Source organism: Apiospora kogelbergensis (genome assembly GCF_038363985.1).
Source record: "Apiospora kogelbergensis strain CBS 113332 chromosome Unknown utg000017l_segment0_segment0, whole genome shotgun sequence".
NCBI classification, from domain to species: domain Eukaryota; kingdom Fungi; phylum Ascomycota; class Sordariomycetes; order Amphisphaeriales; family Apiosporaceae; genus Apiospora; species Apiospora kogelbergensis.
The window spans coordinates 57,493-119,232 of NW_027117434.1; the positions used below are offsets into that span (position 1 = coordinate 57,493).

A 61,740-nucleotide genomic window follows, 5' to 3' on the forward strand; every position below is an offset into this window, starting at 1 on the left:
GCCAATTTTGGCGGAGGATAAGAGCAGGTAAAGCATACGCAATGCATAGAGGGCGATGCAGATCTGGATATTCCCTTCACCAGACATATCCTGCGTTTCCGTTACTTCTAGGAGAGCGAGATATCATAGATTTATCAATGGAACCGCTTAGAAAATTCATCGTAGAAGAGCTTTGAGAAGTGGTCACACATCCGTTGTCTTATGGTCACTCTCAGATGTTCATATTTTGGTCTCGGTGTAGCCAACGAGTTTCAACACCTGCCAATGTATTACCCCTCCGCGGGCCAGTAACCTGTTCACTTCCTATCCCGAAACCATTACCCCGACGTTTGGGTCCTCCAACATCCTAGCCATCTCATCACAAGTTATACGCACCCATTTTCGATTCATGGCATTATACCCGCTGAAACTTTGCATCTTCTCGTCCCAAACAAGCGGCACGGGGAACCCATAGCCGCCCGGCCGCACAACCAACGACAGGAAAGGCAGACCTGCCAACACGTAGGGCGAAAGGTCCTCACTGCTCCATGATTCTTGCCCAAGGACATCGTCCCACAATGCACATCGTCGCTTCCAAAAGAAGCGTTGGGCCACTGGCGTAATCCTGGAGACGACCTCGACGAGGCGCCAGGTAGAGCCAGCCGGACGGCCTCTTGCACGCTTGCATGGCCTTGATTCATCTGCTTTCCTTGCCTTCCGTTTGCGGCAAGGGGTACCCGAAATTTCCGCCTGAGCTAATTGTGAGACGTCCTCCTCCATCGACATTGATATAGCAGGATCTGGGTGGGGCCATCCGTAGTGCTCTAGCGGAAGCGATGCTGCTGAGGGGATTATATCCTCCAGGTCGTCCTGCACGAGAACCGAACCATTCACCTGGCCGACTCCGCCTAAGGATTGGCTGCGTGATCGTTCAGGCTGAGGGAACGAGTTTGTGCTGCATCGTCATTTGTCGTTCCATCATGCCCAAGCCCAACCTCCAAGAGCTCATCCCAAGCCCTCCACCACTTGTCGTCATATTCTGCAGGTTTTTGTTCCAAGAAGCACAGCATGTCGTCCAATATAGGGTTCTCAAAATTTCTTCCATCGAAGCATTCAGATGATAATGGTGTTATAGGGGCAACGGCCTTGCTGGAGAAAAAGTATGCTGCCTGATCCTCTGTCCACGGCGGGAGAATAGAAAGGATACCCTCACTGCCTAGCCATTCAAGCTCAAGTGATAGACTATGATAGGAGAAGTCGAAGCACGAGGAATAATAATCTTCCTCTAACTGATGAGCTGGGTCGTTGGTCCGCGGCAAAGTCATGATAGGTAGGCCATGTGCTTCATGAGCAGAGTTGATGGTGATGTTTTCGGAGGTGCACATCGTCGTGAAGGTCTTGTGGTTGAGAAAAGTGAAGAAAGTGAAGAGAGAAAGTAAAGAGGATTCTATCTGATGAAGGAAGTACGGGTTTATATAGTACCTGGTCGCTGGGCTGGTCGATCATAGAGTGTTGCAGAGGACTGCGGAATTTCACATCTGGCCGTGAAGTCGTTTTCTGTTGGCCGACTTGGAAGCCCGTCTCCGGTTGCAACCATGATCTCTCTCGTATTGAGGCCTCCCTCGATATCGTGTGTCATTCAATGGATGATGCAGCTACGATGCTACACCGTCAGCGCCGGTGTTTTCAGGCCTCCAGGGCTGTTCCATACCAGACCGCCTGGGCAAGGAATCGCACAGAACATAAATACCCCCATTCACATCCTCTCCCCAACTTTGCTTCTTCCTGTTCCTCCCATCTTACCACACCATCCTCTCCATTCCATCTATTTCCGTTCACACATATAACCTGAGGACGTACGTCTACTCCAATTTCTCGGTACCAAATACCATGCCAACCTCTGATGGGACAGTTTCGACTGCTCAGTCCGTCGATGTGGGATATAACAAAATCGATGGACTGTTTTACGGTCCCATCGAGGAGCGTGACCACTTGATCAACACCATTGCCAATCCCACCTTGATAAATGGTGCCATCATCTTCGACATCACCTGGAAGCCAGTGTGGGTAGATGCACATGATATTATGGGGGAAGGTGTCCCGTACCTCTACGAAGCTTTGCACCTATGTGGTGGTGGCTTCCAGAAAGACACGAGATGGTCACGTCGCCTCAAGCTGGGTGAAACAGAGAATGCGGGGATTTTCCCGGCCAGGGTTGCTAATATGATGAGTTAGCATTCCAACTTTCCTAAGCTGCTTGCTGGAACGCACAGCAAGAAACGTAGTCGCGGGTGCGTTTAGTATCACGCGGCCGCTCGTCTAACATAGTCAGGCGTATGACGTCCACTATTCGTAGCACGAAGCAGCGTTAGTCCAGACTCGCTTTCTTCCTTGGAGCCACGAGACAACATTTCATGGCTATGGTGGCCCTTCAAATCCATGCACGCCTCCACAGACGTAAAGTCCTTCGCATCCTCCCCTGTCAGCATGCCAATCTTATATATTTCGACCCAGCCCGTCACCATAGACCAGCGCCCGAGGAGGAATAGAAGCCAAATGCCATTCATCTGCTGGTCTGTCAGCCACTATTCGCTTCTATTCGGACCGCAATGCGTTAGGAGTTACTTACAGCAAGGAGAACGAGGACAGCCACTACTGTCCGCAGTGGAACGACAAGGCCCTTCGCATATTGTAGACATCTGTTTTTCTTGTTCACCTTCTCCATCGCAAGGCACTCGACCCAGGGTCGAGCCTTATCACTCGTCTTGGCTGACTGGACCACGTTGTCCTGGAAGACGAAGACGACGGCGAAGAAGATGACGTCACAAATGATGATCAGTACAATGGCAATACCACGCCACTGTAGCTGGATGACGCGCCTAATCCGATGATAGGCTTGCGTTGGGGACATGATGCGAACACTGGCTGAGTAGGGCGGTAGCTCGGAGCGTTCTGTCGTGGCGCTATTGCTTGCCAGCGATGCCAGATAGACCTTTATACAGTATCCGAAGGTCGCGAACTGCATGATGACGGTGAGACCGGCGAAGACCAAAAGAGGGACCCAGAACGCAGCTAGGCTATTACGGTGGTTGACGTGGCAGGTCTGTCCAAACCGGAACGACACACCGCTCACAGTCAAGGCGATGACCAGACCAATGATGGGGATACCCCAGCCGAGTAGCTGGGAAAGCCACATGAAGCCTCTTCCAACCACGATCTGCCAGCAGATCTGGAGATGCAACGACAGAGTCCGCAGGAAAACCCACATGACTCCGGCCCAGCCACCCCCGATCAAGAACACCCCAGAAGCCGTGCATAAACTGCTCGAGTTCATGCTATGTGGAGTGATCTCGTTGAAACACTGGTCGGGCTTGCCTGCGAGGGGGATAATGAAGCCGAGCTATAAAACATCAGAAGACATTTCCATACGACCCCGGGACTGGAGGCAACTTGCGTTCATGAAGCTCACAGCGCAGGTGAGTCTAATACTGAGGTAATGGCGATGTGTTTTCTCGGCTGCGAGGAAGGCCATCAGGGTATGCCCAGTCCGTCATAGGGCACGGTAAGCAGCACGACAAAGGCCCGAATCGTTGACATAACCGTCCATCAACAACTGCAAGATCTTTAGCAACATGGATAGTATGCGGTTTCACTTTCTTTTTACTTACAGCCACCGGTAGCCGGAAACGCCAGCTCATTCAGGAAAGGTGCAGGACAAGGAAAGATAGACGCGTTGCCGGCCATCTCGACAGACGATGATCGATCTTTACCCTTTCCCTGTACTCTCAATGCGTTGCGTATAGGTATAGTAAGGAACAGCAGGTATGGATGATCTAGCCATGAGTGGAGAGCGTAGCATATGAGAAAGACGGGGTACTGGGCCAGGCAGCATTGGTGACCCCAAATCCCAACGGTAGTGAAGTACTTCAGGAGGTCCGGGATAGTACTCATTGAAAAGTCACAGGCGTTCGCGTGGTGGATAGAAGTCGGTGGGCGCTCATTTGAGCTCTCGGCATTCGATAATACGGCAGAGCTCGAACTAGTGGACAGGCATCCATTACGACACGAGACTACTAGTGCGGCGATTGCAGGTTTTCCTGGCTCAGCCTACATGCGACGGGCTTCAGATCAGGCTCAACAACAGAACAAGCTAGTGTTAGTCACTTCGCAGTACTAACTGGAGTAGACCAAAAAAGGAGTTTAATGACTTACTGGGCGCCCAAGTTTAGTTCAGCTCCTTGGCCTCTTAGTACATTTTTAGATCACGATAGAAGGTATTCCCACACAGCTAATAAGGGACCCCATTGTAGTTCTTGTGTGCCACACTGGCGACGGTGGTAATGGATCCCAGAAGCGGCTTCCTACGTAGCAACTAGCCTCAATTACCTCTACGAGGTACTGTAGGGTCATTCGCTTTTGTTTCTATTCCCCGGATAGGTGGCACATTGCCACTGTTTATCCGTCCGACACTGCCTATTATGTACCTCATATTATTCTTCATCGTACAACACGATGGCTTCCGCGCCTGCTAACATCAACAAGGCCGTGGATTTCGACACCGGCTTTCCTGTGTCCTTCGCCTTCCACACCACGTCCTTGAGGCATCCAGAAGCTAATACGGCACCTGGTGTGTCCATAACTGCCGAAGATATCAATCCCATCACAACTCAAGAGCAATCATACAAGCCTCTGCTCCGCAAAGCCAAGCATACCATTGGTCGTGCCATGGTCGCCTTCGAAGCGCCAGTACCTCAGAAGGATTCGAACTTCACAGTGGCACCTGCGACGAAGGACACTGATCTTGGCAAGAGGAAGAATTCGCGAAGGTTTTGGGAGAAGTGGCTCCCTGGAGGGCTCTTCAACTCTGGACCAGGTGGGATGGAGTAATCAGAGGCGGAATCACTGCAGCACGCGAAGTTGGATCGAGCTGCAAGTAGTTTTGCGTACACTGTGAGAGAAGTGCGACTACAAAAGCAGAGCTGACGTAGAATATATGCTGCTTTGATTACTGTAGAAGGCAGTGGGGAATTAGATTAACCCGGAGCCTCTCCGGGATCCCAGATTGCTCGAAATGGAGACATGAACACTAAAGGGAGTGGCTTCAAAATAGCAGCACAGCAGTAGCTCCTTGTCTCGTGGTCTCTGCTCTGATTAGGTGTAGAAAGGATGCGATGGAAAAGGATGGCACATACGTCTATTGGTATTGTACATATAGCCTCACACCGTACCGACGAAGGAGGCAGGAGGGCTTTGTACAGTATTACGAACCGCAGAAAGCTATTGTATAATCAAAGAAATATCATATCTATACTGAATAATCTTTAGCCTATACATCTTTGAGTAATTGATCTCTTTTCCTTTTCTCTTCACCTCCCTCTACCAACCAGCAAACCTCGAAACCCTGTTCTTCGCAACTTCCAGGACGGCAAAGACGATGGGAGACCAGCTGCTTCTCAGCACTGTGCCTGCTGCACAATCCAAAGATCCCGAAACAAGACGCCAGACGAATCGCGATGCGGCTAGGGCTACTCGTGCACGGAAGGCAGAAGATATTACGCAGATAAGGGCGACAATAGAGGGACTGCGAGATGAGATAGGGAAGATGAGAGCTGAAATCAGCGATCTGACTCTGCTCATCACCAAGACCCCTAATCCGCATTTCGCTGGCTCGGGGTCGATTGACCCTGCTTTACTCCCGTCTGTAGGTTTTCCAAACACGTACGATATGGGCGGCCTATCCGACCTCTGTTCGCCATGGTCCCGTACGATGAATCCAGCACTTTTTGGAGATGGTGCGGAGTGTAGTGTACGATGGCCCGAGGACATCATCAGCGATAGAGCGAACTCTGCGGACAGTGACACTGCTGCCTCTATGAAGCAGTCGCTTGACATGCCATCTTTGCCTCCCGACAACAGTGTCGAGAGGCGAGCCTAGCCTTGTATGGAGAAGACCAACGACCGAGGTACAAATGGCAACGCTTTTGCGTACGGGAGAGAAACCTCGCAGCCTTGGCGGTAGAATTTCTGGTAGAATATAGAAAATGAAGGTTTACTACCTGTATTGAAGGCTGATTGTTGTGACTGACCATTGCATAGAAGCTATTGATGTTCGGCTCACGTTCCAAAATATTGAAGGGAGGTGAAAGAAGCGGGTTAAGGGGATGGCGGGTCTCGTCAGCTACAGGAGAAAGCAGCTGCGCTACGTGGGGCGGGCTACTAACTAGTCTTATTATGTCCTCGCGAAACCCCCATCAAACAAGACGCATTATGGCCCCTTTACCACCTTGTTTCTTGGCCTTCATGGCGGCTGTCAAACAATCGAGAGTAATTCGACTGTTCGTTGGCGCCTGTACCGTGCAGAACAGGACTTCCTGCGGGTCCCACCCTGATTCTTTCCGTGTACAATCGTCCACTCCGCGTTCGAAGCTTCAGCCTCCACTCCTGGACCAGCTCGGCCATCTCCACAACATTGCTAGCAGGTTCGAAGGTCGGCTCCCACTAGACCCTATAGCAAGTCGCACCGCCCATCACTTCTTCTCCGGTGATAGTACCCAGCCACTGATCATACCGTTACAGCACCACCTGGCTTTCCAATGCGCTGGGGCTTCCTAGGATCCATGGTCACGGCACGACATCGCCAGTCCTTCTGTTCGCCGCCGGTTCGAATCTCCTTCTCGATGGCAGAACGAATCGTTCCCGCCGTCATCTTGGCGCGACCTTCGTCATCCATCCGAGAGGTGTCGATGGTGCAGTATAGAGTGTCGGTGAAGGTCGAGGGTGTAGTATTCATCGAGGTAAGTGTGCGCAAGTTGCTTGGCTGGCTTGCCGGTGGCGTACGCGCGACCTGCGCGTAGGAGGCTTGTGGACTCGTCTGCGCGCTCGTGTTCAGGGCCTGGCTGTTTTGAATGGCCTCCAATTGATCGCGGATGTGCTTAAGCTCTTCGGAAAGACGGCGGTTCTCGCTCTGAGAGGCTTCGTATCGTTGGTTTATCTCTTGGATAGTGGCACTCTGGGCTACCACTTACCTTCTTTTGAAATTTCATCATCCTATACATACGTCCAGAGAACCTCCCTCTTCTTCGCCCATCCCATCCTTACACCAGCCAACATCGTATCCAATTACTTCGATCAACTGCCTCCATCATGCCGGCTTCTCGATCGCCAAACCCAGCGTCATCGCGATGCAGTCGCTCCCAGACTATCTCGTACGCAGCCTGGAGATCACGCTTGTCAGCATGTGTATGGCGCTGCGGTCGTGGATCCGCGCCGGTATCCTTGCCCCCAACGACATTGACGATATGGTGCTATCAACAGCCGAATCAGTGGGAAATAGTGCGATTGGGCAGATGACGGAGGATATACAGGCTGATTTGATTAGCCAGTGGCTCACAAACGCGATAAACGACACCCCCGACTCTGATGCCGACATCAACGAATTCGGCGAAGACGAGATGCCTGAATAGCCTCACTTTTGCCAATTGGGAAATCGGGATCCATCCTTCGACAGGGGTTTTACACATGTGTGTTACACTACACCGGACCTCTTGGCTTGGCACACTACACTACACTACACTGAAGGGCGATGTGTAGATATGTGTAGTGTATCGGAGCCTTGTTTGAGACTCCTTTGAAGTATTTGCCATTGTCCGAATTAGTTCTAGCTATAGTGCGCTCCCATTAGCTAACATGGCTTACCATCAAGGAACGCCTGATCGAGGTACAGAGGCCACGCCTGTTTCGCTCCCTCCCCTTTTTCTTCTGGATAGGTACTCGTGGAAGTACGTCGAGGTGCAAAGGGGATAACATGTCAATGGGTGTCGGTAGGCGGTACAAGCGCTGCGAGAGCCGTTTCTTCAGTATATACGGTTATACGGCAGGTTGGATGGTACGTATGTACCGGACCATGACCACGCCAGCGTGGAATTAGACGCAACATGGCTGGACCGATTGCCAAGAAGCACTTCCTAGTCGAGGAATCGGTAGCAGTTATCGAGTTCCAAGCGCGAAGGCTGATTGTATTAACTCCATAGAGGAAGGTTCTAGTCTAGGGAGAAGCGAGGGAGAAATAGAGCTATCATGAGCTGGCCAAACTAAATAATACCTGTGCGTACTGCGAGTCTGTGACGCTGTACTTCTGTGGCTTTCGGTCGTGGCACGTGCCGGCAATTGCTGTTGTCTAGTCCTTCACTCGTAACAGAGCGGCCAGTCAAGTGAACAAAGTGTTGTCTGGCCTCTGCTCACAGACTGCTGTCTATATAACACGCTACTTGTGAAAGCAGGAGATTCCATACATGGGGCTCCTTCGAAGACAATTGTATTGGGCTGGATCAATCTCGATGAACCAATTCGCTGAAAAGGCCGTTGCGGTGTTAAATGTCATTATTACTTGTTCCTGTTCCCTAGCGGCCTGATTCAATACTACGGCATTATGGTAGTTGTAATGCGACTGGGCGTTATGAGCATGCCCTCAGTCAGGCCGACTCTGATGCCGAGCAGGTGCAGGAATCGGGATCATTCATGTTCGCAAGTATAGTCCATCGGCTAGAGGTGTATCAGTCCTTTCCAGGTGAATGTAAAACCCCTTGGAAAACCAAACAGTTTATGGTACTCTGGGGTTGCATTTCGCGGTGTTCTGCGCAACAGACCACGAGCACGAAATTTTCCCTCTAATTCTTGACATGCTGGCGACCAGCCTATTGCTTCCCAGTCCTCCACAATACTTACCGCTTTTATCTCGTAAGGCAACTGTTTCAGTTCATTACGTTCAGCAAGCCGCCAAAATATCGATGAAAGCCGCTCGGAACTTGTCCGTTTGTAGCACGGCGCCGTAGCTTTGATCAGTCAGCATTTGCAATATGCCAAAGAAGGAAATGAGGAAAGGAAGAACACAATGTAACGGGAACATGAAAGGGATTGGCAGGCAGCGCGTACCCGTGACATTTGCCATCCCGCAGCAGGTGCTCGGCCAGGCGGCGCAACGCACCGACCCGCAAGAGGGCGACGCCGGGCTGGTAGCGGATGTAGCGCCAGGCTTGGGCGGGCGTCAGCTCACCGTCGGAGCAGAGGCTGTACGAGAGCCGTAGCAGGTTGTCGAGGAGGTCGCGGGGCGCGAGGCCGGGCGGTGGGCACGCCAGGCGGCCGGGCGGATGGGGCGCGGTGGGCGCGACGCAGAGCAGCTGCGACGAGACGGTCAAGGCGTGGCCCGTCGGTGCGTGCGCGTCGTGAGGGTCGCCTGCCAGATGGTCGAGACAGGGTCTCTCGAGCCTAGAGAGAGAGGGCCCCGTTGCGTCAGCAATGTGGCGAGCCGAATGCAGGGTGATGTCCGGAAAACCTCGGCAGTAGGGAGGGGAGAGAGGTGACAAAACTCACGTTAAAACAAAATCCATGCCCACCTCCACCTCGTCTGCGTCTCCGATTCGGGTGTCATCTCCAGGGCTATTCAAAATTGTCGTCGCCGGTGAACCGCGTTGTGAAGGCTGTGACGTGAGACATTGCTGGAGCCCGAGTTCGCCGGGCCTTTGGTTGGCCCCCCCCAGACCCCGCAATATGCTCGGGGGCGTGGTACCATGTACCACCGTCTTGGCTAGGCTCGGGGCTATCCTTGGCTACCGATACAGGGGTGAAGACGTCAGCGCTTTGAGAGCTGCGCTGCGTGAGATCGTCGATGATTCTCTGCATCTGTTCGCGTTCTCGCAGCAAGCTTGCTTCGCGGATTCGCGACTGCTTCAGGTCCTCTTCAAGCGACTTGAGGTAGATTTCTTTGCGGTCGCGATAGGTTCTGTCGAAAGTGTTAAACTAGTTACACCCTCACCCAGCACAGAGTAGGATTGATCGGCGGAGCGGGAGGGAGAACCTACTTCTGCGCCTGCCGGAGTTGGCGCCGTCTCTTTATTGCCGCGTCCTCCTTGGGCGCTGTATATTGAAGCATGTTATAGCTTAATTAGCGCACTGTCGGGGATTTGTGCGCGCAATGGATAATGGCTACTCACCATTGGGGTTGAAGATACGGAAGAGCCGGTCACCCATTGAAGCGTTGGTACTCGGGAACAGGCGATGAACTAGATAGGATTACGTATCATTAATCAATCAATCGGCCAGGAATGGTGTGCGAAGATGTGAGCGAGACGGCCAGATTTAAAGAATGGTTCATTCGAAACGGGGATAACGAGGATGGCAGGGCAAACCTGGTCTGAGCCGGAAGGAGGAAGACCCCAAAAGGTCCGTTGATTATCGAATCCAAATTCCCGTTTCCGGCCTAGCCCTGCGGCTGTTCTTGCATACACAGTGGGGGTTGCAACCCCGCCAAGTCGTTAGGGTCTCTCATTCGTGTATCACTCAGCTGTAGCGCGGGAACACGGTGTGCATTGAATCCCCTGCAATTAAGCTTAATGTAACCGCGCCTTGTTTGCTATGTCTGCTGGGTAATCAAAATTACCCGATTCGGAAATATTGATCACTAACCAGTTCCTCGCCCGCATGTGTCCTGGCGCCATGCCATGTGTATATATTACACAGACCCGTCGCCTTGTTCAAGAGATGGGGGATGCAACCAGCCCATTCACCTTCTCTCACTCTCTCGTCAGTCCTCCTACGCAGCCAGCCTGCAAGTTCTACTCTCTTTCTCCGGCAGCCGGCTTGTCACGTGTGCTCTCCTAATCCCAACATCCTTACTTGATCAGACAAACCCTGGCATCTTAATCGTGGCGCCATCATGAAGTTCATCCCCACTCCCTTGTTGGCCCTGATGGCCCTTCCCATGGTCCCGGGAACGCTAGCTCGTCCTTCGTCGTGCAAAGCCAAGGTCGTCGCACCCAAGGCTATCTACACCATCAGCAACGATCAGCAAAACGCCGTTGTAGCCATGCCCGTGCAGGCGGATGGTATGGTGGGCAAAGCCACCTCGACTGCTACGGGAGGCACTGGCGCCAACGGTATAGACGGCAGCAAGAATGAGCCATCGGCTCCAGATGCACTGTTTTCCCAGTCGGCCCTGACGGTCGCCGGAAAGGTAAGGAAGCACTTGCGAGCCCTCTACGTGTTTCTAAGGAGCAACTGCCTTCTTCTCGTCCAAGTTTCCTCCCCAAATTCCCCCTGATCACCCTCTTCCGAGGCTAACATCGGACCGGTTACAGATGCTGTTCGCAGTCAACGCCGGCTCCAACACCGTCTCCATGTTCGCCATCGACGCCGCCGACCCGACTAAACTTACCATGGTCGGTAAGCCGGCGGCGGTGCCGGGCGAGTTTCCCACCACGGTCGCGGCCTCGGACAAGAATAAGATGGTGTGTGTGGGCATGACGGGCGCCAAGGCCGGCGTCGCGTGCGCGCCTTTCTCGGCTGGGGGTGGCGTCGGCCCCATGGATGCGCTCCGACCCTTCAATTTGGGCCAGTCCACGCCGCCGGTTGGCCCCACCAACACCGTCTCGCAGGTCTTCTTCTCGCGCGACCAGCGTACCCTCTTCGCGACGGTCAAGGGCGACCCGACCAAGAACAACACTGGCTTCCTCGCCCGATTTGCCGTCGCGGATGCGGGCGGCTGCGGCGGTGCCACCGTCGCCCAGAAGGGTGCCATGGCGTCGCCCGCGGGTACCGCCGTCCTCTTTGGCACCGCGACCATCCCCGGCTCGCAGGACATCTTCGTGACGGACGCCTCGTTCGGGGCCGCCGTGCTCTCCATGCAAGACGCCAACGCCGTCGCGGTCAAGGGCAAGGGCATCGTCGACGGACAGAAGGCGACGTGCTGGGCCACCGTCTCCCCCGCCACCAAGTCGGCCTTTGTCACAGACGTCGGCACCAACCGGCTGGTAGAGATGTCTGTGGCCAACGCCAAGATTATGGGCCAGGTAGACCTCAGCCCCAACGGCGACCCGGGTCTGATTGACCTGATGGCAGGGGGCAACTTCATCTACGCCTTGAGCCCCGGCAACGGCTCTACGCCTCCTGCCATTACAGTCGTTGACGCAATGAAAAAGACTCAAGTCCAGCATTTCAAGATTGGGTCCGCTGGAAAGAATAGCATGGGGCTGGCTATGATGGTATAGTTAGATTGGATTAGGTTGCAACTCGAATATTATTATTGTTAGATCTACCATTCTGTGTTTCATTTTTAATTCCCAATTAATACAATATAATAAAGTATATCCTTACGTCTTACTTCCGTAATATCCTTTTACATTAAAAGTTTTAAATTTCTCAAAGACTACAAAGATCGAACTTATTAAGTTAAACAAAAATAATTTCCTTTATTTAAAATATTTATATAAATTACGACGTAAGCGACTTACGGCGGTGATGCGCCTGCACTCGGAGAAGAGAGTCTGTTGGTTCGCGCGGCCCGCCAGCGTCCCCATGTCTAAGCTCGCCCGCGTGCTCATCGCGGACGTCGACGATGTCGCGACGCTCGGCGAGCCCACTAGGCTGTTGCTGGCGGGGGGCGCGCCGCCCAAGTCGCGGTAGGCAGGATTAATTGGGAATGGGCAAGCTAATGGTACCTGGGTAGAAATAACAAAGGTTGTAAAGGAATGCAAGGAAAGAGCTGAGCTTAGATGATATATAGCAACGTGGTTGAAAAGAGACCGGTGCAGTACGGTGCGACTTACACGCAGCTCAACTTGCGAAGTAGGATATTTCGTGAGTAGGAAGTGCTAGTTCGTAGCCGTTCTTGGGTACCTCAGCAAGCTCTGCATTTGGACCATGGGCATCATGTGTGCACTCCTCCCGATGTGCCTTTCTGACGTGCAGAGTCTAGACTGGCTAAGCTGCGGTAGGGCAGATGTAAACCTCAGGGCGCAGAGCTGCTGATCGCGCCGCCGGTCCAAGGGAGCAAAGCCAGCGAACAGCAGTGCCGATATTGGTGTTGGCCGTGGCGCACTTGCTGGCTCACACGAGGCACTTTCAGGCCTCTCCAATTCCCACCGAGTAGTTGCAGAAAGGATACTGGAGGCCGAAACTACCATTCTGGTCCGCGGAACCGTAGTCGCTTATTGAACCTTCCCGAAGTGCGCCGATTTCAAATGGACCCAGAGCCTGATGTTCCCACCGCTCCGCTTGTACTGTTCCGGCGCAGGGAGGCAGGTTACCTTGAAGCCAGTATAATCCAGTGGCTGCTTTCTTTCTGTTGCATTCCGTCGAGATTCGAATACTCTCCTGGGCTGTTTCCGGTCCTGGCTTCCATCGTTGCCCGCACCTGTTGGCGTACTATTGGGGTGCAGAGCCGGAAGAGTAGCAATGGCGCACTAGTGCGACTAGCGGGTCAGGTCCCTTGAACACACCATCATTAGCGTGGCGCCGTTTCGCGACCCCGCGCCTTCAGGGCCAACTGCCCAATCTTCCTGCTGCGCAAGAACTTTTCAAGACACGCCGAAGAGAAGTTGGCCCGGGGTCCTCTCGCCAACATGGGTTCGGAACCGGATCGGCAGCTCCCCTGGCGACGTTCGCCCAACTCGAGCTCATCATGTCATCAACGTTTCGCACCCGCAAACCAGCACTTGCTAAGCTAAGGCACCCCTCCACGGACCATCCATCCCTTTACGGACCACCGCGTTTTGCCCCACAAACGCGGGTTTTCACCATGGACCCTGAACATGGTAATATGAATTTATTTTACAACCTTTAGTAATTACTTCTATATAATACCCTCATTCTATCCGGTTTCTTTTGCTTATTTCGAAATGGCCTCATTCGAGGCTCAAAAGCGCGCCCACGCTGCGATAGATGACGTAAAGCTCGGGCTAGGCGTTCGCGAGGCCGTCCGGAAATGGGATGCCACCCGATCGTACGTCAACCGGCGCCTAGCCGGTGTGCCGACGAGACAAGAGCTGAATAAGGACCGGCAGGCATTGTCACCTCTCCTAGAGGCTCAATTAGCCCATTGGGCTATTGGCCAAGCCAGGCTAGGCTTCGCACCAGCGTTGGTCAAGTTCAGATCCATGGCTCAGCGCATGTTGAATGCTTCCGGCACCTCTTACCAGCTAGGGCAGCGATGGCATGCTCGGTTTTTGGCCAGAAACGGGGACGTTAAGGCAACTAGGTCCAGAATCATCAACTACAACAGAGTTAACGGCGCCACGGCCGCGAATATCAACGTATTCTTCGACAGACTCGATGCGCCCGAATTGGCTAATATCCCTCCTGAGCGCTTCTATAACACGGACGAAATGGGTATCGGTCAAGGCGTTGGGGGCGACCATTGGGTGATTTCCGAAGCCACTAGCCATATGGCCCTCAAGAAAGATGTCGAGAAGGGCGAATGGATTACTGCTTTGGAGTGTGTGAGCTGCGATGGGGTAGCCCTCCCGCCACTGGTCATTTTCAAGGGGGCCGACGTCCAAAGCCAGTGGTTTCCCAACCAGAATCGGCATCTTTGGGACGACTGGCGATTCAAAGTATCAGCTAGAGGGTGGACCAGTAATGCCACGGCCTTGAATTGGATCGAAGACATCTTTATTCCTCATATACGGTCTCTCCACGGCAACAAATGGGTCGTCCTGGTCTGTGATGGCCATGAATCGCATACGAACGATGACCTTTTATGGCTGTGTCTCTCAAATAAGATATGGCTAGTCTTTTACGAACCACACTGCAGTCATGTAGTCCAGGTTTTGGATGTAGGAGTCTTCGGGTTGTTGAAAAGAAGGCTCAGGAGGCTCTTGAGGGAGTGTCCGAACACGGTCCTTGGACTAAAGCCCACTAAGATGGACATGTTGGAGGTATACCGCCAGGCTAGGATTGACGTATTAACTCTCTCTATAATCAGAAACGCCTGGAGAACGGCTGGGATTTATCTGCGGGATCGATCGAAGCCGTTATCGTCGAGATATGTCATCCTAGAGGATGTGGGTGTTGCCCGAGTATGTTCTAGGGCACCGGAAGTGGTTGAAAGGGAATTAACACCCGATTTCGTCGCCGAACTGGCCCCAACACCTATTAAAACACCCTCTGGTGGCCAGGCATTACGGAGAAGTGGTCGTCAGCTAGCTGCCTTAGACCCTACTTTCAAGCTCCCTTCTCAACGGCTCTTCGTTCGTAAGGCTAGCAAGGCTCTGGACCAACAAGCCGATAAAATCGCGAGTTTAGAAGCGCAGATCGATTACCTTCAATCCAAACTCGACAGAAAGACTGCAAGGGTACGTCAAAAGGTAAGAATCGCACCGGGACAGCGATTCGTTCGCATGGCTGACATACGCCGGGCCAAGCGGAGGCTAAGGGGTAGAGTCGTATACGAGGACGAAGCCAGCGACATCGAGGTGCCAGGCGGGCCACGTAACGCTAATGAAATCATCGAAGGGGACGGAACCGAAGCAGAAGATTGTATTATTGTCGGAAATACTCGAAGATAGCAGTTTTAAATCGATTTCGGCCGTGGAGATGACTTTGATCGAAATAGTCGCTAATGGTGGGTAATCTGGTCCGTGAAGGGACGGTCCGTGGAGGGGTGCGTTAGCTTATATCTACCGTTACGCGGGACGCTATTGTAGCTCTATGGACACTCCAGAAATATACCCCGGGAGAGTCCAGCAAGTTGGCAGAGCTTGAATAGCTAGGCTTCTGTCATGGCCCACACCAGTAGGCAGAAAGACAAGTTCCTATGAGCGGTTTGTCGCTGCAGAACAAAACACGGGACCTCGGGCAGTACCGCGAAGTCTCCAGCGCGCTGCCCCTGGCCGAAGGAAAAATTGAGGCATACTGTATGCGGCGATGATCATATTCATAATTTCATTTTGCCGGGTGCTGCCAAAGTCGCTAGCATATGGTAATGGCGGACTACATGGTCTTCGTGGGTGGTTCTAAACACGATGTATAATGGATGGTGTTGAAGTCTAACCGACTTCTCGACGGATTGGTAAGGCGAGGGAGGCCATGGCACCCCAGTTCGACGCGTTGTGTTGCGGTTCTTATACCAGGACGCGGTTGTAGGCGGTACTCTAGAGACACGCAACGCAGGGAAGGGTATCACTAGAAGAGCATGCCATCTCACAGCGTTCAGTACATTGTTCGTACAGTTCGCGTCCGTTCACGACCTGTGCGAACCTGTGGGAACCGCGTAAATGCAGAGAGCCCTCGTTTTTCTCTGTGCTGGAACACGCCAAGCTTTGTGCCTTGGCTGCCTTGCGCCGTTGGTATTACTGGGTATCCTTGCCTCGGGGTCGCGGAACCGTATCCTGGGAAGATGGAGACACCCCACAAGACGCGCTATACCACGAGCTCCCATAGCTCCAATCAGCCAGCAATCAAGGAAACTTTGGCTGGGCGGTGTGCCGTAGGCTACGAACTGGCGGATGCTTCCAATCCGCAGCATCGGCGAAAGCATCCACTAGAGCAGACTCAAACTCTCCCAATTAAAGCCAGCCGCGTCCGGCAAATGGCACCCCAAACAACATTGCTTCCGCCAAGCCAATCTTGTCACAATCTCGGTGGGTCAATTAACCTTGAATGACCAGGCAGCGGGCGGAGCGGACTGCTTCAATTGTAATGTGATTCAACGTCACCCCGCACCAATCCTCTTGTTTAAATTGGGCCTGACTCGAACGCCGTTGTAGTCGGCTTGGCAGTCTCATAGGCACGGCACGCCACCCCAAGTTAAAGGTTGGGCGGCTTTTTTGGCCCAATGGCGAAGGCGCGTGTTTTACATTCTGATAAACCTTAACGGAAAAACGCAACGGTTCCTCGTACTAATCTAAACTCTATCCTTCAGAATGGCAAAGAACCATGTAAATTGTGCTATAGCCAATGCCTGTACGCGGAGGATGCGCGAGGCTGAAGCCGTTCCGACTGCCAGGTTCAACAACACCCCTTCTATCTTGTACGACCTTACGCTGGGACGTTTCGTATCAAGCTTCATGACTGTTGCTCTCATTGGTTTCGCTGTCGATTATGCTGTCTCTCGGCATGCTTGATCATGAGCACACCCCCTAGTTTGGATTTTATGTTAAATATGTTTCTTCCGTGGCATCTCAGGGGGTTTGGCTTGGTATGCCATGTCTGCAAAGCATTCGAAACCTTAGTCCCGTGGAAATTCTCATATCCTTCTCGACTTGGCCGCTCTGCTTACCATACATACCCACACATAAGGAATGTCTTCGCGCAGGGGAGACGCCACCACCACGCAGAAGAAGTATCCTCGCTCGAATAGCCCTAGGTCTGTAGAACGTCGGAGGTAAGCTGCTCATAGCCGTGCTGGATCCCAAGCTCATCAATACCCACCCATCATCAACACCACTAACCAAGCGACACTCTAGACTTCAGAATAGAATAGCACAGCGTAACCATCGTATGTTTTCCCGATACTTCGAATCGTGCGCTCAATATTGTCAAACCAAGAGAGAGAGAGAGATAAAGAAGGACAGAGAGCTTACTTGAGGTCACCTTGATTCTCTAGGCCAAAGACTCAAAGGAACCATTCACGTGGCCACCGACGACAGCAGCGAAACGCAGAAGGGAAACGGTGATGCCTATGAACCGGAACAAGCATCGGTTGATCTGAATCAAGCACTGTATCAGCCGCCAGAAGATGATACAGCGCTTGACTTCACTTTCGTAGATCCCCAGCTCCGCCCAACTTCCAGTCCGGAGCCGTCATCTGGCAACACTATGATGGAGGGATACTTCATGGCCGGTACCTTGCCACCCAAGCAGCAGCATACTCCTTCGTGGATGGGCGTCGACCACATGATGATGATGAGCATGCCAGCAGGTACCGATGCTCTCATGTCCCACCAAGGCGCCACGTCTTACTCCATACAGGCCAGCTGTACCTGCAATAATGTTACGGGTCCTTGTCCCGGCCATTTGGACAAGATGCGCTCCGAGTTGCTAGCAGCCTCCGCTTCCTCAAGCCCAATGCAGCAGCATATGCAGCAACCACAAAGCCATCAGCCACAAAGCCATCAACGGCATCGAAGCATAGTGAATGTAGGAATGCCATATCCTCAACCCGTACCCCAACAATACTCAACAATAAGAAACAATACCCACACTTCGTCCCTCCGGCGTTCGGCGCCATCATCAACATCCTCAATATCGCTGTCATCCGGAAGTCGCTCCCCTAGTGCAGCTGGCCACAGCTCCCGGACCGAAGAATCTATGCCCTCTTCCATGTCATCGTCTATGAAGCCGCAGTCATCTTCGGCACCGTCGTTGGTTGGGTCGACCAAGGAGTCAACACCACCAAAGACAGCCGAAGGAATCACGGCTCGGTTCAAGACAATCCTAGAAGCCACCAAAGCAGTTGGCTTTCCAGACTTTGACAGAATGGTAATTGCGTACTACACGGCGCAATTCGAAAAAAGCAGCATGGCCGGTAGTAAGTGGCTCCGAGCTTTTGATTACCTTCCCCTCCATTCTGGATTGAAGGTTAACAAGAATACCAACCATATCGGCTGCTAACGTAATGATGCTACAGTGGCACAGAGGGCGAGTCGCGGTCGTCGTTTGAGAAGTGTTGTACAGGAATTGCGACATCACAGTGACAGCTGGTCGCGATGGGATTCCAGAGAATTGCAAGAGAGTTTTTTAGAAGCTGCCAGTAAGTCAAGGTTACCTACATGATTCCAAGCACACCTCCCACACATCCAGCGTCGTCCATCTCGCAAATCTAACATCCCATTAGAGTCGCAGTACATCGCTGAGATTGAGCATCTTGAGAAGGGGCAAGCCCTCGACCCTATCCAAATAGAGGCGGGCGACATTAGCACCGCCTTCAACTGGCTTTTCCATAGTGGCTATGATGAAATGGAAGTAGAAGGGTCGTCCGAAACAACGAGTAAATTGCGCCAATATCTATCGTTGCTATCTGAACGCGGGGAAGTCGCCCAAGACTCGGTAATTCAGCCCCAAGACTTAGCAAAATTATGACATGTTCCGGTTTAGACTTACAGAATACCAGGTACCCCATCTGTGGTCTCTGTTGACAGAGTTGGCTGGACCCCACGGCCTTTATTGCGACAGGATTGCCCAAGTAATTCTGGCGATCCTCCTTGGTGAGTATGCCCAAGTTTGCTTTCGATTTTAGATAACAAATACTAACAGGGGAAAAAAATCTAGATGCACGACGGACCCAATGATGTATGAACTTTCTGGACATGACTCTACTACTACAAATAACGATAATCAGTGTTGCTTTATGTGTACTTTAGCCTGGAACCGACTGGATAGAAAGAAAGATCCGGTTGCTAAGAAGAAAGACGGAACAGTTGTATATAACCCCGAAGATGTGTATATGTGGCCACAAAAACATACACACACTTTACTCCGTGTTCTATTTAGAATGATGAAATTAATAAGCAAGAATGGAAGGAGGCGGGATGAGAAGACGCGCATATGGCAGATGCCGACTGAGACGTCCTTTTTCTTTTTCAAATCAAGTTTATTGGCCATGCAGCTATCTAGTTATGACATACATTGAGACAGAACCCAGCCCTGGTAAGGGTTTCCTCCTCTACAGCCGGGAGAGTACAAGTCCAGAAGTACTACAGCTCAATATTTGTTATTTTGCAGCCTGTCAAGTGAAGTAAGCAAAATGGAAGCTTTGTTTCCCATAGATACAGGAGCAGAGCTTCTCTCCCGCAAGGGGTCGCGAAAAGGAGGACTGTCGTGATCGTGATTTCCATGAGCTGCCTCTTTTTAGAGCAATACCTGCAGACGTCTGAGTCGGGTTTACCTATGCACTTCAAGTAAGTTGTTACGTATTCTGTGCGTTTGCACAGTTGGGTGTAGGCCGAGGTGGCGCTCCGAGGGAATCCAGAGGCCATGGTATCGTCGAGTATTATCGGTGGCTAGACCTGGAAAGGTTATTTGTTCATTTGCAAGTGACATGTAGCACAGAAATGACCTTATACACGTACCCAACTCGATGAAGCATTACGCGCTAGGCCGTTAAGTTTTCTTGGTATACCTCCGAAGTCCTCAACAAGGCTGCTTGGGCCAAACCTGACACAAAATCTCCTCTTCTTGAGTTTTGCTTGGAGTGATAGACTGTTCTTGGTTTTACTCCCCGTATAACGCTGTGGGATGGTATTTCAGTCAAGCAAATATTTGAAAAGGTCTTTGAATACTATCACAAGAAAGCGACGCTTAGATAATGGCCATTTGGGGATCAGTATATATAAATACGGGAAACGAGAGAAGAGCATTGCTGCTCACACGTCCACTCGAGAACACAGGGAAAATGTCTTAGGACTCCACATTCTACGGCGCTAATATTGAGTTAAAGCTAAGGCAATAATGGGAAAGGAGAGAGTACGAAGACGAATTCGAAGTTACAGCATCGAAGATAGGAGAGGTGACATGGACAGATGTGCCAACCCATCCATACCACCAAGGGGCAACCGCGGAGCGAAGTGAGTGGCTGCTACAATGTACTTCACCGCCCTAGGTTTGATGATTGTTCTAGCCGATCTTGGCCTATTTGGCAATCATGGTCTCTCCTCACATACCAACACCGTTTGGGCTTGGGCCCCAATGGGTTGGGCGCGATGCAGGTACTGTAGTCAGTTAAGACGAGGATGGATGTTTGACGACGTAAGGAAAGTAACCGCCAACCGCCAGCGCGTCGCTGGCGTTAGCAGTGCCCAAAAATGAACTCTGCTCGAAAAGTTTAGGGACCTGGATGGATCCAGCATCGGTCAGGCCGACTTCGTTCTTGAGGATGGCAACATTGACACCAATGAGCTCTGCGTCCTGGAGATTGATGGAAATGAGATTGCTGTCTGCGAAAAACTCACCCACGGTCCGAACTGGGACGGGAGAAGGCCTGCAGGGGTAAGTATCGCCACATTGCAAAAGGCCAGCCTTGTCATTTCTGTGAGAGAACAATGCAATAGACCCATGACCTTAAGTTTTAGGGTCCTGGAGCATTATTATGCCAGCTCGACGATCATCCACTCCCACCAACCATCCTCGCTCGTTTTTGGCAGGCAGGAATTGGAGAAACTCGCCAACATGGCCGATGGCGAGTCAATCAGTATCAAGGAGAATCGGCTGCCGGGTAGGGCAGGATATGTGCTTTCGCCTACCATGGTTACCGAGAATAACGCGTACAGCAGGCTAAGTTTTGCCCTGGAACGTATGAGGGGGCGCAATTTCAATATTGACACCGGAATTTGTCTCGTCGAGAAGCCGCCCAGCTCCTGCATAGCGCCTATGCCGAATTGCCGAAATAATCGAATAGGTGTCGCCCAGAAACTGGGTCGTCCCGGGGGTGGGACGAATCATGATGCGGATCGAGTTTGGGCCATTGGGACCAGGCACGCTGGCTTATCCAGCTTCAACCCAATCCTGGGTTCGGACATCGTCGCTAGCATTGAAGAGATGTAAATCGCCAAGGGCACCGGCTTCCTCAACTGCCGCCGATAGGTCTTCTCTGTGAATTTCACCAGCACGGGGACCGCACCCGAGTTACCCTTCAAAGCCAATATTTACTCAACTTGCTGTAAGTGATGGCGTGTCAACACTGGTGCCACGCGCAGCAACAATTCATCGGCAGAAGAGACACAGTCACTTTTGGCAGTGAAAGAGACAGTTAGTCGTCCATCCTATCCATTGGGCGGCCGGTATCGCGAGCGTTCACACCGAGTTCGAGGCCCAGCTTCTCGTTCATTTCTAGTGAATTGATGGTTGCTATCAGTAAACAACCCGACGTTGCCTTCTTGGTGAAAGATGCGTACGCTCCTCCGTGCTAAAGCGTCGAAAATAAAGACGGAGGCCGAAGCATTGCTAGCAAGTCCCCGGAGAGATACCGTCTGCATTCTAGCCATCAATTGCGGAGCAAGTTGGATGTCGTCCTAGGCATAATACCCTTTATTATTCACATATTATTATTTATAACTAAAACCGGTCACTTAAGGAATGACGGGCTCATAAGTAATCAGTGGTATAATAAGGTGCAGAGGCGGGTATAGTGACGATATGGCCTGCTGATGGTCGATTAGGGGATAAAAGGGGAGAGTAAGGCTGACGGAGGACAACGGAATATGAAACTAACTGCCCGGGCTTTGATCCCACAGCTAGTATTTATTTGTGTGATCCTGAAAATGACGCCGGGTTATAAAGGCTGGAAGTAGCGTCGGCGATGGCGACAGACTAATAAGCATTGCTGCTGCGGGCTTGAAGGAGGAAATTGCCGCCCCGGATGTGGCCGAGTATCGAGTCGACGGCGATGGCCAGTCCAGTCCGACACACAATCTCGAATCAGTCCTCTTCCAGTCTGTTTCAGATGATGCCGTACAGCTCCTGGAGGGATTGCAGCGGTAGCTTCGCATCGTAGTGGTTTCGCCTCAGTGTCTGCGCGTTCACTATGCCCATGTGGAGATACACTCCGTGCCGCCCATGGCGTACGTCGCGCGTGGGGGCTTGCGCCATTACACTGGAGATGCGTATTATGATCATGTTAACGGCAGGCTAATTATGTCGTTTGAGATTATCATTAACTTTCGGATGCGGCAAGCTTGACATTACCGTTGGTTGCATTAGATGGTAACGAGAATGCATAAGCTCGCTAGATGAGGCGCAGGCAAAAACCCGCCAAATTGCGGGGTCGGTATTTCAACGCCGTGGGGATATTTCAACATCTGGCCGTAAGTTGTTCTTTCATTGCAATCTCGGACTTCTGCGCCCTACTGTCGTAGGGCAGTAATAGTTTCATTGTCAAGCATCCGACCTAAAAGCCCAAAGGAGAGCCTCGAAGAGTTTACTTGTTGGGAATTTTCCGTCCAGCCGATCGCAAGTATGCCGTCTTGTCGAAAGAACACGAAATGGGGGTTTTTTTCTAGGTGGGAGAGGAATTGAAATTGGAAAACAACAACGAGAGAAGGGATTCCAGGTCACCTGCGGGCTCCATGCGCGCAGCTACAGAACATACCACGTATCGACGTCATTACCTAGCAAGTATGCAAGTGGTGGCTGCTACTGGGCCTGGCCGCTAGCTGCTTTGAACGGCCCACATGAACTGTTCAAGAGCGTGCGCCGAATGTTAATGCATCTCTGTTCGCCCAGTCTCCTAAACTAGCTGCATCTTCCCTGCAAGCTGTCAGGGGTAGAGCAATGCGATCAATCGAGAATTACCTGTGCTAAGGCGCATCGTGGGAGCCGCTCGCTCGATTCTTGGTTTACCGTGATGTGCACCCGCTCGTGTTTTCGTGTTAACCTCGACCATTACCTTCCTCGCGTGGGCGACACATGTTATTACCATTGGCCTGCCAAAGAAAAGTAATTTTCATATTAGCAAAGCATCATTTCATTCGGATCTGCAACTAGAAACTTGCTCATTAACATGCTGTGATACGAGATCCAAAGCTCCAGCATTACCACCAATTGTGTGGATCGGAGCAGGGGCGGCTCGTGTTCATTGGGTCGGCAGTGGGCACTTGTAAACTCATCTTCATACGTGTATATAGCTCGGGCAGGCGGTGGGCAAAAAAACGTAGTAAAACAACCACGAGTCTAATCGAGTAATCCTAAAGAGTATAATAGCATTAAAACGCGCATCAAGAATAAAAGAAGAATTGCTAATAATAATTGAAATGTAGAATAGCATTTTAATTAGTTCTTTCAATGTAATAGATATATTAATGGGTACTTTCTGTACCGGTCATTTGCAGTGATTCTATTTTTGTCCACCGCCTGTCGGGGAGCCGGGTGGCCCATGCAGTGACCCATGGTCGAGCGAGTTAAGGTGGTACGGCGCGCTCATCTCCCCCGCCATCTTGTCTGTCGCGGCCCCCTGTTCCTATTATCAATCGCGGCTCGTCGTACACATAGCAAACCTGCGCTGCATAATTGGCACAATACGACAAATTGCAACGTTTGCCCAAGATCGGCTTGGGCCAACACGTCCCGAAGCAGAAGCGATCTACCTTCCTAGATCAATACGAGGTCTAGCTGCCGGCGATGACGGATCATCATCGTCACCACACTGTATTGCTGTTTCATCCCTTGGCATCCCGCCAAGGACCGGAGGAGCAGTCGTATAAAGGGCAGAGAGATCTTACAACTTTCCAAAAATTAATTCGACACTGCACCTTAGCACATTCACCCAGTCTCGTCAATCACACCACCTCAACAAACCAAAAACTCAACCGCCAAGATGAAGTTCTCTGTCGCTACCTTCGCCACCGTTGCGGCCGCTGCTGCCACCAAGGATGTTATCTTCAACGTCTCCGACTTCACCGCCAGCTGCACCCCCACAGCTCGATGTGCTCGTAAGCCTGCTCTCCATCATCGTTCTGGCGATACGTTCTAAACGCAAATCCTTCCAGCTACTCCTTCACCGTGATCCAGCCCGGTACCATGGAAACGGTCGGTATCAAGTGCAGCGCCCAGGCCCCCGCCGAGGCTGGCGACACCCTGCCCGGCCTTGAAAACGGCACCTGCGAACTGTCCGCTCGCACTTGGAAGATCATCCGCTCCACCGGCGGCCTGGCCCTGTTCGTCACCCAGCCCATCTCCCCCTCGAGCAATCAGACCGGCGTCCACCAGATCAACAACAGTGAGCTCGAGATCGTCAAGGGCCAGACCCCCACCGGCGATATCCAGGCCTACGCCGGCCCCAAGGGCTTCCCTCTGCTCACTCCTGACTACTCCTAGATTGGTGTGCTCTTCCGGTGATCGAAAATGGCTATCGAATTAATTATAAATCGAATGGGAGGGGGGGATAATGATATCCTAAGAGAGTTATAATTATTAATATAATGTATAGCCGCTATCAATTAGTGCATGCTCAATAAGTGATAGTGACAGTAATAACGGTGGCTTAACTCGGTAGTAAGGACACTGCGAGTCTGCAACCGGGGACATTGTGCAGCGGAACGTAGTCCAGGACACCTCCCACTTCCACGGGTGGGGGAGGTTACCCAACTGACAGGGAAACATATGGCGCCCCTGACTTTAGCATCTGATAAGTGCCTCCTTATTTACCCTATACACAGAACCCCAGACTACGCAGTTCTAGAGAATGATGGGATGGTAGGCGATGCCAAGAAACGAGCCAACAAAGAATTTGCCCAGTAGTAGTACCCGTGGCTGATAGATTTTGCATAGTAGAGCCGCAGTGGAATTGCCGGTCATCTAGCTCTTTCAGATGGGCGACCTGCTCCAGTGGCTACCATCTTTCTAGGAGACAAAGACACCGCTCGAAGGCCACCCACATAGGGACCTAATTACTACTATGTTATCCACGCCGGCCACGATGGCCGCTTCTCCCTTGAAAGTTTTCGCAGCGGCACGTACGGACTCCATGCCTGATCAAATGGGGATGCCCTTGCGGATGTCTACACAAACTCCGCAAAGAGTGGTGTTGAACCCGCCTCGCTCAGCCCATCGTTTGCTGGCTATTCGCAAAGTACCGCTATGGATGTTACTCATAGGCAGGCAAGATAGTCATGAAAAGACCGTGGGTAATGAAATAGATATAGTTCTAGGCGACGTCATCTGCCTTGAAGGTTCCGAAACCCCGGTCGACGTATTCTACGACGACATGGATTTGAATCTGGCCGAAAAGGTGAGATCCCAGCTTCACCCGGAGCCGTCTTTGAGCTGTGGGCCTCGGGCTTCGAGATGGGCTACATCTTTGCCGAGGAGGACCAGGCCAACCCGCTTGCCGCCCAGAAGCGGTTCCAATCCGCCTTCCCCGCCTGCTCCTTCACCGACAGCCTGAAGTCCAGCCACTGGCCTTTTCTGAGCATGCCAGTCAAGGTCGCTGCTCTTCTCGCCCAGGCTAACCAGTCTGCTCAGAAGTCTGCGAAGCCTCTCCTTGCATTGGTGAGCGCTCAACAGTAGGCCTACTTACCGAAGGGCCGTAACCACTTGACGATAAAGCGCTTCCTTTCGTATCACACTGCCCGTGTACTTCTATAATCAACTAGAAAATTCATTTGTAGGAGGGGTGAAGGAGTATATTGTCTAAATGCCTTGGCCTTCCACTCCTGAAGCCTGGTTGCAGGCTAGGTCTTTATAGACCTAGTCAGAAGTGGACAGAGTACCTATAGAAGAGTCTAGATACGTATGGAGTCTGGTAGACTTGCAGAGAAGTGAGGAGAGGTATCTCCCAACATCATTAAACGCCATTTCCTCCAGTTACTAACTATTATCTTATAATAGATTCGATATCATGCGAGCATCTGCTGTGCCATAACTCCGCCAAGCTTGTTGAACCTGTGGTCTAACCTTTCATAGCCACTACAACTCATTGGAAATCTGGGTGGTCCCCAGGCTCGCCGACTCCAAGCGCCGTCTTCCCGATACCTTTGCCAGCCTCGGTTTGCTTGTGCACCTCGCGAATGTTTTCAAGGGTGAGCAGCGACGCCAGCTTCTCGTAAGCCAGCCAATCTCCGTGATAGACACAGCCCACCTTATCAATGGGGGAAATACATGAGACCACCGGATACCGGCGCGTCGAAGACTCAGACGCCCGAGTCGTCCTGTACAACAGAAACTGAGTCAGTGTACGTCTCCCAGGCGGCACAAGTGCTGTTCAGCAGGTTATAATCGATGAGATCCAGCATCTCACTTCGTCGCTCGACAAATTGCAAAGCAAATCCCTCGCTGGTATGCCAGCCGATGTGGCAATGCATGAGCCAAGCACCGGGGTTGTCAGTCTTGAAGGCGATGACGAGATGACCGGACGCAGGAAGCATGGCGGTGTCCCGCCTGGGGGTTGGCGAGGTTGAGAGTAGTGCTGCTGTTGTAGGTGCCGGATCCCTGCGCAAGGACGTAATAGTCGTGTCCGTGAAGATGAATGGGGTGAGGTACTGCAAGAGTCGTCTGGATTGCCAAGTAGACCCACTCCTCGTCATCGATCTCAATGACACCGTTGGAATCAACAAAGCTAGTCTCGTTGTTGTAGACTTTCAGGATTGTAGGGTCGACCCACTCCACCACCATGGTCGTCGAGTTGAGATACCAACGGAAGAGACTGTCGTCGTTGAAAGCCACTGTTGCCGCCTCCGAATCGCTCCAGCCACTGTCGCCAACCGTCTTGGAGATGTAGGGAACTAGGTTCGAGACGTCCTCGTCCTCGCAGCTATCGGTAAAGCTGAACCCTGTCGTGGTGGGCGTATCCGTCGAGTTGGCGTAGTATATGATGCCTAGAGGGTTTCCATCTGATTAACCAATGGAATATGATAAGCTAGATTGGATAAGCTTACCACGGATATTGTCTGAGCTGTCGTTGTCGCTGCAGGAGGACTGGGGGATTGCTCGTAGCCAAAAACTGCTGGCGATCGATGCTTGATCTGCCGTGACGACAACATCGTATCTTTGACCTGTGGAACAACATCAGCATTCATATCGCGTCGATGGTGTAGGCGTTCGTACCCATGCCCATACTCAATACGTTGGTGGTGAAGGGAGTGATGGGAACCAGGTCCATCGCAATGACGGTCATGCTATGATTGTCGATGGAGAATTTCCAATGCGTGTCGACGGCAGCGTTGACTAGCCGGAGTCTGTAGGACGAACCCTCGACCCAGGTGGCGTTCCAACGGAAACCCGTCTGGTCGCTGTGATCGTCATCCCCATACACGTTGGTACCGTTGATCAAACCGTTGTCCAGCGTGGGAGGGCCGCTAGTCTGAGCAGAGAGGTAGAGAGCGTCGACAGTATCGTGGTCCCAGTCATTCAAGAACATGATGCCCATGTCCTCGTCGTAGTTAGCCGTGGCCGGACCGTTGATGACAATACCTCCGAAGACGCCTTCCCACGCCTGCAGGGAATAGTGAGAGTGATACCAAGTCGAACCGTATTGTAGAGCTCGCCAGATGTAGGTGATGGTAGAGCCGACGGGTGTGGGGCATTGAGTGATAGATGTCACGCCGTCGTGCTGGTTCGTGTAGTTTTGCCGAATGCCATGAAAATGAATGCTGGTGCCATTGGTGGAGTCGGCGAGTGAATTGGTGACGTGCACCACGACGGTGTCGCCTATGATAAGTGTCAGCACTGAGGCGAAGCTGCTCAATTTCCTTCCGCGATCAGTACTGACCCCAGTCGGCATAGATGGTTGGGCCGGGAATGCTGCCGTTTATCGACATGGCATATCGCTCGACGCCATCCGGGGACACATTGGAATCGAGAAGTTCAAAGTAGTATTCCCGCGTGACTCCGGTCTCAGGGGGCTTCCTCGCTGTAATCCGTGTCAATGCTGTAATCGCACCACTCGGAACGGGTGTCGGCAGTGTTGCCAGCGCACGCATCTCTCGCTGAGATCAAGGTGTTGGACTGTAACGCAGGAGAAGTGAGTGAAGGGGTAAGGAGCGAAAGGAACGCAACGGCTGCTGCGTAGTTCAACATGGTCATCATAGCCACGCAAGAAAATCAAATCAAAGGAGTGATAAAGAGGAAGTGATGGAGAACTGACAGAGCACGGAGCAGAAATATATATGTAAGGCGTGCGATATTTTGAGGGCCGGGATGCGGGCTGCAACATAGGCATAGTTGGGATGTTTTCTCCAACCACCGCTGCCATTGTCAAAGTCTCATACGCCCTCACACTATCACCCGCATCCGCACCAGTCCACCTCTGTGAGGTATGATTAAAACCTATTATGGATAGGCCCACATACAGCACCATTTTAGTATCATATGAAGCTCAAGCGGTGTGAAAAGTGATAAAGGCCGGGGTTCTCATCTTCAGGCTCGTCGTCCCAGTAATCGATGCCTCCGATGTCGCAGCCCTGAAGAAAGGGCCCATTTTCAGGGGGCGCCGCGTCACGGCCGCGCAACCCATGTCTTTGTGATCACGCTTCTCGGAGGTAACATAGCGAGATTTGCTTCATAGGTATAACTGCCGCGTCTAACTTGGGTTGCTAGAGGTTGCCCGATTTTGTAAGGAGGCTTAGCTAATTTAACATAGCCTTATTACTGGGTCACCCCTCCCCCATATATTTGATCCATATGTTTGGCCCAGGTCACCTTACTAGCGCCTGTTGAATTTATTTATGTCCACATCGGCAATAACAGGCAATAATTGTACTGAATTAGTGCCCTCCAATCCTACCTCAGTACTCTTAAATAGATTTGCGAAAGAAGAATCTTTTCCCTCATTAGCCGTGCCTATACACCCTGTTAAATTTCCTCTCCTCTTCCCAACATCATCTCCTTTACTGTTCCGCCCATTATACTATACTACCTTTTCCTCTGCCACGACAATGCGCTCTCAGCTCTTTCTTACCGGCATTCCCTTTGCCCTAGCCGCTATTTCAGGGCCAGGAGCGGAGAATAATGCTGAACTGGAGCCGCAACTGTATGCCTACGGTGCTGGTGGTGTTGGGGGGTTTCCCTATTGTCAATATTGATGGTACCCGTCTCCCTGCCCCTCGCTCTCCAAACTTTCACACTCCCGAGAAGCTTTTGACTCATTCTCCTAGGTTACGCATACATCACCGGCGAGCCGCTGGGTAACCTGAACTCGTCCGTTCACGAAGTTAATTGTAAGTTCCTCGGCCCACATATATGGCTGGTCTGGTTGTGTCGTTTTCGTGCAATGGCTGTACCTTACTGTATTTGGCAGTCACTCTAAGGGACGGTTCCATGGCGGCAACCACCAACGGCCAGACGCTGCTGCTTGCGCTCCCTGAAGCCTCGGGTGCTGTCCAGTTCGTCAAGGACTCGAACACCTCATCCCTCCTGACAACCGGCTTTGGCTGGTACGGCAAAATGTTGTATCACAGAAACGGAAGCAACATGGAGACCCTGTGGGCTGCCATGCCAAAGGACAGCTCCAGTTTCTATCAGCTTACATGGAACGTCACGGACAGCGATGCCACGCCCCTCAGTCTCAGGAACAGGGCGCCCGCACACGCACGGTAGATAGACATCAAGACCGTCTTGGGTTGGGGTGGGGGTGGGAGGACTAAGCAACGCAGCATGAAGGATGAAATCGGTTTTGAAAGACAGTCTGCGGGCTTTGTGATTTTATTCATCTGTCTATCAGGATCATAAGAGAAGCGAGTAATTATGACAGTATTTCATCTCGGAGTCGCTAATCTGAATTGTTCATATGGAGCAATAGGTAGCTCATGGTGCTTAAATGGAAATACGGGTGCAGAAATTCACATTTAGATGGTGTAGGAGGTTATTATGCCTACCGCCAGCTACTCAGTCACAAGTTACGACAGTGACTTTTGTATGTTCCTGGTCCAGCAGTCCGTAGCGAGCGGGCCTAAAACACTGCCACAACAAGTGGACAAGAGCCCAGAGCGGTGGAAAGGTAAGAACAACCGATATTTAAAGCTAGCACATGGGCGAACATGCTTGTCAAAGATACTGAACTAACGTAACACCATGGGCTGTATTCACCGTGCACCGCCCCAGCAAACCACTAGACTCTACTGGGGTCCACTCCCGTGATTTACGTCGTCGCCTTATACTAGGTCTTATAAATGCGCAGTTCCTGATTGGTAAATGAGTGGATATTAATATGCATCTAAGATAAGAGGAGTAGATATAATAGGCCCGTCTTATCTCTTCCGTTCTATGAGCACGATAGTGTCTTGGCGGATGAAATTCTATAGGATTACGTATGCAGGGACGTAATGGCTAAGCACTTTAAACTATCTGTCAACTCCACCTTGAAAGCCAAACCGGTGGGGCTGGTCGAGGTTGAACTCGTATAGTCGACTAAGCCTCGATAATTTACGTAGTCTTCACTCCACTACTCGCGCCGCAGTTTCCCTGCAGCACCGCCAGCCCTGGGAACTTGTGGCTATACGATCGAGGAACTTGGGAGCAGGCTTCATGCTAGTATCTATTGAGTATATCTGCAACCGACAATGTATATATAATGGATCTACATGATACTTGCGCTCTAAGAAATATGGCCATCTCCTGAGTCTTCCCACCGCTATCACCACTTTCGCTTTCCTCAATTCATTCAATCCTCCTCTTGGCTTTCGTTGAAGTTAACTACAGCCAGAACACACACATTTTATTAACGCCCGGGCGGCGAAGCCGAAAGGGCAACTGACGCTAATCTACGGTACATTCTTGAATCGCTTACTTGTCACCTAAAGCCCATGCATGCTCCATTTTCAGTTGATCACTCCATTTCCGTCAGCACGTTCCTATTTAGGATCTCGTGTTAGTAGCATTTCCTGCCAGGCCAGCTTGAAGGCCCTTCTCCAAGTGTCCAGCATCCTATCCTCGGCAGCTGAAGCGGCGCCTGCAGTCTGAGGCACGGGTTGTTAGTAGTGGACGCGTTAGTGAGAAGACTGGTTCCTATCCAGCCGACCTGTCGCCATGGCAAATCGTATCGTCGCTCGTACGGCCTCCATGTCTGGGGCCCAGAATTCATTGTCCGAGGGTGACTTGCCACCCAAGTAAAAGGACAAGTTGCTCCTGTGGGTGTCTGTGCACTGTAGCATCTCTGTTCGGTATGTTGTCCATTTGTTGCATCGGAAGAGGAAGTGTTCCACCGTTTCTCTCGCTCGTCCGCATTCGCACTGGTCTGTCGGTGTCGCTTTGATCTGGTAGAGGTATTCATTCAACCTAGCTTTCCCTGTTCGAAGCTGGGCAAGAACGTTGGCTTCTTTCCACGAAAGTCCGTTGTACAGCTGCCTCGTATGTTTCCCTGGTAGAGCAGTATCGACTCGTTTGGAGTGTTTCCCGACGCGTTCCGGCAGATTTATTTGAGCACTCCGTTTCGCCCACGCGAGGCTCAGTGTTGTTGACTTCGCCCCCGGCATTTTGGTCCCTGGTTCGGTACCCAGCCTTGTCGTGGTCTTCGCTTCCTTCTTCGCGCGATCCATTAGTTCGTCCTCTTCATGCGTTGGTAGCCAGGCGACGACGATGTTGTTTCCTTCCCTTCGCAGGCTCGAAATGGCCTTGTAGGCTTCACCGATGTGCCGTTGCCCAGACTGTTGACGTGGCTTCCTCAGTGTAAGGGCCGCTGCTTTGTTCCTCGCCACGAGCAGGATCTTGCGGTACCGGAGCTTCGGCAACGAACGTAGGGTGTCGGCTATAGCGGCTAGCTCTCCCGTGTACGGGTTCTGCTCTATACTTTCACCGAGTGTAATGGCGCAGGCCAAGTGCAGGCAGTCCCCTCGAATCGAATTCTGTATTTCGATGGCTGCACCAAAGCCCACTAGCCCGTTCCTGGCTGAGCTGCTCACCGCAATGCGCACCGCCCAGTCTGTACGCTCGACGCTAAAGTCCGCTTCCGACTCGTCCGCGATCGTCCTTATCCGGCTCTCCCACGGGGCTAGTGCGAACGGTTCGATGGTTTCCAGCTCTTCCATGGGTATGTCTTTTAGCAGGTCCGCTACTTGATAGAATGGCGATCGATGGTATCTCCGGAACTTCCGTATCCGCGCTGTGCTGCTGCGAAGAGGGTTTGTCGGGGGAGGGTGTGGATGTCCGTCCACATTTTAATTGCCCTCCGCCAAAACCGGTCTTGGACCGCGGCAATGTGGGCCTCGGCTTCCGCCACGCTCGTAGCCACGGTCATGAATGTTCCCACAATCGCCTGAGCCCCTATCCTTTGGATGCGGTGGACGGGTTTCGCTGCCCTGTACCTGCACTCATGCATCCAGACGTTTGACGCTTAATCCACCACCGGCGCCACCGTCGCCGTGAAAAGCTGTCGCGCCGTGGCAGGGGAGAGCCCCTTGAGCCTTCTCAGCTCCAGGACGGCCTCCAGCCCTTTGGCCGCGGCTTCGGCAATGTGTTCCTTGTACTTGAGCTTCGTGTCCATGATAACCCCCAGGATCTTGACGTGTTCCTTGGGCCGTACATCCCGTCCTTTGATGGTGAAGGGTGCCGGGTCGGCTTTGTACGGCTGGCGCGCAAAGTGAATGATGGCTGTCTTGTCCGCTTCGAACGTCGCACCGCTCCTCCTTTCCCTCGCGAGGGCGTCGTTGATGATGGCTTCTATCCCTTCGCGGTTGCTTTCCGCCGTCGGGCCTGTGACCCAAGCCGTAAAGTCGTCTACAAAGGCGACAGCGCCCCCGTAGCAGTCGATCCGCCGCTGTACCAGATCTGCATTAAAGGAGAGGAACAGGATCGGAGACAGGGGGACCCTTGTGGCAGACCCGCCTGTGGTAGGTTACGGCTTTCGGACGTGTGTCCGTTCACCAGGATCGTCGCCGTACGACCTGAGCAGAAAGCGCTGATCCATTGGAGCAACTGGTCTGGTATTCCTCGCGCTTTCATCCTTTGGAGAAGCCTGACGTCGAACACTCCGTTGTACGCCCCTTTGACGTCGAAGCTCACGAGGCTGAGGACCCTCCGGCCACGCCAGGCAGCGTAGATCTGCTCCTGTAAAAGCATGAGCGCCTGTTCTGCTGACCGTCGTTTCCGTGCCCCAAAGTGGTTGGTTGGAAGGAGCCCAAACGTCTCGACTAGATAAGAGATCCTTTCCGCAATGACGGACTCCATCACCTTTCCGAGTGTGGACAGTAGCGAGATCGGCCGCCAGGCTTTCGCTATAGTATAGTCTTCTTTACCCGGCTTTTTGAGCGGTATGATCTTCGCATGGCGCCATTGGGTTGGTAGCTCTCCTTCCTCCAACGACGTACGGAACAGCGTGAGAACCCGTTGCTTGACCACCGACCACACTTCTTTCCAGACAGCCACCGGGAGGCCGTCCTCTCCGGGTGCTTTCCAGGACTTGGCCGCGAACAGCTGCCGCTCGATCCCTTCCATCGTAATAGCGCGCATCTCGATGGGCGCCCTCTGCGGGCGGTCCCCTTCGTCGGCAATCTCGCCCGGAAGCGGAGGAAAGAACTTGGTAAGCAGTTCTTCCGCCTGCTTCGTATGGTTGGAGGTGCTCGTCCCATCTGCCCGCACGAGTTGGGGGACTTTCCCAAATGCCGTGTCGTCGCCCGCTTTGAGGTACCTCGCTGCCTTCCAGGTGTTGTCGTTGTCGGCGAGGAACTCGTTCCAGTGCTTCTTCTTTTGCTGTTGGATGGCCTCGTGGTACTGCTTTGCAGCTGCCTTCGCCGTCGATTCTAGGCCATTCCTGGCACAACCTGCCCTCCTCTCGGCCCGGGTTCGGTTTCTCCAGTATGTGTAAATGCGTCGGAGTTGCGTTAGGTCTGTCGTCCACCAACGTTTCGCGTACAGCGATGGCCTGGCTTTGGGAGTCAGTGCGTGCACGGTTTCCAGGACGACGTCCATGAGCCGGTCCGTCTGTTGTTGAACCGTACTACCCGTGGGCGTCGTAGCTAATGCTGCTGCGATCCGGGTGTTAATATCCTTCCACGGGGCATTCTTAAAGAGAAGTCGTTCTTGGCCCGCAGGCGCTGGTGTGGCCGTCTCGAAGGCCGTCTCGATGGTCCGGTGGTCCGACCTATGTTCCGTGTCGAGCACCCTGCACTTGACTAAAGAGTCCTTCATCTCTTCCGATGCTAGGACAAGGTCGATGGTCGTGCTATAGGCTCCGCCACTCCACGTTTTCGTGCCCCGCGGGAGCAGACTGCTTAGGCCGAATTCGGCTATGAAATGGATAATCGGATCCGCCTCTCCTTGTTTCTCCAATCGCATATCCTCTCCTCCCCAGAGCTGGTCGTGCCGGTTAAAGTCCCCCGTAATAACCACCTCTACTACCGTCCCCGTCTTCCTTCTCACTGCCTCAAGAGCAATGCGCAGCTTTCTGCACGCTTCTTGGAGCGCGGGGGGATCCTCCACAGGAACGTAAACGGACGCCACAAAGACCGCATGTTCCGGCAGCCGCACGACTGCTGCGGTGATGTCTGGGGACTCGACCGGGACCTGTTCCGCTTCCACCTCCTTGCTGACCCAGAGCATGCTCCGGATCGGCCACCTCCCTTCTCTCCGAACTGGCGGAACCATCTTGACCCACTTATGGTGTCCCATTGGTGTCGTCAGAAGCCGCCTCTGCACCATCCTCGCGTGAGGCTCTTGAATCGAGATCACTGTCGCGTGCTGTACTTCTTCGTCGTTGATGAGGCTGTCGTGTACGGGTCCTTGCTTCCTTACGTTGTTTTGAATAATGCGGAACGGTTTAGTCATGGTTCGATGGGTACAGCTTCGGACAGTGTCGGCTAAACGATTCGTGTGGTCCTCCGCACGGGACGCACTTCAGGATGGTAGCTTCGCAGCCATGGTGGCTGTGTCCCTGCTTCGCGCATCGTCCGCAGGTCTGGGCGTTCTTGCACTGGAATGCCTTGTGTCCCACCTGCTGGCAGTTATAGCACTGCTCCGGCCGCTCCCGTCGCTCGAAGACCCTCGTGTAGCCCGACTCGCCCCCGGCGTAGAAGAAGCCCTCCTCGAGGAACTTCCGCGCCTCGGCCGCCTTCGTCAGGTAAACGACCATGGAGCCGTATGCCTTCCCGTTGTCTTTCCGGCTCAGCCATGCCACCTTGGCGACTGTCGTCTCGTTCTCTTGCCCGAATGCCTCGGCGGCTCCGTCTCGGATCTCGTCGTTTTCGTTGAGGACTGCCGTACGCCTGACGCTGTCCACCTTGATCGGGTATAGCTCGTCTCGCAAGACGCGAGCGCCAGACGCGTTCGTCTTCTCGGCGGCTTGCTTAACTAGTCGGTGCTCGGTCTCATCTCGGCAGACGATCTTGATGCGTTAGGGTTACCTGGGGTCCATGGTCACGGCGCGGCATCGCCAGTCCTTCTGTTCTCCCGTCGCTCGCATCTCCTTCTCGATGGCAGCTCGAACCGTTCCGGCGGTCACGCTGGATCGTTTCTCGTCCTCCATCCGGGATGTGTCGATAGTGCAGTACAAGGTGTCGGTAAACGTGGAAGGCGTCGTGTTCATCGAGGTAAGTATGCGTACGTTACTCGGCTAGCTCGTCGGGGGCGTGCGTGCGACCTGCGCGTAAGAAGCCTGAGGGCTCGTCTGGGCGCTGCCGGCGAGGGCCGCGCTGTTCCTGAGTTCTTCCAACTGCTGGGTGACATTTTGAAGCTCGGCGGTGAGCTGCTGGATGATTGCCTGCTGGTTGTTGATGATCTCTTTCAGGTCTCGGACCTCGTTACGAGAATTGGCCACGAGCTCGTAGATGCGCTGCAGCACCTCCGGTCCAATGACTCCATTGTTGCTCGAACTTGTCTCTGCTCCATTGTCGCCTTCATTCGAGAGTAGCGCCTCGCGTGCTTTGGCGCTGGGCTTCGCCCGCTTCGCTCGTTTGACCGACGTCGCGATAGAGTTTGGCGCGTCCACCACGATCTCCATCTCTGCACGGTCCTCCATTGTCGCGTCGGACGCCCGCCGCCTTTTCATCAACTCCCCTCTCAGTAATGGAATAACAAATAATTGAACAAAGATAAAATAAAGGTTCCCACACGATCTCGCGTCTTTTACAGTCCGCAGGTGCATCCGTCCTCTCTCCACTCTTTGATAGTTTCCGTTTTAGACCTTTTTGCAGGGGTAGCTTCATCCGCCTTGGCCTGCTTCTTCCTGCCCTTCTCGCCATCCCAGTTCGGCCGGAATTGTAGGTCCCGGTCGAAATTGAGGTCATGGCATAGCCTATGGTTGTTGGGGATCTTGTCGATGTCCAACTCGCTCAATTTGGCATTCGTTACCAGCGGACTTGCATTGTGCGATCTGTACAAGTCTGTCAACGGGTTCCCTGAAGTCATTCCAGGGTGGTGGTTGTCTGGGTAGACTGGCTCAGCTTCTTTGCTTCCAGGCACGATGGCTCTGCTCTCGGCTCCAGACCCCTGGTCTCACGTGCACCTAGACTAGATGCCGGGCGTTGTCGTGGTTTGTTTCCTCCCATTCTGTTACCAATAACTTGGTCACTTGTTTCGCTAGGTCTTGCAGGGAACTAATCCATAGCCTCACTTATGGGCAGAGCGAATTCCTGGACAAAGCACGACGTCAGCATCAGGCTATATAAGCTGCAATTTCGGATAGTATAACGAGGGGAACCTTCGTCCTGGTGCTGTCAAAAATGAAGCGATCTTCCCTGCTGTACCTAATCGCCCACTTTGTTTGGCCATAAAAGTACGTTGCTGGTTTCCAGGTTCCTGTCTTCAATCATAATCAGCACTTACGGTACGAGTTCCTTAGATCTCGATTCTTTGCAAGCCCGGCCTGTGGCATCGTGTCTGTGGTTAATATAGACATCCCGTTTACCGCTTTTAGACACTTCGTCCCTTAGACTCGCAGCAATACCGTTGCGAGGTTCGGGTATCCGCATTACAGTCGTGTCGTTCATTGAGTTCCAAGGCTGTGTCCCCACGAGTGTTTGCTCATCACTGGATTGACTCTGCCCAGTATGTGCATCGATCTCGGTTATCTCATTGTCCGCGGCTGCCTCAACTCCTGCGAGCAGCGAATGCGGGGAATCATTTTCCTGCTTAACTTGGGCTGCTGGTAAGGCTGATGCTGGCGAGTTTAGTTCTGCTATTTGTGAATTGCTTGGAAAAGGGTGGACACCGCCCAATACTTCTAATAGTACGTGAGGTGAAGACGCAATCGGAGGGGCAGGCGTTTGCAGTGGCGAAATAAGAAGGGGGTCCTGTTTTGGCGATGGATCAGTCTTGTGTACTGGGGACTCGTCGACAACCGCTGGCTCTATGGGCGTCAAATTAGAGCAGCTCATGCTTGGTTTCCCATATGCTAGAGGACCAGTCTTCTCAACCGCCGGATGCAGGCGATCATTATGCTGCTCCACCTCTTCTTCCTTGGACTTGGTTGGTAGAACTTTCCTCTTTTTCACTGGACACAACCGATTATTTTCTTGTTCTTCTTTGACTTGCTCGAGGTTGAGCGTATGTGCTGAGCTATGGGGAGGCGTCAGGCGCGTTGAAGTACCGGCCGCAGAAGACTCATGGTGCTCCCACAGACTCTGAGCTGTGACTACCTTCCCATCAATGGCCACTTGCTTTAGGTATTGCTTCCATTGAGGCTTCAAAGCTCCTTCACAGTCATAAAGTGGAACTTCTTTCAGGACTCTTGCCCAGCGACTTATGACTTGTTCTGATTCCTCCTTGCTGACTTCGAACCACTCCTGATGACTCTTGCCCCCACAATATGGTCCCTTACATCGCCTTTCTGTATGCCACTCCTTGATCAGCTCATAGGGCGTAAGTGTCTCGGCTCGTTGTGCAAATGGAACATTGTTCTTGTGGAACAACAAGTTCGGTACGTATCCGCACTTGGCCCAATGGCTGAGGCGCACTTCAACGCTGCGTGCTTTCCATCCAATCTTCACATGCCCAGAAGAAGAAGAGCGGCCAAACATGTATAGAGAGCCTGTCTCAAAGTCTCGCTTGACAAGATCTTCGAGAATTTTGCATAAAACGGTATCTTCGGGGCCGGGGTCTCTCACATGCGGGCGAAACACGGAGAGCGGGGTATAGTGACTGAACACAGTCGAACCTGTGGTGGTACCAGAAGATGTGTTCGGCTCTTCGCTGCGGAGTGCGTAACGTGGGAGATACTCATGGGGTCGAAGCTCAATTTCAATCTCAGATTTCCATCTTTCGATCAGTGGTGTCAAGAGCTCTGCGTCCTCAATGCGGTCACGATGTTTGGCATTCTTAAACTTGCAACACAGACAGCGAATGTATTCTGTAAGCAAATCGATGTCGACTTCCTCGGATGCAGGGTTAATGATGTCTCGACGAAGAGCAACCGCGCGTTGAGTATCACTTGCAGTCGCTGCACATCTGCTTCCCTTCTTGGTAAAATAAATGCATTGGAGATTCGAGGATGATGGATCGTGCTAATAAAATGATGTGAGCCATGGCAATGTTAGGAATAAGTCATGATTAAGTCGGCTATCGATAACAAATGCACAGTTCCTTACGACAGAGTTCGTGGGCTCTGCAACTTCATGGACAGATGCACAGGAACATGAGTTGATTTATGGTTATGCCCCCGTGTTATTCGAGGAGTGTTTCGGGCAAAGCCTGGACTGGTGTCTTCCGGTCTTGCTGAAGGAGGTGAAGGAAATTCTCCAGACGCTTGTCCCACCTTGCGACCGAGTTTACCTTGATGAGGGGCTCAATGTGGAATTGATCATGCAGCAGTTCTACATAGGGTCCGCCGATCTTGAGAAACTCGCATTGTGGCTTGCAGGCGTGCTCAAAGCCCATTGTGCTCCTGTGAGGGACGAGCTTGTGGACGAGATGTACAACGAGCTGACAAACAGCAACCGGAGAAACGACATAGAGGGTTTGGTCCAGGGTCTGCGTAGTCTCTTGAGCTTGTTGGAATGGATGAAGCTCGACATTGCAAACCATGAGATTCGTTATCTGAAACCTACTCTGATCGAGGATACTGTGAACTTCGAAAAGCATTTCTTCTACATGGAGATCCAAAGCGGCAAGCTCGACCCTCTTGCAGCACAGCAGTGGTTTGCCATAGCCTCCCATGATATCTGCCCCAGTCCCGGGTCGATGTCGGCTTTCGGCGATATGGCAGTGTTTTTCGAGGCATTGTCCAGGTTGATCCTGCCTTCAAGCTCCGAGCAACTCCCCAAAACGTTCCTCCTTGACGAGAAGCGAATAGCCAAGCTGAGCACCGACGTGCTTGACCACATCCACTTGGAAATATGCATGCGTTTGCACGACGAACTAGAGAGTATACCGCAACCTTGGAGGAACAAACTCTCTCATCCCCACACCCCGCCTCTAAGGTCTATTTCAGACGCTCCGGGCACCAGTTCTTCGAGTAGCAACAAACACGCGGCTAATTTGAGATCCAATAGTAGCGCTTGTTCGGGACCATCAAGTCTACTCTTCTTAACAGCCAAATCAACCAGATTGCCTCCCCACTCATTGAGGAATATGTCTGTTAAAGTTCGGGCAGCGGCGGCAGACACGATAACAAAATCCAAAGATCTCTACAATTCCGTCGTGGCCTTGCTGCAGGTCAACCCAACCCGCGCCAGGTCGACTCGGTTATTGGAGGAGACAAAGGACTATTTGACACCCGAGATCTCCCGCTTCACGGATGCGCCTTACTACGGACTTCTCACATTCGAAGAAGAGCTTGAGCGACGTCTCTGCCAGTCTAATTCGCAACACTTCCAAGACGTCGAAGCTCATATTTACAGCCGTCTCGTCGCCGAGCTTCAAGAACGTGTCAGGGAACTCACACCCCTTGGAAGTCTCGGTCTCTTTTCAGTAGCCGTAGGTATCCGTGTCTACGGGCTCGGTGAAGACTGGGATGATGGATCGAAGGATCACTCTATGTATCGTGACGCAATGAGGATCTCGGCACAAGACGCCCGCGAGGATGGTAGCATAGAGGACATGGCCGCCAGGCTAGCGCATATAGACCTTCTCCATTGGAGAGTGTGGTCTCCGTTAGTCTACCTTGGTGGTTACAACGATACAGAGATGACCGATGCTTTGGGAGTTTGAGACGTACCCAAGTGCTTGCTACTTCCGACGATCGCGTCAGCGACCCTAGGACCTCAATTTCCTCATAATGACCCGGCCAGCTTGCTACTGTTCCCTGCCCAGTCAGTTCAAACAAATTCCGAAGTTGCCTATGTTATCTTTATGAATGAAGTTGCTTTACGCTACGTTCTGCAGCGCTGAACGGTTTCTTTGAGTTTTGCCACTAAAGCCACCTGAATTGAAGGACCAACACCTCCGAAGCCTTAGGGACTCGGTTATTCACGCCACTCAGATATGATTCCCTCAACTACTCGAACTCATCCAAGTAATGGCCAATTCTCGTCCGGGCCTCTCGTTAGCCATTCCAGTGGCATCATCGTCCGCTCGTCGCTTCGCCGTATTGTAGTGTCAGATAGGTTCCTCTACATGTTTTGCCAAGTCTAGCACATTCCCAATCGAGTTGCACACCGCAAGCTCTGCATGCACGCTGGCGTTGATGGATCGATTCGAGCATTAGCGATAGTGAACTGTCTTGCCGTAACCTGTAGGGCCATTGATCCATGGAGGCTAGCATTTTCGGATGGAAAATAGGGCGACTCCCGATGTCGAAAGGCAGCGTAGCTCAAGATTCAGTCACAGGTGCAAGGCAAACTCCTTGACTAGCGTTATGGCATAAGGAGTTCGGAGATGATGCACGTGGCCAAGCGTCGAGGTCTTTTCTTATTGCACCTGTGCCTTTTAGTATCGGGGCAGCTGATTCAAGGAGAGCGTCTTACGCCCGTTTTCCTTTTCCAGTTCCATTAATATCCGTTGCGAATGAACTAGGTATGATAGGATATTGATTCTCTGATCCTGCGCGGAGGGCGTCATCGCTAGAAGAAAGGCTAGTACGAGTTCGTCTAGCGACCAAGCTAGGGTCCTTCGCATTATCTGGCGGTACTAAGTTACGTGGCGTAGCGACCATGCTTTTGAAATGCTGTGACAACACACTGAATATCGCATCCCGAACGGTCCATTCACCTTCACCTTGCTTGACATAGCTCCTTGAAACTTAGCAAGGCAATGGTAATGCGACCGTCCATACCACTGCGGCTACGTAATGTAATACGACGTGATTTGGTTAATGGCGGCTGTGCACCATTGGTCTTGCATCTTGTCTATTAGTGTGGCTGGGACTGCCGTGTGGTGGTACGCGATGAATGAGAATCTACGTCTGAATTGACTAGAAGCAATCGAGAGTTGCCAAATAACGAGAAGGGTAAGCAAATATATCTTACACATCAACGATGTAGACAAGAAAGTAGTTTACCAATAGTCCCCAACTTGATCGAACGGTTTTGCATGTTGTTGCGCAGAGGTCCAGCCAGCCCTTACAAGTGGGCTAGGCAGATCTTCCTACGGGTACTTCCACTGAAAACCCTATTCTTCTCCTTGTTTCCGTCCGCTTCGTACAACCACTTTTCCTTGGCTTTTTCATTCCCTACGACTAAGTTACTGGCCTTTCATCAAAAGCTGCTTCTAGTTTGTGCATGGTAGAGGTTGCGCTGTATGAAAGGATTGGCGAGTACACAGCCATCTGTAAAGTAGCCCCCGTGCTGCAGGGCTCTCGTTCGGTCTGCCTTCAGGTAGTAGTGGCTCAACAGTGCTTTCGACAGTGGAACCTACCGCACCATTCGGCACACTAAGATCTTCGTCACGGCAGCGCCTGCAGCCCGCGACCGATAAATCCGCCAAACATCATCGTGCTGATCCTCGTTGCTTACCACCTTAGCATGGGTATCACATTTGGACTAATGGACAAAGCAAACCTTTGGGACGCAGGTACTGTATACCCTACGAAACCTGATGCAGTCCGATTCGATGAAATGCTCTTTTACCTTCCCCTCCACACAAGCAAGCCAAAGGGTTAAAGGTATCCCATGGCAATCTTGATGCTCCGCTGTGTGCAGTACAACCCTCTAAGTTGCAAGGACTTCACTGAAAGAAGCGAACTTAAAGATTGTACTTCGAGTTCAAAGATTAACTACCTGGGAGACGTAATAATCAATCTAGTGATTTGCCCTACGGCTGAATCATGAGATGCTGCGAAAGGAGCGGATTAAGCAGATAATAACAGGTGCGGTAGCGGATATAGCGCCAATACACTGTTCAACATAAGTTACGGGTGTATCGGTCTGATATCCTAAATATAAGGGGATAGAGGACCTTGGACAGGCTTGAAACTGCCAAACTTATCGGCATAGCAGCGACGGCCCCTCTAAAGGAATAAGATGAGCGGCTACATCATGAATGAGCAGTGAACTCAAGTGTGCAGCGCAGGGCGTCAGTCATTGGTTGTGCTATGGAACTAAGCGGCCTAGCTGAGGGACTCTCTAGAGTGTTACAGGTGCTTGTGATCTAGCCACACAACTTCAGGCCTGAACGATAGGAAGTTCGCAAGCATTACAAGGGATATATACGGGCAATGGCGCATCCTTAGGTTTTGGTGGAAAGCCTGGGGTTGTTGTATAAATGCAATCTTGCCTGGTCGGCTCGATAGAATCCAGTTCAAATTGGCTGATTGTCCCAAGTTATCGCGTCAAATCGACAATAACGATCCTTGCACCTAAACCGTCTACTTTAAAAGACGACTGTGGTGGGTCCCTCCCGTACATCATATGCAGTTTATTATGAAGTCCCCGTCGCATTTGGGCTCGGGTTCGCTGAGCAGGAAGCAGAGTTAACATCGCTTCTCGCTTATGAAGTTCATCCAGATCCAAGTCAACATCCCCTTTTGCGGATACTAGATCAAGACTGCCATCGAACAGTCCATTATACGTCAACCTGAAGCTATAATATTCATGAAGCCGTTTTAAATAGATAGGATCAATGATGCCGCCTAGTTTCATGTTGTCACAAACCCTCGAACTTATAGTCCAAGCAGAGACCAGGGACGGCGCACTTCGGATTTAGAAGATCATGCAGTCTGTCTTGTCAGACAATGGCACACTACGGAAGTGTCAGCGACGGCATTGAGTGCAGCGCACGCAGCCTCCGAGCCTGGCACACACTACAACGTATTGCTGGAGAATGGCGCCGAGTCGGTGGAGGACAAAATACCATATCCAGCCAACCTCAGACATCTAACACAACGATAGGTAGCGCTGACACATAGTACAGTAATAGATATCGTGATCGGATAGCTGATTGTAATTCAAACTCGTAATCCTCAGGGGATCTTTAATTAAAACCTTACGGTTCAACCTTGCAAATTGAGAGACTTGTAAGAAATCCTTCCATCAATACTATACTCTGTTCACACCAAAGTAGTCCGCTTTCAAAGTCTCACGAACCGTTTGAACCTTCTCCCGATCCTTCGGATAAAAAAGCTGCCGCCCTCTTGTTACCAGTAATTACGTTTCCATCTCCACAGCCCTTAGCAGCTTCCGACGTTGAGCCTTTCCTCCTATTGACTCCCCGTGTGATTCGATGTCGACCAACACCCGGAGCGGTGTTCTCCTCCTTGAGTGCGGCCTCAACGTGAGCATCACTGAGAACTAACCCCCCACTGAGAGATTCAAAATCTTCCAGGTCGGTCAGCATAAACCCTGGCCAGACAACGACCTTGATCTCGGCAGGCTCAGCCTCCTTTGCCGTATCGAGATAGGTTACGCGTGGGCTCCCAGTTCTACCATTCTGCGAACCTGTTCTAGTGCCAGACTGCCCAGTTTGGGGCCTGCCGTCGTTGGTGTGGGTAGGCAAAGGAAGCAGTAACCATTTGACGTCGTAGTCGTCCTGGAAGACCGGCTCGACGCGCTGACGATAGCGCTGTAGCTCTGCCCAGCCTTTGTATGCCTGTTTGCAGAGGCCCTCGAGGGCTACCATGAAATTCGAATTGTTGTCTTTTGGAACTAGAGGGATACAGTAGGAGGCAATGCGCTTCACAGCACTCCCCACCCGCGCTTTGCCATTCTCCTTCTGCCGGTCCGGAAGAAGGGCGACAAGTTCCGCCCGCAGGTGCTGCTCCCGTGGGGCGTCTTCGTCGATGATATCGTCCAGTAGAGCGCAAATCTCGTTGTTTTGCTTGAGGAGGTAGTTGGGTTGGAAAACCTGTTCCACCAGGATGCTCGACATGATAGACAGAAGGGCGCCAATGCGCACGTGCTTCGCGACGGGAGAGTTGGCCACAGGGAGAGGGATGCGACGATGGTTGACGGTGGTGTATGAACGAATCGTGTCCCATAGGTCGGTATTGGAAAGAACATCTTCATCCACATTGCCGCCACAATACGAAGTTATGAGATTGTAGGCAGAATTCCGGATGCCTTCGAGCCATTTAGAGCTGTTCAATCGGAATTAGCATCAATTAAGAGGGATCAGAGGCTCTCACGCTTACATGGGTATCGGGTTGGCCTCTTTGGGCTCCGGCTTGAATGATTCAAGTAGGTTGAACTTGATTGTCAGGTTCTGGAGGTTCTCTTCGGCTTCCGTGAGCTGTTTGGTCGCCTCAGCGACGCGACCTTCAGCTGCAAGAGCTCGCGTGGCTTCTAGCTTGGCCTTTGAATTGGCTCCCTGAACATCGGCCTCGCTTTTTTTGAGTGCCTTCTGAAGTCTCGTCATCTCCACTCCGTTTGCGTCGAGTTCCTGTCGTTGGGCCGAAATCTTCTTATTGGCTTCTTCTTCGGTTCTTTGGAGCTCTCCTATTCTTTTCTCCGCCTTCTCCAGTTTCACATTGGAGGCTGTGGTGAGACTCTTCTCTTCGGCGAGGCTGGCTTCAAGCTCTCCTATGCTCTTCCGGTCTTGCTTCCTCGCAATGGAAAGTTCCCTAACATCAGCATCAAGTTTGGAGTTGTCCTGTATCAAACCATCTAGGTATTTGAATTCATCATTGGCAGCAAGAGACGAGATATCTCTGACTACGGCACACACAGCTTGATGTGACCTTTCTGCCTCAATCGGTTTCACTTGCAGTGTTGCCGACATGGTGCCGATAGTGACCTGAGGGAGTGCCAGAGAACACGATTGTGTCAGGAAAAGTGAAGAGTAGATTGGAAAGTCAGGTTAAAACGGGATGGAATCCGAAGAACGTGCGAGGAGCCTGGCTACTTCCGACGGATGGCAAAGACTCGACAGCTTCGAGACTTTATAGACGAAGGCCAGCTACTCAATCCCATGCGCTGCCAACGGAGCTGCAACTTGAGAACTCCGTAGCTCCTATCGAAGCTGGAGCTTCAGACTGAAGAGTGCCTTGGGAGCGCCTTGGGAGCGCCTTGGGAGCGCCTTGGGAGTGCCTTGTGCAATCATCCTGCCACCGCGTAGCGATGCAGTCCGTATGCTGCACCCTTGAATGAACCATTCACTATCGCAATCGGCACGCCATCTCGGATGCAAGTCGTTGACCGGTCGACCATTCGGCTACGATCCTGATTGGAGTAATTGCATACCGGAGGCCGAAAAAGAGCAGGCCGACAAGCGGAAGTGCTCGAGTTCCGATTATAATGGATGGCGGGTAGGTCGGCCTTGCACATAATACCATATGATTGGGTGAAACGGCAGCATGAGGGTCGGTCGAGAGGCGTCCACGTCGATGCGCAGCTGCAGCTTGACGAGACGTGGTTCAAAGACTGCGATGCGACGATAGACCAATTGACCGGTGGAGAAGACAGCCAATGGTCGATGCGGACCGACGCGTGATAAGAACGCTCGCATCGCCAAAAACTCTAGGCGTCCGGGGTTGCCTGATGATGGGCATGAACCCCAAATCGCCCCTGGATTACCCCACGCAGTTCATTTCGGTCAGAGATTCTGCCGCCCTAAGCTATCCAGACGCTCACGCTGTTTTGGCGTGTCGCATTGAGTGGAAGATTGGAGCAGGGCGCGTATGGTGCGGCAGAAGTCAATTCAACTCCCGTAGTGGCTTGTCTCCAATTTTGCGAGGCTCTTGCAGCTTTATGGTACCTAACGCGTGAGGTTGGCAACGCAACAATGCAGATTGTGTGACTTGCAGCGACGATGATTTGATGGCGAATTGGTTCACGAATCTCGAGGTGTCAGCGAGTGACACGCTGCAAAGCGCACTCGCAAGTTTCGTTCTTTCAAGCATGTTAAGGGCGTACGTGTGTGTTCAGAGCTAGTTGCTCGCTCATCGCCGCAGACTTTCTATGCCCTGCCCGATTGCCGATCGGGCGCCATGGTGGCGCCCGACGCACCCGCCCGATGTAGAAGCCTGTTCTAGGTAGTGCATCATCGAATCGGCAGCACACGCACAAATGAGGAACTTCTTGCTCGACTGAGATGGCCTCGTTATACATGCTAGACTCGGCGGAGTGTGAACGCCTCTTTTCTAGGGCAGGACGCCCGGCAGGAACAGTTGAGCCAAGTGTTGCGAAGTTGGCTGGTTGCAGGGCTGATTGAGGAGCTAGAAGCTCCTCCGCTGCTTCTTGGATCGTCAGCACCTCAGTCAGGTGGTGAGAGCAAGAAGTTGGAAAAGGCGCCGATACGGAAGGGCGTCACCTCATCGCCACACCCGGCCATCTGACAGATCATCTCAACCCACCAAAGCCTTGGACGTCGGCACGGTGTGGTGCCTGGTGCCGGACGAAGGCGATCGCCTGATGGAGATGGGTTTCGAGGAGCTGAAGATGATTGCCGGCAAGGTCCGAGAAGAGGGCCTAAAGACCAAGAACGAGGACGGGGTGCTGCTGGACCAGCTGCTGCAGCGCAGAGTCACGGCGTCCAAGTCGGATCTTGGCGCCGCCGAAGTCAACAACAATTCTGTCTTTTCCGCGCCCGTCCAACAAGCAGACCTACACCATCCCTGCCGCCAAGTCGTGACTGATGACGCTACTTGCTCTTCCCAAATCCACCTTTGGCCAAAGCCCCGATTCTTAATTCAAACAGTGTGGTTTTTGTGGGATGTGTCAGATGGAAGGTATCGGTACCTTGGAGGCCGATGATCCGACCAGGACCCACTAAGAGAAATATGTACTGGAACTACCGCGTTGTACCACAGACAGACAGTTCAACTAGACACAACCAATCACGCGTCTGACAGTACCCCCCAAAATCGGTGTCCACTTTTGTCCATGTGCAGCTACATAATATATTGCTAGGAAAGACGTTATGGCAAGCGTCGCACTGATGAGGGCTCTCTACGAGAACCGGAACAGTACAGATCTAATATTTTCAGCGCTAAAAGAACAAGAGGAACTGAGCATTTCGACCTCTCCAGGGTCACACTGGCCGTTACTAGGGGATTGAATCAAGGAAGCCGATTTGGACTCAGCGCCTCTTAAACTAGCGCTGAGGCGACGGCCGCCAATGCCAATCAACCATTTCGCGGAGCCCAAACTGTCTCGACCTACAACTTCTCCCAAGCATCCCTGGTTACGCCTACGCAACCCAAACAGATATGCAGTATGTGCGCCCAGTTACGAAGCATGGCAATTGCGCTGATTGGTTTCAGGGGTCGATTTTGAGCTGGCACGCACGCCGGCAATGCCCTACGCTGGGTATACTTTACGCCGGTTATAAAGCCTAAACGCAGGGCACGCGTGATACGCATCTCACCAGAGTTTTGAACGGGGCTGTCTGGGCGTCCATTAGTGCTGCGTGGATCCTTACAGGAGCGTAAAATGGTTAAGCTGCGGTAGGGCAGATGTAGACCTTAGGATGTAGATCCACCCATTTTATGTTGCTGTGAACGTCCAGGCCTTGTATGGGTCAGGTCTAGAGGGAACCATTGCTGCTGGACAGTCTTCCCCTTGTATATCACCAGTGGAGGCAGAGCGTTGCCAGTTGCCGAGATACACGCGAGAAGGGATGTCCAAGCACGAGATCCAGGCTGTTTCTTTCGGATTAGACGGGTCTCAGATGATCCAAGGACAAGACCATTCGACCTCTACCATCCAGAATACCAGTCTCGTCCATATTGTATCGGTTGGCAGCTTTAATGACCTTGATCTCCGGCATGGCGAGATGGTTGAACCAATGCCTGATAATATCAGTTGTGGCTCCATTAATGCGCTGAGAATCGATTGCTCTGCTTCTCTGTGCCTTGATTGATGGATTTATCTTAATAATAGACTATACCCAGCTCTTCCCAAGAGGCTGGGAGTCTCCATTGATCTGAATGATGCGCTCAGCGAAATCCTTCAGTTGTTGATGAGTTAGTGGAAGACCTAGCTCAGCCTGGATGCGAACCTGTTCCGCCAGATGGCTCTCTTGGGCCGGAAAAAGCCTCTGGAGATCGGTCCACGCTATGCTAAACAAGACAAAGCTACAGACTTGAGTAACGCGACCACACATCGCCAGTTCTTCTTGATCGATGATGGAATCTATTCAGAGAAAACCCCAGTGTTTGGCGCATGGAGGCCAAGGGTGGTGATTGGTTTGGGCGCATCCCCCATCCCACCCTGGAAGCATCGTCAGGTTGGGCTAACTGGAATGGACGGAGCAGGCCAGCCAGATGTTACGCTAACGCCTGGGATCTTTTTAACATGCATCCCAATGTCGTGGCACGCATCCATAGCGGAGTTTCCTTTCGCTTCTCCCCCTACAGTCGGGAAGTTGGGTGGATGGTGATGTAGTACAGCATGCAAGTCCGAAGGGCCGAGTCTCCTGGGCAATTGTACTGCAGGTTTCGCGGCATAACGGCATACTTTGGCGGTGGGCTTGTTTTTGTCACCCACTTGCGTGGACTGGACCTATCTCGGCAATTGGAATAGTGGACTAACCCATAGTAATACACAGTTATGATCTCATAAGAACGTCACGGCAGCAGGATTCAGAAATATAAATAATTGTATCCCGACTTGCAGTTTGATTGTCCGTTTAAATGTTTTGACTCTAAACACCACAGAAACTCATTTTATTTACCCGGCTATACTTGGAAGAAACACGCCCCCTTCAACAACCAACACGATGCACGCCATCGGGGTCTCACAATACGGCCCTCCCGACAACCTACAGTCCCGGGAGATTCCGAGGCCTTCGACACCAACGGGACGTCAGATGCGCATCGAGACTAAAGCCGTGTCGGTCAACCCGATCGACATCAAGGTGCGCGGCGGGACCTACGACGACCCACCGGACTACTATGAGCGTGTGCGGGGCCTCACCAAGGGCGAAGAGCCCAACTTCCACGTCATGGGCTATGACGGCGCGGGCGTGGTGCGTGAGGTCGGGCCCGACGTGCGGCACTTCAAGGTCGGCGACGAGGTGTACTACCTCGGCAACCCCGTCTTGCAGGGCAGCTACGCCGAAGAGCAGCTGGTCGACGAGCGCCACATGGGCCACAAGCCGCGCTCGCTCGACTTCGTCCAGGCCGCCGCCATGCCACTCACCTACGCCACCGCCTACGAGGGGCTCGTGGACCGGCTGGGCATCCAGCCCGGAAGAGAAGGCCGCCATTATCATCATCAACGGCGGCGGCGGCATGGGCGCCATCGCGTCGCAGATCGCACGGCGCGTCCTGAAGCTGCCCGTCGTCATCACGACGGCGTCGCGGCCCGAGACCGAGTCCTTCTCGCGCGACGTCGGCGGTGCCACCCATGTCGTCAACCATCGCGACGACATCGTGCGGCAGATCCGCGCGCTGGACCTGCCCGGCGACATGCCCTCAAATACGCCTTCATCACGTCGCGCACGGAGCAGTACCTCAGGCCCATCGCGGACCTGCTGGCACCCTTCGGCCGCATGTGCAGCATCGTGCAGGCGCGCTTCGACATGTACGGCACGCAGTGCATGAGCAAGTCACTGACCTTCTCGTGGTGCTGGCTCGCCACGGGCGCGTACCATGGCTACGTCAACGACCAGGAGGAGAAGCACCGCGAGTGGTACGAAAAGCTGGCGTCGCTGCTCGACGACGGCACCATCAAGTGCCACCTTACCCAGCGCAAGCGGCTCACCCTCGAAAACATTCGCGAGGCACACAAGCAAACCGAGGCCGGCAAGGGTATCGGGAAGACGGCGCTTGGAGTCGACGAGCCTGGGGACCACCCAGTTTTCCAATAAGTTGTAGCTATGAAAGGTTAGACCACGGGTTCAACAAGCTTGGCGGGGGTATGGGCACAGCAGATGCTCGCATGATATCGAATCTCTTATAAGATAACAGCCTGTAACTGGAGGAAATATTGTTTAATGAATTTTCTCCTTGATTATAGAAGTACGGGCAGTGTAATACGAAAAGAAGCGCTTTATCGTCAAGTGGTTACGGCCCTTCGGCAAGTAGGCCTACTGTTGAGCGCTCGCCGATGCAAGGAGAGGCTGAGCAGACTTCTGAGCAGACTGCGCAGCCTGGGCGAAAAGAGTAGCGACCTTGGCTGGCATGCTCAGAAAAGGCGAGTGGCTGAACTTCAGGCTGTCGGTGAAGGAACAGGCGGGGGAAGGCGGATTGGAACCGCTTCTGGGCGGCAAGCGGGTTGGCCTGGTCCTCCTCGGCGAAGATGTAGCCCATCTCGAAGCCCGAGGCCCGCAGCTCAAAGACGACTCCGTCGTTGGACGACTTGACGCTCTGCGGATGAAGCTGGGCTCTCACCTTTTCGGCCAGACTCGAATCCACGTCGCCGTAGAATACGTCGACCAGGTTTTCGGAACCTTTAGGACAGATGAAGTTGCCTAGAATTATATCTATTTCATGGGGGACCTGGCCCGCTAGTCACGCTAATGCGCCATTGCTACTTTTATGACTCTGCACTCCAGTAGGCCAACAGGTGCGGGCAACTATGGACTGGGTTCGCAGCGCTCGGCCTGTCGAGAGATGTAATGGCAGCTGCGAAATTTGACTCGGTGCCTGAAGCCAAAAGACAGCCGTGCCGCCATCTATTCTCCAAAGAACAAGAGACAACGCAGGGTGGAGTACAAAGAGGGAGGAAACCGCACACCCATAAGCAATGAGAAGATTACCATGGGCTGCCCACACAGGGTAGCTGCACCAAAGCGTCTTCCATAGACTTCTCTAAAGAACGATCTCATCAACGTCTGTGCTAAGTTCTTGTCCAGTTCGTGAAGATGACAGACACACGTGGCACCACCTCGTAGCATGCTAGCATTTGCTTCCGTGATATAAGCAGGTGGGCTTCTTTGCACACCGGCCTTCCATCGTCGGAGCAGGCAGTCCAGGATCTCCACGCTCTCCTCCACTGTAGCCGTGTATTGTCTGCGAACCCAAGCCTTGTAATCGTGGGGGCCCTTCTTGCCGGGAACCTACCACCCGCGGCCGTAGATTTCGTACGCGCGAAGTACGCCCTTTACCTGTCCGAATTTCAAGGTGTCGTTAATGGCTTCCATGGTCTCGTTCTGTTTCTCAAGTGCTATGAGTAAGTGAGTATGCATCTGGCTCATTGTGAGATAGGGTGGGAGGTCAAATTGCCGGTTAAGGCCTCCTGCCATACCCGGTTTCTGAATTGTAGCGCGAATCAATGTGGCGGGTCAGCGAAGAGACATCGTGAACTTCTCCGAACGATCCCGCAGCACACAGCCATCATCTACACGGATGGCTCTTTCGACGCCCGAGGAAACACAACGAGGTCCGCAGCGGGCCTCTGTTCCTTCACTCCGCACACGAGAGCAGCCAAATGCTACTCCTGGAATCTGGGCCCAGGCCTCCTGATTGCCGACGCAGAGCTCACATACATACACAAAGCCCTGCGAATTGCCCGATCGTGGAACGCTCCCTGCTACATCTTTACCGACAGCCAGGCTGCGCTCCGTCAAACGCAAGGAACTAGCCATCTAGCGAGGCAAGTGAACAGCATTGCAGAATCTCTCCAGTACCCTGTCCAGCTCCACTGGTGTCCGGCGCACTGTGGGATCTGGGGCAACGAGATAGCCGACAAGCTAGCGAAGAAGGGGCTTCAGAAGCCCCTCTCACGAATAGCGTTCTTTTCACTAACATGCGTGGAAGGGGAGCTCTGCTTTCGTTTCTACGGGAAACAAAGCTTCCCTTTTGTTAACTACAACGAACAGGCTGTGCATGGACAGCAAGTTGAGCGATGGAACTTCTGGATTTGGACTCTCCTGGATTTAGAGGAGTAAGCCCTCATCAGGGCTAGTTTTGTCATAATGTCTGTCATAGCTAGATAGCTGCATACGGACAATAAACTTGATTAAAAAAAAGGACCTAATCCTCTCGTTTCTGACACAGATTCAACGTCCCCTATTGGTGTCCCATCTGGTAGATACGGGTTGTTTTAGCGGCAGCCACCTACAGTCCGCACAGCATCTGGCAGCGTCTTCTTGGAAGCTGCTTAGGCTGGCGATGGCTCGATTCCAGTTCATGGGAAGCTTTGAAGTGGCCCTTATCTCCCTTCACTATGCAACTTGAGCACATAATTTCTGGACCCTTCTGCCAGTGTCACGGCTCCAGGATCTATTCCTGCATCTATGCCCCCTCTTCGCCTCCTGGGCCATGTTTGTCCCTCCCTCTCTTTCCTCTTTTTTCTCCCTTGCTTCCCTCTCGCCCCCTTTCTCGATCCGCTCGCCCCCCTCTCGCCCATTCCTTCGCCCTCTCTCGTCTCTCTCCCTTCCACTTCCCCTTGCTCTCTCTCTCACTCTCCTTCCACTTCCCCTCGCTCTCTCTCACTCTCCTTCGCTTCCCATCTCCTCGTGCTGCCACTACGCTTACCTACTTTACGCTCATTGTCTCGGCTCCGCCGCCCGGGCGTAAATAAATTGTGTGTATCACGCCATCTTTGTGTGATACTCTTCAGTGATACCCCCTCGCTCAAACCCCCCGATGGCATCTGCCGAAGCCCAAAGGAGATGCTCATTTCCTTCCGAGAGCCTGCAGAAGGTACAACAAATTAACACGAATGTTGCTTTGGGAGACTACCAAAAGCAACTAGACGCATTTCTTGAAGATACACAGGTACGGCTGCCACATCGCTAGTAGCACTGCTTTTTCTCTAACGAGACGAGAGAGGGTGGACGAAATCTAGTTATACGCCGTTGCAAGGTACACACACACACAATTTATTAACGCCCGGGCGGCGAAGCCGAAACGGCAACTGACGCTAAGCTACTGTACATTCATGAGTCGCTTCCTTGTCACCCAAAGCCCTTGAATGTCCCGTTTTCAGTTGGTCACTCCATTACCGTCAGCACGTTCCTGTTCGGGGTCCCGTGTTAGTAATGTCTCCTGGCAGGCCAGCTTGAAGGCCCTTTCTCCAAGTGTCCAGCATCCTATCCTCGGCAGCTGAAGCGGCGCCTGCAGTCTGAGGCACGGGTCAGTTAGCAGTGGCAGAATAGGTTAGTAGATAGCCCTAGGGTGTACCCCTTTGGATTGATGGGTATGCATCCAGTCGGCCCGTGGCCATGGCAAATCGTATCGTTGCTCGGACAGCCTCCACAAATAATTGTCATAGCGGCGCTTTCAGAGCTCTACGCTCGACACCGGCCTCCTCACAAAGATCCCGGAGTCCGTGTCCGCTACCCAGACGGCGGCCTTGCCGCTGGGAATCAGTACCGCCGCCACCGCCATGTTACCGAAGAACGCCATGGCGCTGCTCCTGACCGGCACCCCATCTGCAGCCCAAAACAAGGACTAGTACGATAAGAAGTTACTTCTTATCTGGGGCAGCTGCGACATCCAGCTCGCCGCCATGGCGGGTTTCGACGTGGCCACGACGGCCAGCACGCGCAACCAGGACTGCTACTTGAACCTCGGTATAATGTGGGTCTTCGACGACGGCAACGAGAACGTCAAGCCGGCCGGCGGAAGTGTGCTCGCCGAGGCTTATCTTTGGCTTTCAATATAAACAAGTTCAAGTTAAACCTGAATGACGCCGAAGAAAAACACTGGAATAACAAAATACTATAGTTGCAATTTCTAGTTCATTGGATTGATCCATCTCCTCAGATCTGCGTCTCAGACTGATTTGCTTAAAGCGGGTCCGGACTGCTTCCCTAGCACACATCCGCTTCGTCAATTCCGCATTGGCCATGTTTCTCTGGCGTAGAAATACCGTTCTTGGTCAAGCGTGACCACTAAGGAGTTAGTAGTTTCACTAATGCACATGCTAGATGCTACTCGGTCAGAGCGGCACGGCATTGATCTCAAGCTGCTCCTGCAATTTAGTCTAGAGCCTGTCAATCACACTGCAGAACAAAGATTCAATCAAGCGTCGGTCAAGGTGATTCTTTGCCTCGAACAAACGCTCGTCATTATCATCAACGAACGAAACATACAAATATACCGCAAGCAAGCATCGCCGTGCCCCCAAGTTATTTCGAGCCATGCGTTATTAGTGAGAATCAACATCTGGGATCGCATCTTCAAAAGTTAACGAATCACCTTCGAGGCTCCATCTTTTTCCTTCGTTCAAACTTCATCGGCGTACCAAAGGGAACCCAACGACTACCACGAGCCGACGGAGAATCATGTCGGTCACTTCCAAGACCGACTACCAGGTAGCCTCACTGGCGGCGGGTTTTCGCTAGGTTTCGGCATTCTGACGGTCTGGGAGGTATGGAAGCAGACGAGGAGGAACAAAAAACCCTCTCCGGAGCACCTACATCTGGATGCTCTGGGGCGAGATTGTCGCCAATCTGGTTCTTGGCGTCCTCGCTTATCTCTTCCTCAACGACAACATCCACGCGGGGTGAGTTTCCCTCGCCGCCGCAGCGCCACAGACGCGCATGGGAACGCATTCAGGCGAACAACATCACTGACCGGGCCTTACTCGAACTCTAGGGTGCCCATCTTCTTCGTAATTCTGGTTTGCTGGGTGTTTGAGATACAGCTTCTGATGCAAATCATTGTCAATCGGATTGCCGTAATCTCGGAAACACCCAAGACGGTCAGTTACATCAGAGTACGATGCAGCACATCCGATGTCATCATGTGTACTGTTTGACTTACTTGGCTCGTGCAGTGGGGTACCGTGGGCATCATCTCGTCCATCAACATAGCTGTTTTCATCATCTTCATTCCTGCGCATTTGGAGCACCCGCTAACTAAAGCGTGAGTTACATTTACTCCACATGGATTTCACCAAGTTTGTATTTATAATATAATTATATACTGACGCGACCTCCTACAGATTCGTTGAGGCTAACAAGTACTGGGATAAGATATCCAAGTTTTTGATTTGCTTTATCGACGTCGGCCTGAACTGGTACTTCCTTTGTATTGTCAAGCAGCGTCTCGTGAAGTACTATGGGTTGAAGAAATACGCCCCGCTGGCAGCCTTCAACGCGAAGCTTATGGTCTTATCGGTCGGCATGGACATCCTGCTCATCGGCCTCATGTTCCTTCCGAACCAGACCGTCTTTATCCAATTTCACCCCCGTCGTCTACATTGTCAAGCTCAACATCGAGATGGCCATGGCGAACCTTATCCGCAAGCTGGCGCAGAGCGGGCACGGAGACGACATGCCCGACTCCGGCGGCGGCAGCAGTCACCCTTACGGGTACGGCACCGACAATTTCCGGAGGGCATAACCAGGATCGCGAGCTCACGACCTACACGCGCACCATCGACAACAAGGGGCCGTCACGGCCCAACTCGAGCGCCGGTTCGGACGACAGCAGCTTCGTCGGCGGCACCCAGAAGACCATGAATTACAACGTCACAATAGAGGACGCGCCCAACGCAGCAACGCGCAAGCAGCCGGTCATGAAGTCGTTGTCCAACTCCCCGAGGACGAGATCTCGCTAGCGTACCATGCTGGACCCCATGTTGTGTAGGCAAGGCGATCTTACAAATGCTGAGTTGTGGGAGTGCAGAGTCAGAAGAGTAGCAATGGCGCACTAGCGTGCGGGGCCAGGTTCCTAGAAAGCAGCGTAAAGCTGGTTCGCGACCCCACGCCATTAGGGCCAACTGCTCAATCTTCTTGTTGCGCAAGAACTATCCTCATCAAGACACGCCGAAGAGAAGCTGGGCCCGAGATCCATCTTGCCACTATGGGCTGTGGAACCAGATCAGCAGCTCCTTAGCGACATTCGCTCGACATGGCTGCCTTTCTTTCTCCAATGCCCATATCGAATGACCTGCAGCTTCCCTAGGGACGAACTGGTCTACGCGCAACTATGGCAGCCAAGACCAGAAAATGCCTACGAGACGCCTCGAGCTCTCGATGGATGCAGTTGAAAGAGGGGACGCCCCTGGGTAATTCTGGTTCCGTTGTAAATCGACCAGTACGCTGGAAACGGTACAAGCGGAGCGTTGAGAATTCCAGACTACTGGCAAATGAGTACCAGCCACAAGTGGATCACGATCAACAATGGCACGTCGAAGCTGGCGCCGGTATGCTCCATCCGCTCTGGGTTTGCTGCTGCTTACTGGCTTTCATAGTGGCGCAGTACAGTGTCAAAACTGTTAGCCAGGATCCAGAATGGGTGGAAAGACTAGTAATGAACAGCTCTCGTCGCTTCCATACCTGTAGTATCGCTCTGCAAACGAAGCTGTTACGATGCTAAGTTTTTGGCCAGGGGTTAGAGCGTTTTCTAGTTCTACTGGAGTTTAGAACGAGCTGACCAAGCGCTGAGTCCAATATGTAAACTATCCATGCCGAAGACCTTCTAGGATTTAGGGCCTACCGCAGTAAACATGTTAATAATTGAGGGTGTATGATTGCAACTTGGGCCATGAGTGTTGTGAAGCCAGTAATTTGAAAAGGAAAAGGTGGCGGATTAGGTGCAGGACGGTGCTTGCTGACCATATCGGTTCGTCCAATGAGATCTATCTTGGGTATGACTTCTGACTTGTCCTAGAACAGCATATTGGTGTGAAAATTGATGCATCCGAGATTCGCTTGATCACCTCCGAAAAGGATGCATACGGTTGGCAGCGACTGCCGGAGGCCGAGCCTCTCTTTTGCGAAACATCTAAGCGATCATTCAGTGGGAGCATACACAAGAATATGTGAAGGTGTCGGGCGCACGTTTGAAGCTGTGGTTTCACCACATTACAATGGTGAGGAAGTCCACACAGCATTGGAGTAAGAGAAGTGGAAATCCCTACGTTTGGAGCAGAATATAATCAGCTGATACGTCACAGAAGACCTCGGGTGATGGTACTTTCACATCACGAACCAACAGCTTGGCAGGAAAGATCGATCGGCTAGAGTCAGAGTTGCGGGGTTGCAATGAGTCACTCCAAGTCGAGCGACATGCTCGTGAGAAGGTTGACAATGAACTGGTGAATATGAGAAAGGACTATGAAAACCAACGAGTGAAGCTGGATGAAGCAATCTCAATATCGGTACAGCTAGAGCTCGTGAATGCGAGATACGAAGAAAAGGTACTAAGCATTAGAAAGGCCCTAGAAGAATAACAATACATTGCAAATAAGATGTCTTCTAGACAGCACCGAATCATCGGGTCACCCTTCCATTTCGAGGGAGAGCCGGGCGCCAGCGTCGGTGTGGATCGCTCTGTCGTGCTGAGTGCGAAACCGACCCCGAGTATAATGCAGTAGCGCCTACTGGCACGGCAGGCGCCCAATATGTGGCCGTATACGACATCCCTAGCGATGACGGCGGCATTTGTCATTCTCAACAGTTCCGCAAGGCGAGAAGAGTCAGAGGCAGCTATTTGCAGGTATCCTATCTTCTTTGGCTAGGGGAAAGCGGAGCTGCCTCGTCAAAGAAGCTAACGTGGTTCACCACTCAGCCGCGCGTATCACTTAACCGCGCACTTCTACCACTTCTCATCCCTTTATAATAAAATATCTCAACCAGAACGCCTTAAATTCAACTAAATCAATCGCTATCTAGCTCACTACCTAATTCAATATAAATTCCACAAGTCCTTGCAATATGACCCGTCATACTCACAATTGCTACAGCGCTGCCCACCTATCGCCTGCCGTTTTGACGGACCCCCATTGTCACCTTTATCAGTCGCTGGACGCTTGCCCTTTGCCTTCTCATTGTATAGCTTTTGAGATTCATCAATAACAAGGGCTCCTCCAAGCTGTATACGCGACCTTTTAGCTCTCCGGCGCTTAGAAAGGGCTAGATTAGCCTCTCGAAGAATCTTGACTTCGTTGCGTAAAAGGGTTACTTCGTGTACAACTGCCGGCATACCCTTCGCCATCTGGTCTACAGCATCTAAAATAGGTGTTGGAGAGCTTCCTTGATGGTAGAGACTCTACTTTTAATAAAAGTAGAGTGGCGGACAGTCTGCTGGGGGTTGGATGGTGTCTGGGGTTGTAAAGTGCCGGCCGTTCCCGGACGTGACGGGCTAGGTGTGGGCGTACGGAGACGCACATCTAGCTTGCTAATTACCTCGTCCGGATAGTGAGGTACTCGGCCAGATGCGCTGAATCCAGACTTCATTTTGTTTTCCGTGAAAACAGCAAAATGCGCGGCCTTGAAGGCGATAGAGAACTCCAGCTTCGTAATATGGTTAATCGAGGCTTTAATAAAACAGCTCGATTTCCTTCGAATACGCGCATTTAATGGCGAATAAAGTGCCACATCTAGTGGCTGGAGTAGTTGAGATGAATGGGGAGGCATATAATGGTGATAATGTCGTTGTTCTTGCAGTAGGCCTCGAATTCGGCCGAAATATGGCTCTCGTGGCCGTCGAGAATCAAGAGGCGGTATCGACCCTTCCTATGCCCTTTTGGTATGCTTGTTGAAGTGTTCGACCCGGTCCAGGCCCGTCTCATTATCGGTCCAGTCGTTTGGGAGTCGGTTTGATCACCCAATCGCGCGGTAAGTCGCATTCGTGCGCTCAGCTCGAGATGTGATATTTTCCCGAACGATCAAGAACGGCGGGATGCACCAGCCTTGCGAATTGATGCATTCGATTGCCGCTGACCATTCCCGATTGCCAGGCTGGACCGAATTCGCCTTCCCACGCCGATCGGCGCGTATTACGACGAGTGTTGACCCGATTATGCCCATTATGAAGCCGGTCTCGTCGAATTGTACATATCTTCATCGAGGATGCCGTATTTGGCCTTAATATTCGCGACCAGTCCAAACCAGCCGAAATAACACCTGGATCTTCACAAAGAGCCCTCTGGTAATCGATATTTCCGATTCATTTTAGTTTGGAGGTCCGGGTTACGGTCGATAAAGCGCCTGACCCAGTGCTTGCCGACGCGCTCGCCCCCGCGCGACTCTGATAGAAGATCGGCCATATCTTCTACACCAGCGACATTGGGGGCATTCCTCGGGCCCATGTCGATTATATAATTTCGAAGCACCTCTTCTTCAATTGGATTCAATTTATGGCGTGGGTGTCGGGTTTCGCGTCGAGGTTGAGAGCCGTGGATTCGGTCGCGTAAAGTCGATTCAGGGACGTCGTAAAGTTTGCAGCTGCCCTTTAGCATATTTTTAGATCCATTGTGTGTCGCTTGAATAGCTAAAACGATCCGATCTTCTCGACATTGATTTCGCATTATGGTGGTAATGTGGTTAGCGTCGAAGTTCAATTGAAAAAGAAAGAAAATGGACGTGCGCGGTTAAGTGATACGCGCGGCTGAGTGGTAAACCACGTTAACCCGTCAGACCCGATGTCATCAGAACCCATAATCGCATCAAGTAGAAGCATCTGTCAAAGTTTCAACCATGTCGGGTTTTCCACCACTGCAGCATCAATGGCCAAGAGGTCATTGGATTGCATGGGGCCAATAGCGACCGACAAGACGCAGAACGCATCCGAATGGTTACGCATCCAGCACCATCAGATTCACCCGATCCACTGACGGCGAAGACTCTTTGAATGGCACGCATATGAAGAAAGACATGGTCGGTAGCATATTGAAGACAAACAGCTTGCCATGGCATTCCTGAGGCGTTGTGGGAGGATTTCGAAAGGGCTTTCCGTAAGGATTCGAGGGCGATTCTGAAAGACAGGAACCCGTCAATAAAGGCGGGGGTGAGCATGGATCAACTGCTCTGAGTCATCTTGAAGAGGCGTGAGAACATCGGATTTGACAAAAGGCAACTGCTGCGTGCACCTCAGTAGTAGGAACCGAGTATGGAATGGTCGATCGTGTTATCGGGATGCTGCGTCTTGGGCTTGGTGATCACAGTCGAGAAGGAAAACACACAAAACCGAACGGATACAAGATGCGAGTGATCTCGAGATGGAAACTCGCTCATATTGTAATGAGGTGGATGTGTGCCGAGAACGACACTGACTAAACCTGTCTCAAAGCATTTGTTGGCAGACCTTACAGGAACGATTACAGTGCCAAAGACAGCATATCCGACTCTCAGAAGCTTCTGGCTCTACTTCTTTCTAGCATAATTGTCGGGCATAAGATAATTCAAGAATCTTGCAATCGATTTATGAATACACAAGAGAATGATAAGCAAAGCCAGAATTGGCTCTGTACTTGTAAGAAGAGAGGGTACTCGGCCCAGGAGCACATCAAGATCCTCGGGGTCATTATTGACACTAGCTCAAGTACGAACACATCGCCGAAGCCGCGGCCAAAGATGAGGCCGTCCTGGAAGTACGACGATTGAAAGGACTGTCCCCAGCCACGGCACGACAGCTCTTCACGGCCACGGTAGCGCCGGTGGTGGACTACGCGTCGAACGTGTGGATGCACGAGTGCAGGTACAAAGCGGCGGCGCCTGGCCAGACCGAATCCAGAAAATAGGGGCGCAGGCTATCGTCAGGCGTTCATGACGGTGGCGACAATGGCGAAGCGGGAAGCAAGGCCCACATTGCTACTGTTCAAGACCGGTATTGGCGGGAGAGCAAGTGAGAATGTGGACGGACATCCACACGCCCCGACGACCAACCCCCTTCGCAGCAGCACAGCGCGGATACGAAAGTTCGGAGATATCATCCGGTCGCCGTTCTGCAAAGTAACAGACCTGTTGAAAGACATACCCATGGAACAGCTGGAAACCATCGAACCGTTCGCACTGGCCGGCTTGGGAGAGCCGGATAAGAACGATTGTGGATAAGTCAAGCTGGAATCTAGCATGAGGCGGAACGACTGGGCAGTCTGGTTACGTGACGGTCGGCCAGGAACGGTCTGGTCGGTTTGGAGCAGCCATCGAAATACGGAAATCGAGTCAGGGGGATTACCAGCCCAACCCGCGCGATTCCACTCGGCGAAAGAACAAAGCAGAATCCGTACACGGGAGAGCTAGCCGCCATAGCCGACACCCTTCGTTCGTTACGCCCCGACACTTCGGTACCGCAACATTCTGCTCGTGACGAGGAACAAACCAACGGCCCTCACCGAAGCCACGTCAACAGTCTGAGCGGCAGCCCATCGGTGAAACCTACAATGTCATTTCTGGTTGTGGAAGGAAACCACATGGTCGTCGCCTGGCTGCCGACGCAGGAGGACGAACCGATGGATGGGAGAGGGAAAGGAGACCACGACACGGCTGGGTGCCGACGGAACAGGTGGGACCAAATAAGACAACGCTGAGATGCTGCATGGGCCAAACGGAGTGCCCAAATGATATGCCGGAACGCGTCGGGAAACACTCTAAACAGTCGATACCCTGCTCCTCCGGAAACACGAAGCAGGTCTATGACCGACTCTCGGGAAGAAGCTAGTGTTCTTGCCCGTCGCACGGGAAGCGAGGTTAAACGAATACCTA

General features: G+C 52.3%; 17 protein-coding genes across 17 annotated transcripts; 12 read left to right on the forward strand and 5 right to left on the reverse strand.

Moving 5' to 3' along the window:
• Nucleotides 1-7,160: 7,160 nt before the first annotated feature.
• On the forward strand, nucleotides 7,161-7,442 carry PG998_014965 (uncharacterized protein; the record flags this gene model as incomplete). The annotated part of the gene is made up of 1 exon (XM_066881781.1): nucleotides 7,161-7,442. One exon carries the CDS (start codon nucleotides 7,161-7,163, stop codon nucleotides 7,440-7,442), a length of 282 nt encoding a protein of 93 aa, XP_066723176.1.
• A 1,301-nt stretch (nucleotides 7,443-8,743) lies between these two features.
• On the reverse strand, nucleotides 8,744-10,005 carry PG998_014966 (uncharacterized protein; the record flags this gene model as incomplete). The annotated part of the gene is made up of 6 exons (XM_066881782.1): nucleotides 8,744-8,810; nucleotides 8,911-9,243; nucleotides 9,349-9,414; nucleotides 9,518-9,757; nucleotides 9,837-9,891; nucleotides 9,969-10,005. The coding sequence occupies 6 exons, from the start codon at nucleotides 10,003-10,005 to the stop codon at nucleotides 8,744-8,746; spliced, it is 798 nt and encodes a 265-aa protein (XP_066723177.1).
• A 685-nt stretch (nucleotides 10,006-10,690) lies between these two features.
• PG998_014967 (uncharacterized protein) lies at nucleotides 10,691-12,020 on the forward strand (the record flags this gene model as incomplete). Its single annotated transcript, XM_066881783.1, has 2 exons — nucleotides 10,691-10,987; nucleotides 11,112-12,020. The coding sequence occupies 2 exons, from the start codon at nucleotides 10,691-10,693 to the stop codon at nucleotides 12,018-12,020; spliced, it is 1,206 nt and encodes a 401-aa protein (XP_066723178.1).
• Nucleotides 12,021-13,649: 1,629 nt separating this feature from the next.
• PG998_014968 (transposase) lies at nucleotides 13,650-15,317 on the forward strand (the record flags this gene model as incomplete). Its single annotated transcript, XM_066881784.1, has 1 exon — nucleotides 13,650-15,317. The coding sequence occupies one exon, from the start codon at nucleotides 13,650-13,652 to the stop codon at nucleotides 15,315-15,317; it is 1,668 nt and encodes a 555-aa protein (XP_066723179.1).
• A 1,734-nt stretch (nucleotides 15,318-17,051) lies between these two features.
• On the forward strand, nucleotides 17,052-18,988 carry PG998_014969 (uncharacterized protein; the record flags this gene model as incomplete). The annotated part of the gene is made up of 6 exons (XM_066881785.1): nucleotides 17,052-17,134; nucleotides 17,229-17,248; nucleotides 17,357-18,280; nucleotides 18,380-18,502; nucleotides 18,587-18,798; nucleotides 18,863-18,988. The coding sequence occupies 6 exons, from the start codon at nucleotides 17,052-17,054 to the stop codon at nucleotides 18,986-18,988; spliced, it is 1,488 nt and encodes a 495-aa protein (XP_066723180.1).
• A 1,211-nt stretch (nucleotides 18,989-20,199) lies between these two features.
• On the forward strand, nucleotides 20,200-20,819 carry PG998_014970 (uncharacterized protein; the record flags this gene model as incomplete). The annotated part of the gene is made up of 3 exons (XM_066881786.1): nucleotides 20,200-20,315; nucleotides 20,577-20,736; nucleotides 20,799-20,819. The coding sequence occupies 3 exons, from the start codon at nucleotides 20,200-20,202 to the stop codon at nucleotides 20,817-20,819; spliced, it is 297 nt and encodes a 98-aa protein (XP_066723181.1).
• Nucleotides 20,820-24,058: 3,239 nt separating this feature from the next.
• PG998_014971 (uncharacterized protein) lies at nucleotides 24,059-24,558 on the forward strand (the record flags this gene model as incomplete). Its single annotated transcript, XM_066881787.1, has 2 exons — nucleotides 24,059-24,207; nucleotides 24,231-24,558. 2 exons carry the CDS (start codon nucleotides 24,059-24,061, stop codon nucleotides 24,556-24,558), a joined length of 477 nt encoding a protein of 158 aa, XP_066723182.1.
• A 969-nt stretch (nucleotides 24,559-25,527) lies between these two features.
• Nucleotides 25,528-25,749, forward strand: PG998_014972 (uncharacterized protein; the record flags this gene model as incomplete). The annotated part of the gene is made up of 1 exon (XM_066881788.1): nucleotides 25,528-25,749. The coding sequence occupies one exon, from the start codon at nucleotides 25,528-25,530 to the stop codon at nucleotides 25,747-25,749; it is 222 nt and encodes a 73-aa protein (XP_066723183.1).
• A 623-nt stretch (nucleotides 25,750-26,372) lies between these two features.
• Nucleotides 26,373-28,257, reverse strand: PG998_014973 (multicopper oxidase; the record flags this gene model as incomplete). The annotated part of the gene is made up of 6 exons (XM_066881789.1): nucleotides 26,373-26,670; nucleotides 26,756-27,056; nucleotides 27,117-27,233; nucleotides 27,286-27,888; nucleotides 27,950-28,090; nucleotides 28,131-28,257. The coding sequence occupies 6 exons, from the start codon at nucleotides 28,255-28,257 to the stop codon at nucleotides 26,373-26,375; spliced, it is 1,587 nt and encodes a 528-aa protein (XP_066723184.1).
• An 857-nt stretch (nucleotides 28,258-29,114) lies between these two features.
• PG998_014974 (uncharacterized protein) lies at nucleotides 29,115-29,775 on the forward strand (the record flags this gene model as incomplete). Its single annotated transcript, XM_066881790.1, has 3 exons — nucleotides 29,115-29,229; nucleotides 29,334-29,396; nucleotides 29,477-29,775. The coding sequence occupies 3 exons, from the start codon at nucleotides 29,115-29,117 to the stop codon at nucleotides 29,773-29,775; spliced, it is 477 nt and encodes a 158-aa protein (XP_066723185.1).
• Nucleotides 29,776-36,926: 7,151 nt separating this feature from the next.
• PG998_014975 (uncharacterized protein) lies at nucleotides 36,927-38,326 on the reverse strand (the record flags this gene model as incomplete). The annotated part of the gene is made up of 2 exons (XM_066881791.1): nucleotides 36,927-38,260; nucleotides 38,323-38,326. The coding sequence occupies 2 exons, from the start codon at nucleotides 38,324-38,326 to the stop codon at nucleotides 36,927-36,929; spliced, it is 1,338 nt and encodes a 445-aa protein (XP_066723186.1).
• A 5,228-nt stretch (nucleotides 38,327-43,554) lies between these two features.
• PG998_014976 (uncharacterized protein) lies at nucleotides 43,555-45,192 on the reverse strand (the record flags this gene model as incomplete). Its single annotated transcript, XM_066881792.1, has 2 exons — nucleotides 43,555-44,551; nucleotides 44,606-45,192. 2 exons carry the CDS (start codon nucleotides 45,190-45,192, stop codon nucleotides 43,555-43,557), a joined length of 1,584 nt encoding a protein of 527 aa, XP_066723187.1.
• A 1,631-nt stretch (nucleotides 45,193-46,823) lies between these two features.
• PG998_014977 (uncharacterized protein) lies at nucleotides 46,824-47,043 on the forward strand (the record flags this gene model as incomplete). Its single annotated transcript, XM_066881793.1, has 2 exons — nucleotides 46,824-46,985; nucleotides 47,014-47,043. The coding sequence occupies 2 exons, from the start codon at nucleotides 46,824-46,826 to the stop codon at nucleotides 47,041-47,043; spliced, it is 192 nt and encodes a 63-aa protein (XP_066723188.1).
• Nucleotides 47,044-49,131: 2,088 nt separating this feature from the next.
• On the forward strand, nucleotides 49,132-50,223 carry PG998_014978 (quinone oxidoreductase; the record flags this gene model as incomplete). The annotated part of the gene is made up of 1 exon (XM_066881794.1): nucleotides 49,132-50,223. One exon carries the CDS (start codon nucleotides 49,132-49,134, stop codon nucleotides 50,221-50,223), a length of 1,092 nt encoding a protein of 363 aa, XP_066723189.1.
• A 196-nt stretch (nucleotides 50,224-50,419) lies between these two features.
• PG998_014979 (uncharacterized protein) lies at nucleotides 50,420-51,552 on the reverse strand (the record flags this gene model as incomplete). Its single annotated transcript, XM_066881795.1, has 3 exons — nucleotides 50,420-50,746; nucleotides 51,115-51,414; nucleotides 51,463-51,552. 3 exons carry the CDS (start codon nucleotides 51,550-51,552, stop codon nucleotides 50,420-50,422), a joined length of 717 nt encoding a protein of 238 aa, XP_066723190.1.
• A 2,135-nt stretch (nucleotides 51,553-53,687) lies between these two features.
• On the forward strand, nucleotides 53,688-53,966 carry PG998_014980 (uncharacterized protein; the record flags this gene model as incomplete). Its single annotated transcript, XM_066881796.1, has 2 exons — nucleotides 53,688-53,755; nucleotides 53,789-53,966. 2 exons carry the CDS (start codon nucleotides 53,688-53,690, stop codon nucleotides 53,964-53,966), a joined length of 246 nt encoding a protein of 81 aa, XP_066723191.1.
• Nucleotides 53,967-54,588: 622 nt separating this feature from the next.
• Nucleotides 54,589-55,868, forward strand: PG998_014981 (uncharacterized protein; the record flags this gene model as incomplete). The annotated part of the gene is made up of 6 exons (XM_066881797.1): nucleotides 54,589-54,637; nucleotides 54,695-54,809; nucleotides 54,902-55,022; nucleotides 55,083-55,171; nucleotides 55,251-55,501; nucleotides 55,609-55,868. The coding sequence occupies 6 exons, from the start codon at nucleotides 54,589-54,591 to the stop codon at nucleotides 55,866-55,868; spliced, it is 885 nt and encodes a 294-aa protein (XP_066723192.1).
• Nucleotides 55,869-61,740: the final 5,872 nt, after the last annotated feature.